Below are 70,601 nucleotides of genomic sequence, written 5' to 3'. Positions count from 1 at the left end.
AGTTGCTCATTCCCCTGCTCCTTTCCCGTCTGTGTAGATCTACTTCAATGTCTCTGACAGTACCCTGGTGAAGAACTGACGTTCGAAGCGTTGACTCTCCTGCTTCTCTGATGCTGCCTGATCAGCTCTGCTTTTCCAGAGCTGTACTTTTTGACTCTGATCTCCAGCATCTGCAGCCCTCACTTTCTCCAAGTACCCAATCTCCAACTCCTTAAGAGAAAAAGCGTGGGAAGCACAATGGACTGAGGTGAACGCCAATGTAATCCCATCCCTCGAACTTTACTAAGGTTGAGGATTCCTACGTTGGAATTGGCAAACTGATCTCTCTCCAAAAGGGCACATAATCGCGTTCTGTCACCATGTTGTCTGGGGATTTGGCTTCTGGTCTCTCTATTTCAATGTTGTGGCCATTTCAGAGAGACTGATAGAGCAGGGTCAGGAATGGAAGTTGCAGGTCCCAGGGTTTAGATCTTTCATTAAGATCAAGGAAGATGGTAAAAGAGGGGGAGGTGTGGCCTTGTTAGTCAAGGACTGTATAATGGTGGCTGAAAGAACTTTTGACAAGGACTCATCTACTGAGGTGGAGTATGGGCTGAGGTTAGAAACAGGAAATGAGAGGTCAAACTGCTGGGAGTTTTTTATAGGCCTCTGCAAAGTTCCAGGGATGTGGAAAAGAGGATTGGCAAGACAATTCTGGGTAGGAGTGAAAAGAACAGGGTGGTCATTGTGGGGGACTTTAACTTCCCCAACATTGACTGGAAATGCTATAACTCTAGTACGTCAGATGGATCACTTTTTGTCCATTATGTACAGGAGGGTTTCCGGATACACTGTCAAAAGGCTGATAAGAGGGGAGGCCACACTGGATCTGGTGCTTGGTAATGAACCAGGCCAGGTGTTTGATTTAGTGGTAGGTGAGCACTTTGGAGAGAGTGACTATAATTCAGTTACATTTAGCAATGAAAGGGATAGGTACATGCCACAGGGTAAGAGTTATAGTTGGGGGAAGGGCAATTATAATGCGATTAGGCAAGACTTAGGAGGCATAGAATGGAGTAGCAAAATGCAGGGGATGGGGACAATCGAAATGTGGAGCTGGTTTAAGGAACAGATACCGTGTGTCCTTGATAGATATGTCCCTGTCAGGCAGGGAGGAAGTGATAAGGTAAGGGAACCGTGGTTTACTAAAGAAATTGTATCTCTTGTTAAGCATAAGAGGGAGACTTACGTGCCTTTGAGACAAGGTGGTTCAGATGAGATGATGGAGAGTTACAGATTAGCTAGGAAGGATGGAAAGAGAGAGTTAAGAACAGCAAGGAGGGAACATAGAAAAGTACAGCACTGAACAGGCCCTTTGGCCTACGATGTTGTGCCAAGGATTATTCCTAATCTAAAATACAATAACCTAACCTACGCACCCCTCTATTCACTGCTGTCCTTGTGCATGTTCAGCAGTTGCTTAAATGTCCCGAATGACTCTGCTTCCACCACCACCGCTGGCAACGCATTCCATGCGTTCACAACTCTCTGCATAAAGAACCTACCTCTGACGTCTCCTTCCAACTAATATCTTAAAACAATGACCCCTTGTGCCTGGCTATTGACTCCATCTAAGCCTCTCATTACTTTGTATACCTCAATCAGGTCTCCTCTCTTCCTCCTTCTCTCCAGAGAGAAAAGTCCGAGCTTATTCAACCCTTCTTCAAAAGGCAAGCCCTCCAGTCCAGGCAGCATCCTGGTAAACCTTCTTTGCACCCTCTCCAAACCTCCATATCTTTCCTATAATTGGGCGACCAGAACTGGACACAATATTCCAAGTGTGGTCTCACCAGGGACTTGTAGAGCTGCAGCAAAACCTCACGGCTCTTAAACTCGATCCCCTTGTTAATGAAAACCAAAACACCATATGCTTTCTTAACAACCCTAGCCACTTGGGTGGCAACTTTGAGGGATCTATGCACTTGAACACCAAGATCCCTCTGTTCCTCCACACTGCCAAGAAACCTGTCTTTAATCCTATATTCAGCATTCAAGTTCGCCCTTCCAAATTGCATCACTTCACATTTATCCAGGTTGAACTCCATCTGCCATTTCTCAGCCCAGCTCTACATCCTGTCTATGTCGCGCTGCAGCCTGCAATAGTCCTCGATACGATCAACGGCACCTCCAACCTTTGTGTCATCGACAAATTTACTAACCCACCCCTCCACCTCCTCATCCAAGTCATTTATAAAAACTACAAAGAGCAGAGGCCCAAGAGCGGAGCCATTTGTGACACCACTCAGCACTGACCTCCAGGCAAATTACTTTCCATCTACAACCACTCTCTGCCTTCTGTCAGCCAGCCAATTCTGAATCCAGATAGCCAAATCTCCCTGTATCCTATACTTTCTGACCTTATGAATGAGCCTATCATGGGGAACCTTATCAAATGCCTTGCTGACGTCCATATACACCACATCCACTGTTCGACCTTCATCGACCTGTCTCATCACCTCCTCAAAGAATTCAATAAGCCCCTCACAAAGCCATGTTGACTGCCTCCAATTACTCTATGCTTTTCCAAATAGTCATAAATCCTATCCCTCAGAATTCTTTCCGAAACTTTGCTGACCACAGATGTAAGACTGACTGCTCTGTAATTGCCAGGGATTTTCCTATTCCCCTTCTTGAAAAGAGGAACAACATTCGTCTCCCTCCTATCCTCCGGTACGACTCCCGTAGAGAGTGAGGAAGCAAAGATCTTCGCTAGCGGCTTAGCAACCTTCTTTATCGCTTCCCAGAGCAACCTAGAATAATTCTGGTCTGGCCCAGGGGACTTATCAATCTTAATATTTCCCAAAATTTCCAGCACATCAACTTTATCAATCTTGATCTGGTCAAGACCGTATCCCAGCTCCTCAAAGTTCTCATTCACAACCACATCTCTTTCCTGAGTGAAAACTGAAGCAAAAAACTCATTTAGGCCTTCCCCTGTCTGCTCAGACTCCACGCACAAGTTCCCTCCGCTATCCCTGATCGGCCCTACCTTCTCCCTGATCATTCTCTTATTCCTCACGTAGGAGTAAAATGCCTTTGGGTTCTCCCTAATCCTTCTTGCCAAGCCTTTTTCGTGCCTCTTCCTGGCTCTCCTCAGTCCATTTTCCGAGTTCTTTTCTGTAATCCTCTCAAACTGTGCCAGATCCTTGCTTCCTCCACCTTACGTAAGCTGCCTTCTTCCTTTTGACGAGAAGCTCCTCTGTTCTCGTCATCCAAGGTCCCTTAACCTTACCCCTTCTTACCTGTCTTAGAGGAACAAATTTGTGCATCACTCGCAACAACTGCTCCTTAAATAGTCTCCACATGTCTGCTGTGCCCTTTCTGTGGAACAATTTCTCCCAGTCTGTACTTCTCAACTCCTGTCCGATAATGTCATAATTTCCTTTTCCCAAATTAAATATCTTCCCTTGGTAACTGTTCCTTTTCCTCTCCAAGGCTGTGGTAAATGTGAGGCAGTTGTGGTCACTCACCAAAATGTTTTCCTACTGTGAGATCTAACACCTGTCCTGGCTCATTGCCGAGCACCAAATCCAAAATGGCCTCTTCCCTTGTCAGCCTGTCTACATACTAAGTAAGGAAACCCTCCTGAACACACCTGACAAACCATCTGCACTTGGGAGGTTCCAGTCAATATTGGGAATGTTGAAGTCACCCATAACAACAACCCTGCTACACCTGCATTTTCCCAAAATCTGCTGGCCTATGAGTTCTTCAATCTCCCTGCTGCTTTTAGGGGTCTGTAGAAAACCCCCAACGCGGTGTCTGTTCCCTTGGCTGTTCCTAACTTCCACCCATACTGACTCAGTAGACAAACCTTCCTCAACAACCTTTGTTTCTGTAGCTGTGATGCACTCTCTGATTAGCGATGCTGCACCCCCTCCTCTTTTTCCACCCACTCTCATCTAGCAACCATTCCTGCCCCTGTGAAACCCACGTCTCCGTTATGGCCACAACATCGTAGTCCCAAGTACTGATCCCTGCTCTAAGTTCATCACTCTTATTTCTGACGCTCCCTGCATTAAAGCAGACATACTTTAACCGATCCCTTTGTTTCATCACATGAAAAAAATTCTCGATAGATTCACTACATCCTGTCACTGCCCCATCTACAACTATTCTCCTCTCAGATATGTAGCTCTGGTTCCTGTCCGCTTGTCAAACTAATTTAACCCCTCCCGAACCACACTAACAAATCTCCCACCCAGGACATTTGTGCCCCTCCAGTTCAGGTGCAACCTGTCCTTCATGTACAGGTCCCACTTTCCCCAGAAGGCTTCACAATGGTCTAGGTATCTGAAGTCCTCCCTCTTGCAGCCACATGTTAAGCTGCATTCGCTGACTGTTCCTCAATTTACTATCTCATGGCACCAGTAGCAAACCTGAGATAATTACGCTACTCGTTTTGCACTTCAGCTTCCAACCTAACTCTCTGTAGTCACTTTTCAGATCCTCAATCCCTTTCCTGGCTATATCATTGGTGCCAATGTGTACCATGATTTCTGGCTGCTCACCCTTCCCCTTCAGAATCCTGTAAACCGATCAGCAACATCCCAGACCCTGGCACCAGGGACGCAGCATACCTTCCGGGACTCCCGTTCCTGACCACAAAATCTCCTGTCAATCCATCTGACTACCACTAGCGCTTTTCTATTCTCCCCCTTCCCTTCTGAGCCTCCGTGTCAGAGACCTGACAACTAAGGCTTTTCCCGGGTCGGCCATCTCCACCAGCAGTATCCAATACTAATTGCTGAGGGGAACGGCCACAGGGGAGCCCAGCTCTGACTGTCGGTTCCCTTTCCTCCCCCGACAGTAGCCCAGCTGTCCTTCTCCTGTGTCTGAGGAGTGACCACCTCTCTGTACATCCTCACAATTTCTCCCTCAGCCTCCCAGATGATCCACAGCTCATCCAGCTCAGTTTCTTAACTTGGTTTTCGAGGAGCTGGGGTTGGGTGCACTTCCCGCAGATGTGGTCGGCAGAGACATGTGAAGTGTGTCTCTCACCTGCCACATTCTGCAGGAGGAGCTTACAACTGCCCAAACATCCGTATCCCGCTGCTCTGAAAGCCCACACAGGACTAAACAAGGATCTCACCCACTTAAACAAAAAACTACCCGGCAGCCCTCACAATTCTCCGCCCTCTCTCCTCGCCACTTTGTTCAAAATGGAGCAGTCTTTAGCAGGTAGAATAAAAGAGAACACATTAGGGATTCCTATAGGGATGTGAGGAATAAAGGGATGACTAGGGTAGGAATAGGGCCAAAGATAGAAGTTGTGTGTGTGGACCCTATGAAGACCAGAGAGGTGCTAAGGGAATATTTCTCATCTGTTTTCACTTGGGAAAAGGAGAATATTATAGAGGAGAAGCCTGAGATATGTGGTCTTGGACTGGAAAAGATTGAGGTTAGTAAGGAGGAGGTTTTATCAATTCTAGAAGGTGTGAAGTAGATAAGTCCCCAGGGCAGGATGGGATTTATCGGAGGAAGCTGAGGAGGAGATGGCAGAGCCTTTGGCCTTGATCTTTGAGTTGTCATTGTCTACAGGTATGGTACCAGAGGACTAGAGGATTGCAAATGTTGTGCCCTTGTTCAAGAAGGGCAGTAGAGATGACCCAGGTAATTATAGACTAGTGAGCCTTGTGTCTGTTGTAAGAAAAGTTTTGGAAAGGATTGTAAGAGAGAGGATTTATGATCATCTAGCAAGCAACAATTTGATTGAAGATAGTCAACATGGTTTTGTCAAGGGCAAGTCGTGTCTCACAAACCTCACCCACTTAAACAAAAACTACCCGGCAGCCCTCGCAATTCTCTGCCCTCTCACCTTTTTGAGAAGGTGACCAAACGTGGATGAGAGTAGGGCAGTTGTCGTGTATATGGACTTCAGTAAAACCTTTGATAAGGTTCCACATGGTAGCCTTTAGAGAAAATGCAGAGGCATGTGATTGAGGGTGATTTAACAGTTTGGATTAGAAACTGGCTTTCTATAAGAAGGCAGTGAGTGGTGGTTGATGGAAAATATTCAGCCTGGAATCCGGTTACTAGTGATGTGCCACAAGGATCTGTTTTGGGACCACTGCTGTTTGTCATAGCTGGATGGGTCAGTAAGTTTGTAGATGACACAAAAGTCAGTGGACAGTGTGGAAAAATGTTGCAGGTTGCAGGAGGACTTGGATAAACTGCGGAATTGGGCTGAGAGGTGGCAAATGGAGTTCAATGCAGATAAATGTGAGGTGATTCACTTTGGGAAGAATAACAGGAAGGCAGAATACTGGGTCAATGGAAAGATTCTTGGTAGTGTGGATGTGCAGAGGGATCTTGGTGTCCATGTACATAGATCCCTGAAAGTTGCTCCCCCCAGATTGATAATGCTAAGAAGGCAGATGGTGTGTTGATCGAAGGATTGAGTTCTGAAGCGGTGATGTCATGCTGCAACTATACAAAACTCTAGTGTGGCTGCACTTGGAATATTGTGTACAGTTCTGGTCGCCCCATTACAGGAAGGATGTAAAGGTATTAGAAAAGATGCAAGAGGAGGTTTACCAGGATGTTGCCTGATCTGGAGGAAAGGGCTTATGAGGAAAGGCTGAGAGACTTGGGTCTGTTCTCATTGGAGAGAAGAAGGCTAAGAGGGGATTTAATTGAGACATACAAGATGATCAGAGGATTCAATAGGGCAGACAATAAGAGTCTTTTTCCTAGGATGATGACGTCAGCTTGTACGAGGGGACATAGCTACAGATTGAGGGGTGATAGACTTAAGACAGAAGTCAGAGGCAGGTCCATAACTCGGAGGGCGTGAAATGTTAACTCGGCCACATTAGGGAGATTTAAACAGTCCTTGGATAAGCACATGGATGATGAGGGGATAGTGTAGGGGGGTGGGCTTAGATTAGTTCACAGGTCGGCGCAACATCGAGGGCGGAAGGGCCTGTTCTGCACTCTATTATTCTATGTTCTATTTTCTTCTGAAGGTGCTGACTGATGGCTGTTCAGGCAATGACTGTATTTCACCGCTGCAAGCCTGATAAACAGGGATTGGTTTAGAATGGCATCATGGTCAGCACAGACACAGTGGGCCGAAGGGCCTGTTCCTATGCTGTGCTGTACTGTTCTATGTTCGAAGAATATGTTCAAGGTGTGAACACGACCAGTGAGAGGGAAGACCTGCTATTTAACTGACTCGGCTACATCACAGATAAACACAATCCGAACCCCTTCACAGCAGAGTTCACTGGCTGGTGGTTTAAGAGTGGGAGCCCTGGCTGGTTCTTTCTTTCTCCCTACCTAACCCTGCTATTCCAACCAGGTAACTTGAAACAGAATGATAATTATTAAATACTTCTGGCTTACTCTTGGAGCTCAAGAAAAGCCTCTACCTGTTACGAAGCAAACGCTTATCTTTGGCATAATAGGCAAGGCCATTTAAAACTAAAACCACTGGCATTTTTGAAATATAATATCTCTGAAATGAAAAGGCAAGATTATTGTGGCAACATTAGACTTGTCAGTCCTTTGTTAATGTGCAATCGTCCAAGGTCATGCTAACCTTCCTCCTGAGGGAGTGGGAGTAGTTTCCTCTGGGGCTCCGTCTCCAACGGGTTCCTCAGCTCCTCTCCTGTTATTAGTCATTCAGCGTCTAATCGACTCCTACAGGTGGTATCTTTCACTTGGTGTCTGCCCCTGAGAATGGTGATAAGTCTCCTCAGTCCAGCAGCACTTTGGCCCATTTATTTCGGCCTGATGCTGTAGTTGTGATGGGCTTTACGTTACTTCTGTCATACTTTAGGGACAGTTTCTGTGTTGTATAGTGAATACGTGTGTCTGTTCCGTCGCTAGCCTTTCACAGTGAGATTCTGTGCTGGCTCATCTTTGCTCGTTTCATGACGATGTTAATTCTGGTTTTTCATTGAAAGTAGCTGACACCAAGCTGGGAGGGAAGCAGTGCTATGGTGAACTATCACTAGACCAGAGGCCCAAATTCAATCCCTGGAGATACTGCTTGAAATTCCATCATGGTAACTTTGGGAATGTAGACTGGACTCATTCATAACTCTGGGAGTAAAAGCTACCCTGCAGTGATGAGAACCATACGTCTTTGAGCTATTGTTGTAAAAACTCAGCTGGTTCACTAATATCATTTAGGGAAGGAACCTTACCCGGATCTGGCCTGCATGTGACTCCGAATCCACAGCGAATGTGCTTGGCCCTTAACTGCACTCTTGAGATGGCCCAGAACCCATTAAGGATGGGCACTAACTTGTGGCCACGCCATCGATACACACCTCCCATAAAGCAGTGAAAGAACAGTATTCTCCACAGACTGAGAGTGAGACACCTATTGCAGTCACTGCCGGGGCCGTGATTAAAATTGTGAGTTTCCTCAGAGGCCAGATTTCAAGGAGGTAAAAGACTTCACAGAGTTGGAGGGGCTGTTGAAAAGATATGGAACAGTGAGGCCATGGAAGGATTTGAAACCAGCGATGTGGATTTCCCAACCCAGGCATTGCCTGATGGAGCCTGTGAAGGTTAGGCTACGATGAGAAATTCACATGGGCTGAAAGATGAGGAGGATTGGTGGGGGGGGGGTGAGTTAGGAAATAGTCAACTTTCGAGCTGGCAAACTCTCAGATAAGGGTTTCAACAGCAGATGAGCTGAAGCAGAGTTGTACTAGTGGGATTTTATGGAGGTGAAAGTAGACCGTCTGAAAATGGTGTGGATGTGCGTTCATAAACGCCACATGGTTTTAGATTTGGGTGGTGGTGAACAAGGTTACTCGTGGTTTCAGAATGGTTATGACGTCAAGCATTCTTCCACATGAATAGAGATGAAAGTGTAAGATATTCCATGTGATTGAGAGGCCTTCTCTGTATGGGCATCTTGTTTTGTTTTTACAGCAGTTAGCTATCCATTTCCTATCAGGATGTTGGATGTTCCTGCTTTGTCTTTCTGTATGGGGACTGCACCTGAGCTCTTTGGGCTTATGTCCATGACTAGGTGTGGTTTTCTTAGAACCACCAGAGGCTGTCATGACCGTGTTACACATTAGTTTGCGTTAAGTATTAGTGTGTGGAATGAAGGCTATTATTTTGTTTAAATGTACACCGAATCTTTCAAGGTGGCTCCTGAAAGTCACATGACCTGATCCATAATAGCCAATAAAAGCAGACCGATATGTGACCTCAGCATCCATCACAAAGGGAGACATTTTAGAAATTGGTTAACTCTTGGACAACACAATGAGTCTTCCCAAAGGCATAAGAATCAAAAGCTTCTAAAAGAACAGGCGACTGGGAGGAAATCACAGGGAACTCCAGTATAGGTGACTTCTTTCTGGAACAGCCATTTATCAGAGTTAGCATAGACCGAGGTCTCCGGAAAATGGAACAAATAAAAAGGCTTTCAGAACTCAACTACTGCTCTTCTGACAGATTCCAGGAATTTTGCAAATGCCATAACCATACAAGTAGTGAGGAACAAGAAACCATCTCCATCTATTCCAAAGCCTTGTATACCGACTGGACGTGTCTTTGGAACCAACTATTTGACTATGGAAGCCATTACAAGTGCAGAATTCTGACTAAATTTTCAATTCTTTTACTCCTGCAAGAAAAATCTTCAAACAAGTAACATGCCTGATCTTACTTTAAACTTTATCTTTTATCGATACCTATTTCAAATCTTTGTATTTTTAGTTAATAAGCTCACTAATTTTACTTGAATAGCAATAATTTGCGAGTGAATTAGCCGTGACATTGTTTGAGACATTAGCTTTGCTGCTGGTTGTTTTTGAATTGGAACACTGGAGAAATTGCGCATGTTTGTTTGATCTGTGGAATTTGCAATAGGTGGATCATGTGATCCTCCGTCCTGTTGAACACCTATCCAAGGATTTTCAAATTAGTTTATTGTCATGTGCTCACGTGAGAACAACGAAAAGTTTACAGGTCACCCTTTATGGTGTGCCATCCAAGGTACATGTGTGTCTAGGTGCAGATTCTTAAGTAAAAGTTCTTAGAGAAAAATTAGAAAATAAAGAAATAAGAAGTCCAGCGTTACAGACCTTTGCACCATCTTTGGTACAAAAGTGCAAAATCATAGGAATAAATATGAAAACCAAAGAAAGAAGAAGTTCAGAATAACAGTCCTTCCAACCCAATCCACATCAGCACCTAGCATCCCAGCCTCTCCTTCATCTTGAGGCTCTCAAGGCTGGGAGTCTGCTCTGGACTCACCTTGAGTCCACGATGACCTCACTCGAGGCCCTTTCATTGTTCCAAACCTTGCCTTTCTTTGAGACGAGGTTCTATTCCACACAACGTTGCAGGAAGGGCATGTCGGCACGTCTTGAGGTCACATTTAATGGAAGTGTGTATGGATACATCATCCCTGATGTTCAGTGTGCCTTCACCACCCTGTCATGCAGACTGAAGCAATGGCTCAGCTGCTGCCTTCATTCCAGAGTTGAACTGTATATTGATGTGGGTCTGGAACAATGTAAGATTCTTCAAGCTTGATTTGACAGTTATTTGCATCGATGTCAAGTTCAGTGAAGAGTTTAGTTACATTCACTTTTTTTAAGGATGTCATGGATTATGAGAATCCTGTGGCTTGCTCTTTGACTTGATTATGTGACGACAGTATGAACACTGATTCTAACCTGGGTCCTGTTCTTGGCTTTCTTAACAACTTGTAAGTAAGGGTGAGGCCTGTTCCCAACTTTCTGAAGAAAGAGCATCAGAAACAGGAGGGGGAGCAGGTCATCCTCATCATTTAATGAGATTGTCACTGAGCTTCTAATTCAATGCTATTTTCTGCACTATCCCCATATCCTTCACTTTTTTTAACCAAACAGAAAACCAGCCACCTCCTTGGGATTGTCACTCCCTAACGAAAACAATTGCAGATAAGTTGCAAAGTATGTTTGCAGTTAGAGGCTAATCTAACCATCCTCAACTCCACTTTTTTCCCTTTTCCCCAGAATCCTTACTGATTATAAAGATCTATCTCAGCCTTGAATCTGCTTAACGACCCCAGCGTCTGTGGTAAAGAATCCCACAGGTTCACAACCCTCTGACAGAGTACATTTTACCTCACCTCTGTCCTAAATCGGTGACCCCTGTAATCCGAGATGATGCCCTCTGGTCCTAGACTCTCCCACCATGGCCAACAACCTTGTCAAGTCCCCTGGGATGTGTTTCAATACGGTCACCTCAATCTTCTATAGTCTAATGAGTGCAGGCCAAACGTACTTAACCTCTCCTCGTAAGAGAGTCCCTTCATACCTGGGATCAGCCGCATGAACCTTCTCTGGACTGCCCCCAGTGACAGTATATCGTCCCTAAATAAGGGGCCCAAATTATTGACAGTATTCCAGCTGTGGCGCCCTGTACAGTTTCAGCAACACCTCCCTGCTTTTATTTTCCATTCCCTCTGAAATAAAGGCCAGCATTCTATTTGCCTTGGATACTAGCTTTTCGTGGTTTCTTGCCTGGTGACTTGCTAAATCCCGCTATTCTGTAGCTTTCTGCTGTCTTTCTCCATTTAGATAATATTCAGCACTTCTATTTTTGTTGCCTCTCACTTCCCCACATTATATTCCATCTGCCACACTTTTCCCCAGTCAACTAACCTGTCTATTATCTCTGCAGACTCTTTGTATCATTCTCGCCACTTGCTTCCCAACCTGTTTTTGTGACCATCTGCAAACTTGACTATAGTACATTCATTTTCCTCGTCGAAGTCATTTATATTGTAAGTAATTGTGGTCCCAGCTCTGATTTCCTGTGGTGCACTGCTAATTGCATCATCCTCATAATGTCCCTCTTATCCCAACTTCCTGGCTTCTATTAGTTCACAAATCTTGAGGATTTGTGATGTTGATTGATTTATTATTGTCACGTGTATCGCAATTAAGTGAAAAGTGTTGTTTTGTGTGCTGTACAGGCTGATCAGAGTGGCAGAGCAGTGTGCAGAATGAAGTATGTTGGAGATATCAGCTGCAGTCCTCATTATGTTAGAGCTCCACAAAAGCTGCAGAGAGAGAGAGAGAGAGAGAGAGAGAGATCAGAATTAACATTTCAAAGGTCCATTCAGAAGTCAAAAAACAGTGAAGAGGAAGAGAAGGTCCAGAGGAGAAGTGATGGAACTGCTCCAAGTCACAGATATTCTGGACTGAGCACATTGGAGAGTATTGGAAAGGACTTGGGGATCAGAAGGCACCAATTTTGGGTCATTTATGAAAGCTGAAGAAACGATTTCTGCAGCAAGTGCCAACTCCTTTATAATGACCCCTGCTTTCAGCTTGAAGTTGTTGACCTAGAAAGCAGGCAGTGAAAGCTATTCTGTGGGCCAGTGGCTATTGTAATTAATCACTCACTGAGCCCTGTAAGTCGAACAACCTCGCAAGTAGACTAAAGGCCATCTCTTTTGAATCTGAAAAGTGCCTAGTCCACTTTAAATAATCGTGGAAAGGCAAACATTGAACAATGGGTTAAGGCAGCTGTTTCACACTGCAGTGACAATGCAGGTGGGAATTCCCACTAACAAGACTGCTGTCAGCACCATCTACCCCATAACTGAGCAATGTGGTGTTTGGGTTTCAAAGCTGGTGGGATGTAGGCCATCAATCCCAGTGTTGGGTTGATTGATTCGAACAGTATGTTCTTCTGGTTGTCATGGGCAGAATACAAACTGCAGACGAACCAAATCAAAATGCTTCTTGTTAGATTCTTTAACTGGGCAAAACATTTGGGTCTATCTGCTAGCTACACTAACAATCCCCTTCAGATACTCACCCAAACTCAGAATGACACTCATTTACGTTTGCTGGAAGTGACAGAGATCCCCATTGTGTGTGAAAAGAGCATGTCCACAGCTTGCACGGTTTGAAAAAGCGATGTTTGCTGACACCAGTACGTGTGCTTTATTCTACTGCCATTCCCGAATGCAGATTTACAAGACTGTGAAGGGGTGGGGTCCTTCCTCATCCCTTAGCCAGCCCTATCCTCCTCCCCGTCCCACATCCCTCACTCCCCCTCCTCCATTTCCCACGTCCCTCACTCCCCCTCCTCCATTTCCCACGTCCCTCACTCCCCCTCCTCCATTTCCCATGTCCCTCACTCCCCCTCCTTCATTTCCCATGTCCCTCACTCCCTCTCCTCCCCGTAGCATGTCACTCACTTGCCCTCCTCCCCTTCCCTCTCTCCGCACTCCCTCTCCCATGTCCCTCACTTCCCTCTTCCTCTCTCACGTCCCTTACTCCCCCTGCTTCCCGTCCCTCACTGTCCCCTCCTCTCTGTCCCTCATTCCCCCGTCCCTCACTCTCCTCCCTCATTCCCCCGTCCCTCACTCTCCTCCCTCCTCCCCGTCCCTCACTCTCCTCCCTCCTCCCCGTCCCTCACTCTCCTCCCTCCTCCCCGTCCCTCACTCTCCTCCCTCCTCCCCGTCCCTCACTCTTCTCCTTCCTTCCCGTCCTTCACTCCCCTTCCTCCCTGTCCCTCACTTTTCCCTCCTCCCCGTCCCTCACTTTTCCCTCCTCCCCGTCCCTCACTTTCCCTGTCCCTCAATCCCCCTCTTCCCTGTCCCTCACTCTCCCCTCCCCCGCCCTGCATGTCTCGAGTCCCCAGCCCACCATCCCACTCTCTCTGTGTAGTTCCACATTCCAACGTTGAGCTTCTTCCTTGCGCAGACATGGATTGGCCTTTGTCTCTGAAGCCACATGTGGGGCGGTGATGTACTGGCTCTGCAATTCCAGATGAGCTGCAGATCCTGCCTTGGGTCCAGTCGACACTGCCCTTTTCAAACGGCTGGGAAGGACCAGGTGCTTTTGTTTCCCATTGGTTTTCGCACAGCAACACCTCAACCAATCAGAATCAACTTGCCAACCAATCAGCATCCTATTCTCCTGCGGTTGAAATTGTTGTGATGGTTTGGAATTTCTTGCACTTGTCCTGATGAATGTACGCAATGACAGGCTCCAGCAACATATCTCTTTTCTCTGCAAGACTATTGTCTGTCCCCATGAGTGACTGTGTCAAACATTTAATTATGTAGAATCTCTTCAGTAAAGTTCCACATTCAGTTGGATGTCCAGTGATTAGTTCTTGATTTTGTTCGAAATGTTATTTCTTCCCTTAAATCCCGGCATTAACCAACAAGCCATGGAATAAATACAAACTAGAACTAACCAATCTAAATTAATATCAACTGCCTAAAGTTTAAAAGGGACCGAAGGGGTAACTTTGTCGTGAAAAGGGTGGTACGTTTCTGGAATGAGCTGTCAGAGTGGTGGAGACAAAAGAAACTGAAGATGCTGGACTCCAAAATAGCCAGTCCCGAAGAAGGTGCCAAGGTCCGAGATGTCACCGATTGGCGTTACAGGATTCTGAAGGGGGAGGGTGAGCAGCCAGAAATTGTGGTACACATTGGCACCAATGATATAGCCAGGAAAGGGATTGAGGATCTGAAAAGTGACTAAAGAGAGTTAGGTTGGAAGCTGAAGAGTAGAACGAGTAGAGTAGTGTTCTCGGGTTTGCTACCAGTGCCACGAGATTGTGAGATGAGGAACACTCAGCGAATGCAGCTTAACACGTGGCTGCGAGGCTAGTGCAGGAGGGAGGGCTTCAGATACCTAGACCATTGGGAACCTTCTGGGGAAGGTGGGGCCTGTACATGAAGGATGGGTTACACCTGAACTGGAGGGGCACAAATGTCCTGGGTGGGAGTTTTGCTCATGTGATTCGGGAGGGTTTAAACTAGTTTGGCAAGGGGGGGGTGGGAATCAGAGCCACAAGTCTGAGAGGGGGACAGTTGCAGACGGGGCAGTGACAGGATGTAGTGAATCTATCAGGAAGGTTTCCCACGTGATGAAACAAAGGGATTGGTTAAAGTATGCCTGCTTTAATGCAAGGAGTGTCCGAAATAAGAGTGACGAACTTAGAGCAGGGATCAGTACTTGGGGCTACAATGTTGTGGCCACAGTGGAGACATGGGTTTCACGGGGCAGGAATGGTTGATGTTCCAGGGTTTAGAACGTTTAAAAAGAACAAGGTGGGTGGAAAAAGAGGAGGGGGTGGATCATTGCTAATCAGAGAGTACATCACAGCTACAGAAACGAAGGTTGTTGAGGAAGGTTTGTCTACTGAGTCAGTATGGGTGGAAGTTAGGAACAGCAAGGGAACAGACACCGCGTTGGGGGTTTTCTACAGACCCCCTAATAGCAATAGAGAGATTGAAGATCTCATAGGCGGACAGATTCTGGAAAAATGCAGAAGTAGCAGGGTTATTGTTATGGGTGATTTCAACCTTCCTAATATCGACTGGAACCTCCTAAGTGCAGATGGCTTCGATGGAGTGGTTTTTGTCAGGTGCGTTCAGGAGGGGTTCCTTACTCAGTATGTAGACAGACCGATGAGGGGAGAGGCCATTTTGGATTTGGTGCTCTGCAACGAGCCAGGACAGGTGGCAGATCTCACGGTGGGAGAGCACCTTGGTGAAAGTGATCACAACTGCCTCACATTTAGCATAGCCTTGGAGAGTGAAAGGAGCAGTTACTGAGGGAAGATATTTAATTGGGGAAAAGGAAATTATGAAGCTATCAGACAGGAGTTGGGAGGTAAAGACTGGGAGCAATTGTTCCACAGAAAGGGCACAGCAGACACGTGGAGACTATTTAAGGAGCAGTTGTTGCGAGTGATGCACAAACTTATTCCTCTGAGACAGGTAAGAAAGGGGTAAGATTAAAGAGCCTTGGATGACGAGAACAGAGGAACTTCTTGTCAAAAGCAAGATGGCAGCTTACGTAAGGTGGAGGGAGCAAGGATCTAGCACAGCTTTACAGGCTTACAAGCTTGTTAAAAAGGAGCTCAGAAATGGACTGAGGAGAGCCAGGAAGGAGCATCAGAAAGGCTTGGCAAGAAGGATTAGGGAGAACCCAAAGGCATTTTACTCCTACATGAGGAATAAGAGAATGATCAGGGAGAAGGTAGGGCCGATCAGGGATAGCGGAGGGAACTTGTGCGTGGAGTCTGAGCAGATAGGGGAAGGCCTAAATGAGCTTTTTGCTTTGGTTTTCACTCAGGAAAGAGATGTGGTTGTGAATGAGAACTTTGAGGAGCTGGGATACAGTCTTGACCAGATCAAGATTGATAAAGTTGATATGCTGGAAATTTTGGGAAATATTAAGATTGATAAGTCCCCAGGCCCAGACCAGATTTATCCTAGGCTGCTCTAGGAAGCGAGAAAGGAGATTGCTAAGCCGCTGGCGAGGATCTTTGCCTCCGCACTCTCCACGGGAGTCATACCAGAGGATTGGAAGGAGGCGAATGTTGTTCCTCTTTTCAAGAAGGGGAATAGGGAAATCCCTGGCAATTACAGAGCAGTCAGTCTTACATCTGTGGTCAGCAAAGTTTCGGAAAGAATTCTGAGGGATAGGATTTATGACTACTTGGAAAAGCATAGAGTAATTGGAGGCAGTCAACATGGCTTTGTGAGGGGCTTATTGAGTTCTTCGAGGAGGTGATGAGACCGGTCGATGAAGGTCGAGCAGTGGATGTGGTGTATATGGACGTCAGCAAGGCATTTGATAAGGTTCCCCATGATAGGCTCATTCATAAGGTCAGAAAGTATAGGATACAGGGAGATTTGGCTATCTGGATTCAGAATTGGCTGGCTGACAGAAGGCAGACAGTGGTTGTAGATGGAAAGTATTCTGCCTGGAGGTCAGGGTTCAGTGGGGTTCCACAGGGCTCTGCTACTGGGCGTCTGCTTTTTGTAGTTTTTATAAATGACTTGGATGAGGAAGTTGAGGGGTGGGTTAGTAAATTTGCAGATGACACAAAGGTTGGAGGTACCGTCGATAGTATTGAGGGCTACTGCAGGCTGCAGCGTGACATAGACAGGATATAGAGCTGGGCTGAGAAATGGCAAATGGAGTTCAAGCTGGATAAATGTGAAGTGATGCATTTTGGAAGGTCAAACTCGAATGCTGAATATAGGATTAAAGACCGGATTCTTGGCAGTGTGGAGGAACAGAGGGATCTGGGTGTACAAGTGCACATCCCTCAAAGTTGCCACCCAAGTGGCTAGAGCTGTTAAGAAAGCATATGGTGTTTTGGTTTTCATCAACAGGGGGATCGAGTTTAAGAGCCGCGAGGTTTTGCTGCAGCTCTACAAGTCCCTGGTGAGACCACACTTGGAATATTGTGTCCAGTTCTGGTTGCCCAATTATAGGAAAGATAGAGGCTTTGGAGAGGGTGCAAAGAAGGTTTACCAGGATGCTGCCTGGACTGGAGGGCTTGCCTTATGAAGAAAGGTTGAATAAGCTCAGACTTTTCTGTCTGGAGAGAAGGAGGAAGAGAGGAGACCTGATCGAGGTGTACAAAATAATGAGAGAAATCGATAAGAGTCAATAGCCAGAGACCTTTCCCCAGGGCAGGATTGACTGGTACGAGGGGTCATAGTTTGAAGATATTAGGAGGAAGGAATAAAGGAGACGTCAGAGGTCGGTTCTTTATGCAGAGAGTTGTGAATGCATGGAATGTGTTACCAGCAGTGGTGATGGAAGCAGAGTCATTGGGGACATTAAAGTGACTGCTGGACATGAACATGGATAGCAGTGAGTTGAGGGGTGCATAGGTAAAGTTACTATATTTTACATTAGGATTAACCTTGGCACAGCATGGTGAGCCAAAGGGCCTGTTCTGTGCTGTACTTTGCTATGTTCTATGTTCTCAGGGTTGCACCCAAAGCATCGACTTCTCCACCTCCTGATGCTGCCTGGCCTGCTGTGTTCTCCCAGCCTCCTGCCCGTCGACAGAGGAAGTGCTGGAGGCTAATAAAATTACAGCATTGAAAAGGCATCTGGATGGGTATATGAATAGGAAGGGTTTGGAGGGATATGGGCTGGGTGCTGGCAGGTGGGACTAGATTGGGTTGGGATATCTGGTCGGCATGGACAGGTTGGACCGAAGGGTCTGTTTCCATGCTGTATATCTGTATGACCCTAAAGTGCAAAAAGGGACAATCAAAAGGCACAAGGGTGACAGGAGGTGACAAACAGACCAAATAATTGCACAAACATTTGACTAAAACTTTGGCCTAAACAGATTTGGCAAAACTGCAGTGTAAAACCATTGATTTCCTGCCCATTCCTGGTGGTAAGAGGCAGCTGAGCTGCAGGAAGGTCATGTTGGCACAAGTATATGCTAGGAGAGGGTGCGGGGTGTCAGGTGTGAGTGCTGGGATGTTCCTTATCCATTTGGAGCCCTCGACCTGGGCCCTGCAGTGAAAAGAAAGCTGATTTGTTCATGTCTTTTTGGATCCCGATCTTCTGCAGTGTCGTCCGTGCTCAGGGTTAAGTTAAAAATGCAGATTTATGTGGTTTAGCTGCTCCATCAACAGCCCAGTTTGAAGCCCTCGGGCCTCTTGTGGTGTAATGGTAATATCCCTACCTCTGTGTTCAAGTCCTACCTTCTTTGGAGGTGTGACAAGTTTGTTAAAAATATCTTCAGAGAAACCCTTGCGAAATGAATCCAAGGGATTATATGATGGGGGGACAGAGGAGATGAAAGCTTGTCAAGGATAATTTTAATTCTCCAGCCCTCAGGATTCCATCAGCTGAGTAAAATTCACATGTTTGATAAATGTCTCGATGTTACAATATTGTTCCCAGAAGGTGGCAGCATAGTCAGTGTTACAGTTCCTGCACCAGAGGGTAACAACTATAGCAACAAAACATTGTGACATGTTCTAGACACACTTATTGAAAAGTGAAATTGATTAATCTAATATAAACTTCAAATGTTTCCAGAAAAATAGATGAAAACGATCTATCACCCTTTCTCAAACAGCACGTGACTATTTTTGTGAAATAATTTCTGCACTTTTTCAGTTGTTTACATGTGATGTAACAATCATCAAAATGGCACATGAAGTTTTTAACATTTCCCCACGCAACAAAAAAAGGTCCATTTCACAGCCCCTTCAACTGATCCTTTTATTCCCTTTTAAAACCATTGTTTTCAGCAGCTTGTCACTTTGATGATCTCTGGGCAGAGTTCATAGCGGAAAAATAAATGGCTTTCTGGTATCTTAATATTTTGTTTGAAATATTGTGAGCTGACTTGCTCATTTAAACACCGAAAAGTGTCATATAGATAAGTAGAGAAATCTGTAAAATGCAGACAAATCCAAAATCCTTCAAATCTCTGAAACAACTTTACACAAAATTTTAAACTTTTATTAATTTCAATATTATTTTAGGATTCCAGCACATTCCATTTAATTTAGTTACATTATACAATTGTATGTTATGAAATTTTATTCAAAATGAAAACAAATGATCTTTCATTTGAGATTAATTTCACTGCTGTGTTAGATTAGAGCAGGATGTCAGTTATGTTAAGAGGTCTATATGCCTGGTGTCACGTTTTAAATGTACCTGGCATCTGGGAAATGCAGGTCTCACTTGTGCCTTACTGGGGTGGAAGAGGTTTCAAATATAAAATGGGATTTCATTTTGATTGTGTCAAATCTCCAAGGAGTCTGTCCTGTTCATATTCTTCCTCAAAAAGGTAAGATCCAAGTCAGGTCTTTATCCTCGGACCGACATCAATGAGTAATCCCAACAGAAGAACAAATCCTTAAATAACCAACTGGTTAACAGAGAAACATAACTATAGCAGCAGGAGGAGGCCATCAGCCTACTAAGCTGATCATTCAACTCAGTCCTCTGTTCCCACTTTTACTCCATAACACTTTGATCCCTTTAGCCCGATATCCGAATCCTTCTTGAAAACAGTCAATGTTTAGGCAGAGAATTCCACAGGTTCCCCACTCTCTGGGTGAAGACATTCCTCTTCATCTCAATCTGAAATGGCCAGCCCTGTATCCTTAGTCTGTGACCTGGGAATTTTGGGAAATTTGACTATGATGCATGGATTGATGGGTAATGGTTTGGGAATGGTATTTGACATGTTTGGCGTTTGGCTAGAAATCTGTAGGTGGGAAGGGATATCAAGGATAGCTGCCGGGTATTGTACATTTGGTTGGGAGCACTCTGACCTGGATCAGGTGTTAAAAACAGATTGGATGGCTGCTCGTGTGTAATGGAGTGGTCAGTTCATTGGTTTTGAGGGGGCTTTCTCCTTTTCTTTATGCATTTAATGGGCATTGTAGGGGCAAAGCCAGCAGAGGGCAGCTAAGAGTCAACTCTGAGTCACTCAAAGACCAGGGCGAGTCAGGAAGGCAGGCTATGAAGAGAGACTGGATTGACTAGGACTATATTCACTGGGCTTTATAGAAAAACGAGAGAGGATTCAGCAGAAACCTATATATAATTCTAACAGGGCTAGATAGAAAATTCCTGATCAATGAGGAGTCTAAATCCCAGCAGGTCAGAGTCTAAGGATGCAAGTTGTGCTATCAGGACTGAGATCAGGATAAATGTTTTCACTCAGAGTGTGGGGAGCCTGTGGAATTCTCTGCCTGAAGAAAACATTTGAGGCCAACAAATTTGAATATTTTCAAGAAAATGTTCTTCGGGCTAAAGGGATCAAAAGGCATGGGGAGGCAGGGAGGAATCAGGGACTGATTTATGGGGGAGGAAATGTCCCTCGTGGTATTAGCACTAGACTGCTAGGCCAGAGATCCATGTGACGTTCCGGGGACTTGGATTCGAAACCCAGCACAGCAGATTGAACACAGCAGATTGGTGTAGTTTGAATTCAATCGAAAATCTGGAGTTAAGCATCTGCTGCTGATCATGAATTGATTGTTTGGGGGTGAAAAACCCCACTAATGCTGTTTCGGGAAGGAAACCGCCATCTCTGGCCTGTCTGGCCTATACGTGACTCCAGACCCACAGCAATGTGGTTGACGCTTAACTGCCCTCTGGGCAATTAGGGATGGGCAATAAAGGCTGGCCTAGATAGAGACACCCTCATCCTGTGAATAAATAAAAAGTTGGATGAGCAGCCATGATAATCTTGAGTAAGGGAGCAGTCTCAAAGTACCTGCCCCGATGCTCAGCTAAAGGATGTCCCAGAACTGGAAGATTATTATGTAGGGTGGCATGATGGCTCAGTGGTTAGCACTGTTGCCTCACAGTGCCATGGCCCCAGGTTCGATTCCAGCCTCTGGCGACTGTCTGTGTGAAGTTTGCACGTTCTCCCCATGTCTGCATAGGTTTCTCCTGGTGCTCTGGTTTCCTCCCAGGTTAGGTGAATTGGCCATGCTAAATTACCCATAGCGTTAGGGATGTGTAGCTTAGGCGCAATAGTTAGGGGTAAATGTAGAGTAATAGGGTAGGGGAATGGGTCTAGGTAGGGTACTCTTCATGGGTTGGTGTGGATTTGTTGGGCCGAAGGGACTGTTTCCACACTGTAGGGATTCTATGTTTCTTAAAAACACAAACTTTGCTGCAGTCTCTGACACAAATTGAATTGAGATGGGACATCTCCCAGTGTCCTGTTGATTGTGAGATTTGTAAAGTACTGTGTGAGGGAGAGGGACAGGAGGCTGTGTGTGTGTGTGAGGGAGAAGGACAGAGGGCTGTGTGTATATGTGAGAGAGGGAGAGGGACGGGGCTGTGTGTATGTCTGAGGGAGAGGGACAGAGGGCTGTGTGTGTGTGTGTGTATGTGTGAGAGAGGGAGAGGGACGGGGCTATGTTTGTGTGTGAGGGAGAGGGACAGGGGGCTGTGTGTGTGTGAGGGAGAGGGACAGGGGGCTGTGTGTGTGTGTGAGGGAGAGGGAGAGGGACAGGAGGCTGTATGTGTGTGTGAGAGAGGGAGAGGGAGCTGTGTGTTTGTGAGGAAGAGGGACAGGGGGCTGTGTGTGTGTGAGATAGGGAGAGGGACAGGGGGCTGTGTGTGTGTGTGAGGGAGAGGGACAGGGGGCTGTGTGTGTGTGTGAGGGAGAGGGACAGGGGGCTGTGTGTGTGTGAGGGAGAGGGACAGGGGGCTGTGTGTGTGTGTGAGGGAGAGGGACAGGGGGCTGTGTGTGTGTGTGAGGGAGAGGGACAGGGGGCTGTGTGTGTGTGTGAGGGAGAGGGACAGGAGGCTGTATGTGTGTGTGTGAGAGGGAGAGGGAGCTGTGTGTTTGTGAGGAAGAGGGACAGGGGGCTGTGTGTGTCTGAGGAAGAGGGACAGGGGGCTCTGCTTGTAATTTGGCGACTCTCTCCAGAGTTGCCTGTTCCCTGCCTCCTCATTGGGAGAGCAGTGAAAGGTGAGACGTGGAAACGGGCGCCCAATCAGCTGCTCGGGATCTGTTTAAAGGAGACCAAGTCGCTGAGAGGGGGTGGGGTGGCTGAGGGGGGGTGTGGGGGGAGTTGGCAATGAAGGCATCAGTCGCGCCTAGCCCAGCCTAGTGTGCACACACCGGGTTAGATGTGAAGCCAGCGCTGAGGAGTCGCACGCATTGCCAGTGTGTTGTTGCTGGAGGCCGGTTCGATTCCAGTTTCCCCCACCCCCAGGGCTACAGGAGTGTGTCTGGAAACGCAATAAAACGGAGCTTTGTCTTTCAGTGGGGTGGGGGGGAGAGTTACTTTATTCTCCAGGATTTCCTCAGAGTGTCAGGTGAGAGAGCAGTCTGAAGCGCAACAGGTTCCAGAGAGAAACTGCAGGGGGAAAGATCAGTAATGCTGCAGCGATTAGAGAGAGTTATTCGGAATATTGGGAGAGGTCATGAATGAGGATGTCAAAGGCAGTGCAAGGTTAATGATTTTCATTTAATTCCCCCCTTTCTTCTCACGCTGCTTTTTTTTTGGGGGGGGGGTGGTCAGGTTCAGTCTATTTGCAACCGGGAGGAAGCGACTTGTTGCCTGGATCCCTCTCATTGCAAAGTTGAGCAGCTCCTGTTTTTTTTAAAAAAGGAAAAGAAAGCAGCTCTTATTTGGTGGGGAGAAAAAACGCGGCGTTTTTGCATTCAGCGTGTTTGTAATTCTGCATTTCTCTTTTTGTTTTCCTACACCCACCCCCCCCATCCACAGTCTCGCCAAGAAACTTTCAATTCAGCGGCTGCAAGTTGGGGGCGAGGGGTTTTTCTTGTGGGGGGGTGGGGTGGGGGAAGAGTTGGTGTTTCGGAGGCTTGACCAAGAGAGGATGCCTGTTCTGACCTCCCCAGAAATCGCCACCAAGTTCAAGGAGAACTGGATGATGCTGCACCCGGAGGATCAGGACAATGTGAGCGGTGCAGTGAACCTGGATGACAGCCTGACCAGCCTGCAGTGGCTGCAGGATTTCTCCATCCTCAGTGCCAACCTGGAGAAACCTCCTGGGGGTGCCCAGCATCACTGCAGGCAGCAGCACCACGCGCCCAGCTCGGACTCCCCGGCCTCACCTCCGGCTGGTGACACCGCGTCCAGCGGCATGCCCACTGGGCTGGGGAAGCCCACCTCGGCGGTGGCTGGCACCAAGACCTTGATCCAGGCTCAGCCTCCTTCCCAGAGCCCGGCGGAGGATGTGGACTACAAGACGAACCCGCACGTCAAGCCGCCGTACTCCTACGCCACGCTCATCTGCATGGCCATGCAGGCTAGCAACAAGAGTAAGATCACCCTGTCTGCCATTTACAACTGGATCACCGACAACTTCTGCTACTATAAGCACGCTGACCCCAGCTGGCAGGTGGGTGACCAAAGCTAAGAGACGTTTGCACCTCCAGTGTCGGATCCCTGTTTCGATTAGATTAGCACACTGACCCTCTGAAGAGTAACCCACCCACACCCATTCCCCTCCCCTAGATTACTATGGGCAATTTAACTCTCATTGAATTGTGCTTAGAGTCATAGCGAACAGACCCTTGTCCATTCTGACTGGGTTTTCCAACTAAACTTGGCCAAAACCCCTCCAAAACTTTCCTATCTGGGCACCTGTCCAGATGCCTTTTAAATGTTCTAATTGTACTGGCCTCCTCCGGCAGCTTGTTCCATACACACACCACCCTCTGTGCAAGAAAGTTGTCCCTCAGGTCCCTGTTATATCAGTCCCCTCTCATCTTAAACCTGTGCCCTCTAGTTTGGGACTCCCCTACCATGGGGAAAAGACCTTAGCTACTCACAATATCCACACCCCTCATGACTTATAAACCTCTATAAGGTCAGCCCTCAGCCTCCAATGCTCCAGGGGAAAAAATCCCAGCCTCTCCTTATAGCTGAAACCCTCCAATCCTGGCAGATCTCTTCCGCACCCCACATAGTTTGACCAGTAATTGGCATGACATTATTATCTTCTTTGTATCTTTTTTAACCTGCAATTCCAGTGGGGTGGGGGTCACAGCAGCAGCAGGTGGAATCAGTAGGAAGTGAAGTCTAAAGTTTCTGCCTCTCTTCAAGGTTAACTGAGGTTCTCCCAAAGCCAGGAGAGAGCCAGACTGTGCGTGTGCACCCCCCCCCCCCCCTCCTGATGCTGCTGCTGCTGCTGTCTCCCCACCACACTAGAACCAGCTTGGCTGGGAATACTGCTGTGGGAGCCAGTCTGCCAGATTATGGAGTTAGAATGCTTCTTAGCTCCCTAGCCCAGTATGCTTTAGCTTGTTCAGTACAGTCATTGGGATCCAGTGAAAGACCGAAGCCCATTGCTTCACACAGCAAAGAAATCGAAGGCAAGATATTTGCTTTTTTGCAGGCAAGCCACCTCATTTGACACATTGATGTGTGGGTGGGTGTCTGTGTGGAGTGTGGGTGTGTCTGTGTGTGTGGTTTGTGTGTAGAGTGTGTGTGTGTCTGTGTAAAGTATGTCTGTGCATATGTCTGTGTTTGTGTCTGTGTGTGTGTATGTCTGTGTGTGTCTCTGTTGGTTTTGGAATCGTTTTGTACTTATTTTGATTATTGATGGAATGTGGAAGAATAGGATACATGGCACCCTTTCTTCAAGAAAAGGCAGTGGGTGGGGAGGGGGTTGTGGGGGTAGGATTCCAGCCTGGCATCATTATACTTGTCAAGTGCTGATTTAACTGGTCAGCCAGTGGGGACCGTATCCCCTTCACTCCCTCGTTGGTGATGGGAATGTGAAAAAAAAGATTTATCCTTCAGAATCTGACCAGTCCTAGTGAAGGCACAGTTGACTTCCTTCAGGAATACTGATTGGGGCACCAGTTCTCCAGAGTAGTGTAAAATCCTGTCTCCTCAGAGTGATAGAGTATCTTAGGCAGTCAGCAACAAACTCAATGAAAAATTCAAGAGAAAGCTCTTTATCCTGATGCTGGTTGGGATGTGAAAGTTACACAGTGAAGAATGGTTGAAGAAAGGAGCATGGATGCATTCTGACAGAAACCAAGCTAAGTGCACAAAGACAATGAAATAGCAGTACAGATGGAGGCCATTCAGCCCAGCAGTGCTGTGCCACCCCCCGTGACATCCATCCAGTTAGACCAGATTTCTGACCCTTTCCATCGTTGTTATACAATCTTTCCCTCTTCCAGCCTTAATCCAGTTCCTTCTCAGAGGTAATCTCACTGCTGTCAGGCTTTCAGGCAATGCGTGTCAGATCAGGACTCCTTCTGTTTTTCTTCCCCTTGTTAGAGCAGCACGGTGGCTTGGTGGGTGGTTAGCACTGCTGCATCACAGCACCAGGGACCCGGGTTCAATTCCTGCCTCGGGCAACTGACTGTGTGGAGTTTGCACGTTCTCCTTGTGTCTGCGTGGGTTTCCTCCGGGTGCTCTGGTTTCCTCTCTCAGTCCAAATATGTGCAGGTTAGGTGAATTGGCCATGCCCATTTGTCTATAGTGTCAGATGCATTAGTCAGGGTGAGTTGCTCTTCGGAGGGTCAGTGTGGACTGGTTGGGCCGAAGGGCCTGTTGCCACACTGCAGGGAATCTAATCTAATCTGTTACTCTTTCTCCTATCCAGTTTAGTGTCCTCTGGTTCCTGATTCTAATTCAACAGGGAAATAATTGCCCCACATTCACTCCGTCAGGACCCTCTGTGATTTTGAACTCCTCGATTCCATCTCCTCAGCTCTGAGGAGAACAATTGCTCATGTCTTTTAGCTCCTTTGTGACTGAGTCATAGAGTCAGTATAGCAGAGGGTCCCTCAAAGTCTGTGTCAGCTCTGTGCCAAGTGACCATAAGCCTCAAGTTGCTTTCCCATAAGTGCCCATTCAATCGCCCATTGAAACGGTTCATCGTCTCTGCTCCCACTCCCCTGACCAGCAGGAGGCTCCAGGCCATGTCCAATCATGGTGGTTAAAGGAAAAGTTATTTCTCACAACCCCCAGTGTCTTTTACCCAAAAATGTTAATCTTGTGACCCCCCCCCAAGCTTGGTACCAATAGAAAGCTGAAGTCCTACGTTCCTGGTGCCATTCTCAAAAATAACTCTTTCCAAGACTTTGGCTTCCCAGAACAGTGCCCCTAGTGAAGCTGAACCAGTGTTTTCTGAAGATTTAGTGGAACCTTCTCCATCGTATCTGGTGTGTGTTTTTAACAGCATTTCAACATGTCCTGCTATCTCCAAATATTTACCAAGACTCTCTACTCTTGCATTTCCTTTCAAATTGTGACCTTTGCTCCTTGGGGGCAACACGGTAGCTCAGTGGTTAGCACTGCTGCCTCACAGTGCTAGGGACCCAGGTTCGATTCCAGCCTCGGGTGACTGTTTGCACATTCTCCCTGTGTCTGTGTGGGTTTCCTCTGGATTCCTCCCACAATCCAAAGATGTGAAGGTTATATGAATTGGCCACATTAAATTGCCCGTAGTGTTCAGGGATGTGTAGGTTAGATTCATTAGTCAGGGGGAATGTAGAATAATACGGTACGGGAATGGGGCTGGGTAGATTACTCTTCGGAGGGTCAGTGTGGATTTGATGGGCCGTAGGGCCTGTTTCCACACTGTAGGGATTCTATGATATCATTTAGTTTCCATTGATTCTCCTGAATATTCCAGAAAATGCATCCCCTCACACTTTATACCGCTGAGTTTTACCTGCCACCCCTCTGCTCATTTTGCCAGGGTCTGATGCTGCAAATGTGTTACTGGAAAAGCGCAGCAGGTCAGGCAGCATCCAAGGAACAGGAGAATCGACGTTTCGGGCATCAGCCCTTCTTCAGGATTCCTGAAGAAGGGCTTATGCCCGAAACGTCGATTCTCCTGCTCCTTGGATGCTGCCTGACCTTCTGCGCTTTTCCAGCACCACACTTTTCAACTTTCCGTTTGAATGTCTGCAAACCCAACATCTACTGCTTTGTCCTCATCAACCAATTCTCTCATCAAAGAATTCCATTAGAGAGTGGAGGGTTGTGATGATAGGGTTAAGGGAAGGGAGGTGGAGGAGGCTTGGATTCAATATCAACACTGGCATAGAGCATCCTGACGGAATGTGTTATGCATTCTGAGTGATTCTGTAGAATTCCTGATTCTCCTTTTCGTGTGGTTTTTAACCTTTTTCTCTTGGCTTAGTATAAAAATTGCAGTAACAGTTTATACATAGGGTGGCACAGTGGCTCAGTGGTTAGCACTGCTGCTTCACAGTGCCAGGGACCTAGGTTTGATTCCACCCTTGGGTAACTTCTACTTCGAGTTTGCGCACTGTCCCCGTGTCTGCCTGAGTTTCCTCCCACAGTCCAAAGATGTGCAGGTTGGGTGAATCGGCCATACTAAATTGCCCATCGCTTCCAGAGATGCGTAGGCTGCTTGGGCTACTCTTTCTCCTATCCAGTTAGTGTCCTCTCATTCCTGATCCTAATACAATAGGGAAATAATTGCCCCACATTCACTCCGTCAGGACTTTCTGTGATTTTGAACTCCTGGATTAAATCTCCCCTCTACCTCCTCAGCTCTGAGTAAAACAATTGCTAATGTTTTTTAGCTTCAATGTGACTGAGTCATAGAATCAGTATAGCAGAGGGTCCCTCAAGTCTATGTCAGCTCTCTGCCAAGTGATGCAGGTTGGTTCTGAGTGGGATGGTCTTTGGAGGGTCAGTATGGACTCGATGGGCTGAATGGCCTGCTTCCACATTGTAGGGCTTGTATAGTTCACACAAGAAGTGTTAATAATCATTAGCTTTCGCTTTGTACATTTTGATAACAAAAAGTTAAAATGAATTCTCTTCCGTGTTAAATTGCTGATGTTTTTAGTTTGTATGTGCGTTATCAAAGCAAGTTGCAGACAGGATGATAAACGTTGGATATTGACTGCGACATTCTGCACTGTGCACAACATCATAATTTGCGTAGAATAAAAATTGTATATAATAAGATCGATATTATCGAAATTAGTTCAGTTTCTTGCAGCTAACAACAAGTGTCGAAAGCATGAAATGCGTGTACTGCCTCCTTATGATTCATTACTTCTATCCTTGATTATATTGTTTTACACCCTTCCAGTTACACAATTGTAATAGAGCTTGTGGTATGTAAAGTGATATTGAGGAGAGTGCACCGTTCATATTGTGGCAAGCTACTTGGTGCCTGAGTATGGGTGCTTTCTCCTGTAACTGTTTCTCAATCAAAGGCTCGAGGCTTCCAGTTAGCACCGAGAGCCCTTGTTTTCTATTTCCCTGTCCTCCCATGTTGTAACTTCCTTGTTTATCGGGATTGACGTTGACATTTGGATCAAGAGTGTGAAGCACTTTTGCTCTATAATGGACTGCATGGAAAGATGGTATTATATAAAGGGCCACTTGGTTTTCAATGGCTGTCCGAATCAGGAACTCTCAGCAGTACACCTCCTGACAATGAATTGAAAAATGAACATTGCCGTGTCATTTCTCGATCAATTTAATTAAACCTGAGGGAAGTATTCACCTTGATTCTCCCTCAACCAGGGAAAACTTGCAATTGAAGCAATCTGGATTCGATCCAGATTCAATTTTACAGGCGGTAATTGTACCTACACTTGATTGAGAGGCTCTTATTACGAAGGACTAGTTGCTAAGAAATCATGTTTAGAGTTTCTTGTTTGATCTCTTGTGTTTTGACAGAACTTTTATTTTATTGAATTTGATTCACGTTTAGCTGTAGCTCATGCGTCAGTGCTCAAACATCGTGCCTCATTGTCTGCATGAGTAAAGCAGGCATCTGGAAATGTTATAGCATTCAGAAGATAACAGGATTCCATTCTGCTTCCCCCCCAAAATGTTTGTTAAATATTTCTAGAGTAATCTTCCAATAATCTGAAGCTCTGCTTGCTGTTTTATTATTTCTTTGATCGTTTCTATTTGTGTGATGTGAATGAGAAAGCTTGGCAGCTGCCCTGCTGGTGGGCAATTTAACAGCATGGGGTAAGCAGCATTGTCGATGTCGTGCATATGCATCTAGAACTGGACCTACTCCAGTTGTAATTTTTGCATTTTAACTTGCTCTGCTGTAGCCAACCTTGGTGGCTGAGTACTGGGAGTTCTGAACAACACATTAAACAATTCCCCAAGCGGTATACTGTACCTCAAGCATCACTGCATTTGTCTGGCGGCCTTCTCCTTGGTGGGGAGAAGGATGAATCCAGTTATGAGTACGGACCACAGCAGGAGTTGTTACCTTTTTTAAGGAGAAGGTTACTTAAAGACTTGAAACTGTACAATTGACTATAGTTTATGTTAATGATGCACCATCTGCACTGACCATTTAACACTTTTTAGGTTGTTTCGAGTGATTTGCTTAAATTCAATTCATTCTTTTTATTTGTATCTCCCATGAATATACCCCTAGCCCCAACAATGGTCCCTCAGTCTCCGGTTTTGTGGGGTGGCACAGTAGCTGGCACTGCTGCCACACAGCACCAGGTACCTGGGTTCGATTCCAGCCTCGGATGACTTATGTGCGTGGAGTTTGCACATTCTCCCTGTGTCCGTGTGGATTTCCTCTGGGTGCTCCAGTTTCCTCCTACAATCCAATGATGGTGTGGAGGTGCCTATGGTTAATCCACCTAACCTTCACATTCCTGGATTAGGTCAGAAATCCGAAGACACCAGGTCAGGTGATGAAGGGGAAGCCCTCAGAAAGCTTATGATGTCAAATAAACCTGTTGGACGATAAGCTGGTGTCATCTGCGTTCTGACCTAGTCCAGAGACGTGCAGGATCACAGGGATAGGGGCTGGGGTTCAGAGTGGACTCAGTCTGATTCGCTTTCCATAATGTGGTGATTCTGTGGAGGGCTATGGTTCCCTTGAGTTTCATTATCTTGCAACATCGTACGCAAGTGCCCAGTATTTATGTGTAAAATTCAGTGGGCCGCTAGAGTTGTTCAGCCATAATAGTCCAATCCTAACTGTAGATAGGCAGAAATGATTGGGTAGTTGTTAGGAACGCAACTCCTGGCTGATTTTCTTTCTTAACTCCTTCTGACAGGCACTAAGCTCACATTACAATCTCCGTGCAAAGAGCTGGTGGTGTAGTGATAATACAACTGGACTTATAATCCAGAATCGCAGGCTAATTATTTCTGGTGACAGGAGTTCAAATATCACCATGGCCTTTGGTGAACTTTGAAAATGTGGAAAGAAAAGCTAGCTTCATGATGACCACGGCTGTAAAAATCCACCTGGTTTACTCATGTCCTTTAGGGACGGAAATCTGCCATCCTTACCTGCTCTGGTCTACGTGTGGCCCCAGAGCCACAGCAATGAGCTTGACCCTCAACTGCCCTCTGGGCAATTAGGGATGGGTAATAAATGCGACACTCCAATTCTATGAAAGAATTTGGTTGGCATTAACCGACTGAGAGCAGAATAGACTGAGCATTTTGTGAAGGATGAATTCTCCCTTTGATCAGTTCTCCACGAAAATAGCAGAAAACATGCAATATCCTTTTGAACATGTTACTGCACAGTGGGGTTGCTCACTGTTCAAACCTCTCCATGTGCTTAAAGCATGAACAAGCTCACTTCTCTAGCTCCTAATCTAGTGAAATCTACTTCCAGTATTCCAGGATCTTTTTCCTCAATGCCCTCGATGGTACCCAGCATGATTCAGTTTAAGCTGAGTGCATTAACTGAAAAGGAAAGGTATGGGTCAGATGGGGAGGGCTTAGAAGGAGATGGGAAGACGTGGGAGGGGAGGGATAGGAGTGGAGGCTTGGGGCAGTCTTATGGGCTGGTGTAACCTTGGAGGAATGGGCTGCAGAGGGGGAAAGGGTTTGTGAAACGTTGCTTGTTTTAAGGTTATCAGATCGAGTTGGTGAGTGGGGCAGTTATTTGATGGTTGGGTTTGGGTGGATGGGGTGGGGCTTGGATGGATGCATGGGTGGTGGGGAGAGACCGGTGAGGTTCAGCAGTTGAAGTAAGGGGCAGAGGAGTAGAGGAAGTGGGCGGAAGTGATGGCACTGATTCAAAGTTTGGGGCTCATTGCCGAAGGTGTTGTGGATTGTCTGGAACGTCCATGAGTTTGGATTTTCTTATATCTGTATATATCTTTATATATGTCTTTATATGTCTTTTCTTTTTACTTATTTGCTGCTTTGTCCCATTAGAATTTCCAGGACATTACAGTTTTGAAATGTTTTTTCTACATATTATTGACTCACTGATGGTCAAATCCTATATCACAGCAACACGATCTATCAATATGACTAACTCCAAAGCTATGAAAGTAATTGGGAACATATGTTTAAACGTCATGATACTCCTGGTATATGTCTAGGTAGCGATGGAAGATCTCCAATGTGGTTGGTATACAATCTATTTTTGACCCTGGGTTGTTTTTGAGTCATTTGTGACAGTGAAGGAAGCCATTTGGCCCATCTGAATGTGTACGCTGGTCAATCTCATTTTCCTCACTCAAATCCCTGGAGCCCTGCATTTCTCCTTCTGGCAAGTGCCCAGTCAATTTCTTTTTGAAATAATTTGGTTGTTTCCATTTTGAGCACTTTCATGGGAAGTGAGTTGCAAATTCCACTTACTGAGGGGGGAAAAATGTTCTTTTTCATATTTGTCCCGTTCTCCAGCCCAAAATCTACGTCACCCCCACTCCATGCAACTTTGCTCATAGTTTGCCCGTGTCTACTTTATCTAAGTTCATTGTAATCTCGTTCATAATGAAAACCCGAAAGAGCTGCAGATGCTGTAAATTGGAAACAGGAATTGCTGGAAAAGCTCAGCAGGTCAGGCAGCATCTGTGACTTTACTCCAAGGAGATCAACTGCTGCTGTGCTCTTCCAGCGCCACTAATCCAGAATTTGGTTTTCAGCATCTGCAGTCATTGTTTTTACCTTGCTGTCTTTTCCAGTTTACCTAGTATCTAAAATCGCCTGGGCTCGCTCTGCTAAAATCCCCTCTGCACCCTCTCATCTTTCTCCAAGTGTACAAACCAAAACTGGATGCAGTACTGGGTCCTACCCAAAGCTTTGCAGTGATTCAACACACCTCCCCTGCTTTTGCACTTAATGCATCTCGAAATATGAAGCTCAAGATTCCACGTGCTTCACTAACCACTCTCAATAAGTCCTTCATAGACCTTACCAGGACACTCTTTTGCTGCATACCTTTTAGAAGTTAGTCTCCATTGTCCCTCCTTATCCCTCTGTCACTATCTCATCTGTCAATTCTTGGCAATATCTTCATTTCATGTTCAGTGCAGTCACATTTTGCTGTCGATGCAATATCCAGAATTATTTGCAATCCTCCAGCTACGGCCTAACTTCTACTTTGTACAGTTCCAGCATAACCTGCCTGCTGTCATCCTCTGGAAGGAAGTGAGTGCTGCAGATGCTGGAGATCAGAGTCGAGAGAGTGTGCTGCTGGAAAAGCGCAGCAGGTCAGGCAGCATCCGAGGAGCAGGAAAAATCAACGTTTCAGGCAAAAGCCCTTCATCAGGAATCAGAAAATTTCCTGATGAAGGGCTTTTGTCCAAAACGTGGATTTTCCTGCTCCTCGGATGCTGCCTGATCTGCCATGCTTTTCCAGCACCACACTCTCTCGACTCTGATCTCATACTCTGTTACTCAGTGAATAAAGGAAAGCATCTCCCATACCTTCTTGATCACCTGTCTCCTACCTTTAGGGATCTGTGGATTAAACTTCATGTTGTCTCTATGCCTGTGCACATCTCAGAATCCTCCCATTTATTGTGTGTTATTCCCCTGCCATTTTTTTAATCCTCTCCAAATGCATGGCCTCGCATGTCTCTGGATTGAATGTGTCCCGTTACTGGTCAGCTGACCAGTCCATACCTTCCTGCAGTCTGCACCTTGCGTCACTCACATGGGACAGTTTGTGCAAATAGGGCTGTGTATTGGGGCTCTCCACGCTGCTGACAATTGCACTTTCACTGAACAGCAAACGGCCCCCCCCCCCCCCCCCCGAGTCCAGTGCAAGTTATCACCTTCCTGACCAGCCTGCCATATTCACAGCCATGCTGGAGACCTGGTAGATTATCTCAAATGTACCTCCACTGATCATCTTAATATTCTTTTGTTTTTAAAGAAATTCAATAACTTTAGTCAGACACAGCCTTCCCTTAACAAATCCATGCCAATGGTCATTGATTAAAAATTAATGATTCATTAAATAAATGCTTTACTAAACCATTGTCACCCCTTCGAATGTTTTCTGCTGAGGGCAGGCTGGCCTGTAATTGCTTGATCAATTTTACAATGTTCACCAGGCCTCTGCCACCAGGCCTCCAGACAGAAAGAGCTGCAAAGATACAATCAAAGTCTGTGCTATTCCCTCCCTCCCTTCTCCTAACAACCTGGGGCGCGTTTTTCAGGGACTTGGACAATCATCCACTTTTGAAGACATAGCCCCTTTAACATCCTTTCTCACTCTGTCAATATTTTCTCCTTAATTGCAATGTTTACATCATGACCCCCCTCTGCTTTGAGAGCACAGCAGGTCAGGCAGCATCCAAGGAGCAGGAGAATCGACGTTTCGGGCATGAGCCCTTCTTCTGAAGAAGGGCTCATGCCCGTAACGTCGATTCTCCTGCTCCTTGGATGCTGCCTGACCTGCTGCGCTTTTCCAGCAACACATTTTCAACTCTGATCTCCAGCATCTGCAGTCCTCACTTTCTCCCACTCTGCTTTGCAAAGGAAGATGCAAACCATACCTACTGTCCTCTGCCTTCCTGCATGAGTTACTTTTTTGGTCTCTAACTATTATCCTCTGTTAAAAATCACACAACGCCAGGTTATAGTGCAACAAGTTTATTTGGATGTACTAGCTTTTGGAGCATTGTTCCTTCATCAGGTGGTTGTGGAATATTATCCTCTGGTTCTTCATGCATTTATCAAACATCTCTCAAATTCCACTCTCCACAACCTGGGACATTAATATACTGATTGCTACTTTGATGCAAGTGCCAGTATTTCTAAATCAAGTGTTTTGGGGGGAATTGACGCAACACTTATTGTGCAAGTAGCACATTGGGTGAGTCATTAAACATAGCCCTCTAGCAAATAGTAGAGACCATGGGAGTATACACTTTGTCCCTATGCCAGAACCATTCTGGTGCAGTGAGAATGGATTGGCAGCTTACTGTTTAGTTGGGTCTATTGTTGGATATGGTTTCATTAGTAATTCTGCTTGTGTTCTGCATTATTTGTTGTAGTTTCGACAGTTTAATTATTCTTTGAGTAACTAAAAATTGATATCAGGTAGTAGGAACTTGGGCCAAGGGTCTTTTTATAAGACAGCTGACAATTAACCAATTGTATTCGGAGGGATTATATCGAGCTGTGTAACAGGATACAGTAACCTGACATGTGGTTTGGTAATGGATCTTACTAATAACAGAGGACAAGGATTCCACTACCGGGGTCATTGTTTTCAATTATTGTGACCTAATTCCAGCTGTCCTTTACAGTAATGATGACTGGAACAATAAAACAAATGGCTGATGATCTGCATAAAACATGTGCTGGATTCCTGTAGCAGGCTCAAACTACCCATTCGAAACAACTTCGACCATTATTGCATGGGGCAGCAGATTGGCTTAGTGGTTAGGACTGCTGCCTCACAGCACCAGTGACCCTGGTTCGATTCTACCCTCTGGCGACTGTCCGTGTGGAGTTTGCATGTTGTCCCTGCATCTGTATGGGTTCCCTCCAGCTGTTCTGGTTTTCTCCCACAATCCAAAGATGTGCAGGTCAGGTGGATTGGCTAGGCTCAATTTTACATTGGGGTGGGCAGGCTAGATGGATTAGCCAGAGTGAATGCGGGGTTAGGATAGGGGGCTGGATTTGGGTGGATAGTCAGTGGAGACTAAGTGAACTGAATGGTCTCTATCTGCGCTGTACGAACTAATATGACACAGCATTCCAAGTGCTTGCCTCCCATTTAATATTCTCCCTGTTGTGTTCTTTATGATCTTAGAGTTTAATGTGATGAAACTGATCCATACTTGGTATAGTGCTCCTTCAGAGTGTAGAACCAAAGCACTTCCAATGATACATAACTTTCGGCAGGTGTAGAGGTCCAGTTCTACATAGTTATGTGTTCATGCATTAATACAACAGAACGTGGGTGTACCTGGGTCAAACCAAGGACCAACTGAAAGACCGAGTACTTCTGTTTTAATGTCAAATCTTAACCCTCCTCCTTATCCCCAATTAGTAAAATGCTACACAAGCATCTCAGACGTCAATTCCTTTTTAAAATTAGTCTTTTATTGTTCTTTGGCAGACAGTTATATGATGCAGGTGCTTTTAGTTTGAAATCATTTGGAAATTTTGATCTTTTGAAAAAAAATTGCTTATACTGCTTTTACATTTGTGTTCATATATATATTATAAATGTGTAACATATTTGTTCATTATAGATTTTGTTGCTGCCTATACATATTAAATAGTATGTGATCCATAGAGTTACCCTCTGACTGTGTTGCACTTTCTGCACACACACCTGTCATTTTACCTCCCTCATCTTCTCATTAACCATCTGTTATTCGGTTGTGGTCTATTTGTATAAATATCAAATCACATCGTTACTTCTGTGATTAATCTATTCATTCAGTGACAATTGTTAGAAGGCTAATTTAAAGTTGAAGTGCTTGAGTCTACTTGAAATAACGTTCCAGTGGGAATGAAACGTGAGGAAAACGCTACATTAAACTGACCGAGTGTTTTGTTTACAAAGCTGAGGTAAAATTATGCACATATAGGATTCTAGGCACTGACTGGTCTAACACGATACAATTGTTAGGATCAGGTTGTCTGAATAGGTCATACTTGAATATCATTACCATAGAACATCTCCCTATGCACATAGATTAGAAATGTTCATCATCTCAGTGTATTCAAAGGTTGATCTTTTTCTGCTCACACGACCAATCCTGAGTGTAATGTTTTATTGTGTTGGAGGTAATTTCCGAGAATTGGGAGGTCATTTCTGCTCTCGACACCAGTAGGGTCAACACCACCAGCACCTGCCGCAGCATTAATGCCAGCACCAGCAGGATCAACACCAGCAGTACCAGCAGGGTCAAAACCAACAGCACCAGCTGCAGCATTAATGCCAGCATCAGCAGGATCAACACCAACAGCATCAACGCCAGCACCAGCAGGATCAACACCAGCAGGGTCAACACCAACACCAGCAGCAGCATCTTCTCTTCAACCTCCTGGTGCTTCAGGGGATGGGCACAGAGCTTTTGCCACAGGCAGAGGTATCCCCAATGGCAGGTTTATGCTGGAGGGTTTGTTGTCTGGAGCTGACCAAGCACCTATTCCCAGAGGCTCCTGTCTGCTGTTTACTGACATATACAGCCACCAGGAAGGAGACCTCCTTCCAGTGGGCCAAGTGAGTATGCATTGCCAGCGCTGGTCAAAGGAGACAGTGAGGACTGCAGATGCTGGAGAGTCAGAGTCAGAGTGGATAAAGAGTGTAGCTGGAAAAAGCACAGCAGGACAAGCAGCCTCCGAGGAGAAGGGAGAAATGTGAGACCGTCCACTTTGGTTGGATGAATAGAGGCATGGACTGTTTTTCTAAATGGGGAGAAAATTCCGAAATCTGAAGTGCAAAGGGACTTGGGAGCCCTAGTCCAGGTTTCTCTTAAGGTAAACGTGCTGGTTGAGTTGGTGGTTTGGAAGGCAAATATAACATTGTCATTCATCTCACAAGGACTAGAATGTAAAAGCAGGGATGTACTTCTGAGGCTGTATAAAGCTCTGGTCAGACCACATTGAGAAGATTGTGAGAAATGTTGGGCCCCATACCTCAGGGAGGATGTACTGGCCCTGGAATGGGAGAAAGCGGGTGAATGGGGTTGAGAAACCTATCAGCCATGATTGAATGATGGAGCAGACTCGATGGGCTGAATGGCTTAATTTCTGCTCCTATGAGTTATGATCATTTCGACCCGATTTTTAACTGTGCATTGTCAAATGCAGACAATGCTCTCCAGCAATGTCAGTAGCACTGTATGCAAAGGAACAACAGGCCCAGAATAGGATTGGAAAGAAAAGAGAAGTTACAATTGAATTAATTTGAACCCCCCCACCCCCCCACTCTGTGGTCCAAGAGACTGGCTTTCAGTCTCGAAAGGAAACCTGGATCTTTGAACGAACCGCACTACGTTGTGATATTGGGAGCCTCCCAGATCTGTGTGATTGTTGGGAGTCACTCTGGTGGGTCATTGGCTTTGACCTCCTGGGGCTGAACTGCTTTGGGTGAGGCCAAGAAGTTTGAAAGTCTCCAGTCAGTAATGTCCCCCCGCCCCCCCACTGCCCCGCCTCACCTTGTCTGAGTTAGAATCAGACTACAGTGTACCACTGACACTCTGTGTGCTGAAGGTAGCACACTCAGTACACCCGTTCATGTAGCTTTGTTCTGTCCTTGCATCAGTGCTTTGCTGCAATTATTGTTCATTGCATTAATCCCTAGCCACACGCGACTAATTGGGAATGCAAACGTGACTAATGGTGTGAAACGTGAGCTGTAACCATTGTCAGGTATGTGATCCCAACGCACGGATTTTTTTTTTGCATGGCTTATGCACGTGTACTTTGATGCATCATTGGCAAAATGGTGAATGCAGGTCCTTAATTCCTAACTGACGGTAGATACTTGTTGAGTGAAGATGCATATCAAGTATAGGGGGTCAGCAGTTCATTTGGCTGGTTTGCAATGCAGTGTGATGCCAACTGTACCAGTTCAGTTCTCTCTCTGTATCACGGGCCAGCAGCCCTCTGGGGTAATGGCAGCTTCACATCAAAAGACCCTAAGACGTAGAAGTAGAAATTAAGCCATTCGGCTCATCTAGTCTGCTCCATCATTCAATTGTGACTGATAAGTTTCTCAATCCCACTCTTCCGCTTTCTCCCCGTATCCTTTGATTCCCTTGACACTCAAGAACCTATCTATCTCCATCTTAAATATACCCAATGACCTGGCCTCCACAGTCTTCTGTGAAACTTGAAGTCCACTTGCCTGTTTTGTTTGGTTCAACGTGTAGTGTCCTACACTGAAGTTACTGCATATGACAAAACCATGTTGCCTGTTTATGTGCAAACTACAGACCAGTCATTTTGAAAGGAGGAGGATGCAATTGAACTTCTTTGTGTTTTTGTCAGATTTCCAGAGAAGAATCTTCCTGATCTCCCATCATGACTCAGTCAAAGATCTATTGATCTGGAGAAACAGAACAATTTACTCACTTCTCCTGGCTATCCATTAGAGAATCTATTGATGCTCCCAAATTCAATCTTCTTAAATATAACCTGAGCTAATTGGTGCATAGCTGAGAAAATCTGGTTAACATGAAGAGAAATATTGGTAGGATATTAAGGTAAAGCAGCTGGACAGATAGTTCTGGTGTGGACTCAGCACCATTATAGATGTTTTCTAATCACCCAGCTCAGAAATATTGTTACACACCTCTGGAACAGATGGGGCTTGAGCTGGGCCTCCTGCCTCAGTGGTAGGGAGACTACCACTCCCATTATAGTCATATGGGTTAAGTTTGTCTGAAGACTTCATTTTGTCACTTTCTGATAGTAAAACAATTAGAAGGAAACTGCAGTCAAGGCAAAGGTTTGGACATATGAGGAAGGTTTGAGGGCTCTAGGACTATACTCGGTGGAATTTGGAAGGATGGGGGGGGGGTGCTCTGATTGAAACCTTCAGTATACTGTATGGTCTGGACAGAAGAGATGTTGGGAAGATGTTTCCATTGGTAGGAGAGACGAGGACACAAGGGCACAGCCTTAGAGTAAAGGGTGTTTTTTAGAACAGAGATAAGGAGAATTCACTGCCCCACGAGGCTGTGGAGGCCGGATCATTGAGTATATTTAAGACTAAGGCAGGTTCTTGAGTGTCAAGGGTATCAAGGCTTACTGGGAAAAAGCGGGAGAATGGTGTTGAGAAGCTTACCAGCCATGATTGAATGGCAGAGCAGACTCAACGGGCTGAATGGCCTAATTTCTTATGTCTTATGGACTTATAGTTGGTAGTTGTGGATTCATATTCTGACATCAGTAATATCACTTTGATTGGAACAATGCCTTGTCCTCACCAGTTTTTCCGACATGTTCCCAAATGCAGCCCATGTTGCCTCTCCAGATTCCTACTTGGGAGTTTTGGGTTGATTTGAAAGACCAATGTCTTCTGTACCATGCCTTTGTTGCGATCGCATCGGGAGTAGTGTGTGCACTTTGGCCTTCAGGTTTAACAAAGGATCTCCTTACCTTTTGGAGGCAATTGATCTCTGGAATGGGAGGGTTGTCCAGTGAGAGCCAGAGTAAATTGGATTGATACTGGGGACTGGAACCAAAGAAGATGGGCTTTAAATCAGAGATATTATTTCGATTGCCTTGCTGTTTAACTTTGCTAAACCTACTGTCTTATTTTAAAAAATGTGATTTTTTTTTAAGCTATAAACTTTATATCTGGTATCAGTTATTTAAAAAGTTGGGTTAGGAACCATGGGGCTCAATTTTGAGGGTCATTGAATGCTTTAACTTTACTGTGTTGTGAATGTAGGAGTGGGGAGGTTGATTTGATTTGGCTGTTTCTCTCTGATTCTGATTGTTTGGCTGTTTCTGATTGGGCGGCACGGTGGCTCACTGCTGCCGCACTGCTGCCTCACAGCACCAGGGACCCGGGTTCGATTCCAGCCTGGGGCAGATGGTCAGCGGGAGTTTGCATATTCTTCCCGTGTCCGTGTGGGTTTCCTCCCACAATCCAAAGGTGTGCAGTTTAGGTGGATTGGCCATGTAAATTTCCCGTAGTGTTAGATGCATTAGTCAGGGGAAATGTAGAGAAATCAGGGAATGGATCCTGGGTGGGTTACTCTTCGGAGGGCCGGTTTTGGTTTGTTGGGCCGAAGGGCCTGTTTCCACACTGTCGGGATTCTTAAAAAAAAGTTCTTTCCATGTCGTAACATGCATGGGAGATGTCACAGCAAGGAGTTGATGAAATTGGTTCTCAGGATAGAAGCAGTTGTGCTCGGATTAGAAACTGCGTAAATTGGATCCTCTGGAGTTTAGATAAATGAGAGATGATTTCACGGAAGATTCTTGGCAGGGAGATTGTTTCCACAGATCAGGGAATCTCGATTAATCCTAGGATAAGGGTTCGATCATTTGGGACTGCAATAAGGAACCATCACTCAAATGGTTGTGAACCCACGAGACCCTCCATCTCAGTGGTTGTAAATACTTCATCATTGAATATATTTCAGACTTCGATGGGCAGACTGTCAAGAGCTTTCAGGGATTGGAGGGATATGAGGCGTTGACAGGGGGTTGGAATTGAAGCTTCAGTTCAGCCATGATCATATTAAAGGGAAGGGCAAACTTGAATGCCCATATTGGTTACTCCTGTTTATTTTGTGTTTTTGTGAAGGTTTGTAGTTCAGGTTGAGGTTTAGGGTGTAGGTTTTCTCGCTGAGCTGTAGGTTTTGATATCCAGACGTTTCATTACCTGGCTAGGTAACATCATCAGTGGTGACCTCCAAGTGAAGCAAAGCTGTTGTTTCCTGCTTTCTATTTATATCTTTCTCCTGGATGGGGTTCCTGGGGTTTGTGGTGATGTCATTTCCTGTTGGTTTTCTGAGGGGTTGATAGATGGTATCTAGATCTGTGTGTTTATTTATGGCGTTGTGGTTGGAGTGCCAGGCCTCTAGGAATTCTCTGGCATGTCTTTGCTTAGCCTGTCCCAGGATAGATGTGTTGTCCCAGTTGAAATATTTTGTGTTTTTATGACATCAGCAATAATTCTCAGTCTTTGTATAATAGCAAGCTTCATTCAGATCTGGATTGATCAGTCACAATTGGGAGTATTTGGTTTGGAAATCTCCTCTCCTCCTAAAGGTCTCTGCTTGCCCCTCTCTCCCCGAGTTTGAGGCCTGCTGATCAATTTGTGTGCTCTATGGTTTGAGCTAGAGGGAGAAGCTGAATAGGCTGGGGCTGTTTTCCCTGGAGCATCAGAGGCTTATAGAGGTTTATAAAATCAGAGGTCTTGGATAGGGTGAAAAGATAAGGTCGTTATCCCAGGGTAGGAGAGTCCAACGCTAGAGGGCATAGGTTTAAGGTGAGAGGGGAAAGGTTTAAAAGGGAACTAAGGGGTAACGTTTTCACACCGAGGATGGGGGCGTGTATGGAATGAGCTGACTGAGGCCCGTACAAATGCAATATTTAAAAGGTATCTGGATGGGCCTATGAATATGAAGGGTTTGGAGGGATATGGGCTAAATGCTGGCAGGTGGGACTAGATTAGTTTCAGATATTTGGTCAGCATGCACGTGTTGGACCACAGGGTCAGTTTCCGCGCTGTACATCTCTATGACTCAAAGTGGACAAATAAAGACATTTCTGTTGTACTGTGGAGTGAGTACAGACATTTGACTTTACTCCATAATACTTCCATGTATTTCTAAAGTGCTTTAAATGAGCCTTCCTGGCTGAGTTAGGATTTCAATTGTGAATTTTGATGAGCAAAAAATGGAGATGATATTTTTGCAACTAAGTTTCTTCTCATTCTGATTCGAAGTCGGGTTAATTTTTGTGTTTTATCATAATGTGATAATAGCTGATATCTGGTTTGAAGACAAAGGTTAAACTCAATATAATGATTTAACGCATTTTCGACATTGCAGTGACACACGATCTGTAGTTTGACATTTATGTGAGAAGGTGATCTCAGTCTGGTTTCATTTACAAGAAACGATAGTGAACGATCTTGAGGAATTGGTCTCAAAATAGTTCAGAATTTAGAACTGCAAAGCCAAGTTCCAAAACAATAAATTTTGAAAATGTTGAGCCACTTTTTATTTTGACATGAATACAGCTTTCAGAATCAGGATCTGTATTAGCAGGATGACTGAGGACAGAGTGTGACTGAATCTGCAGTCTACCTGAATCCTTTCAACTCATATTGTCTCTTTTTACACAGGCAACAGAGACCAGAATTCCAGAGTCATCAGTTCTGAGGAATAGCCATTGGACCCAAAGTGATAACCCTGATTTCTCTCCACAGATGCTGCCAGACCTCCTGAGCCCTTCCAGAATTTTTTTTTTTTGTTTCTGATTTCCAGCATCTACAATTCTTTCGGATTTTTATTAGAGACCAGAAATACCTGCAACAGGACAGCCATCTGATAGAAGATGGCAAGGGAAATTGTGGTTCCAGTCAATAATCACTTTGACACACGCGTTTTCTTATTCCGATTTCTATTTAGGTGTTAGTCCATTCCATTTAAAATTTCTGAGGACTCTTAGCATTAATTCTATTTCTCTCTCCACAGATGCTGCGAGAGTTTCTCTAGCATTATCTGTTTTAGTTTGTATCATCAAAATTTCATTTTGTTAAGATGAACGATACCTCGAAGTTGATATTCATCACATGTTGCACAAAGTTTAACTTGTTCTGGTCACTGACCTACATTGACACCGGGGTCTGGTTGTATTCTGATTTTAAAGTGTTCATCTCTGTTTCCAACTCCCTCTATGTCTGGAACCATATTGTTAGGGGCTGCCAAAGACTGAGCAGCACAAAATGGCTGATGACGGCCCTAACACCCACCACATTCTGAAACTTCCTCGGACCTGAGAATCCCCCCTCAACACCAAATCCCGAAGTCTTTGTATTCACATCGACAGAAAACTGGCATGTTTGAAAAGCACATTTTCTTTCTGTTGCTACTGAAATGCTAGCCTGAAATTTAGTCCGAGTGTGAGGCTTGTCATCACCATCTTCCAACTCCGTGATCTTCAGCTGAGCGTGGGGTGCTGTGCTGTCACTGTTACTGGGTACGTTCTGGAAGCAGTGAATACAGGCACCACATGTGGTTTCAGTTTGGGTATAGAGCTATAGTCAGAACAGATTAACATTGAATTTCATTTGCTGAACTAAATACAGATTGTGTTATTCAGAAAGCTTTTATTGGTGATGGGAGTACTTAAAACGTTGCAGTTAGACCATTGCTAAACTATAGATGTATGAAAGATTTAACATTGGACGTAAGGATACGGCAACATAGATTTGAAGGGGAGAGGCTGCTGGAGGTGTGGGGAGAGGGTGTGTTTTTCTTTTCTGTTCCCTGATGCTTTAAACCAAGTCTTAAGGATACCTTATTACTCATCAAGAAAGAGAGGAGACTTAACCCTTTTATCACTGACATGTATGGTGTAAAGCTTGTGCTTTCAGATAAACCTGTTGGACTGTAACCAGGTGGTGTATGACCTCTGAACTTGTCCACCCCAGTCCAACTCTGGCAGCACTTCCATATCGTGATAGTAATGTCACTGGGACTAACTATCCTGAGACTCAGGCTAACTCTATATAGGTCCTGGGTTCAAACCCCACCAGGGAGGAAGCAGGAAGCAATTTCCCACTAGCAGGTGCCTTTGTGGATTCTACAGTGTGGAAACAGGTCTGTCCACTCTGACCCTCCAAAGAGTAACCCACCCAGACCCATTCCTCTACCCTATATTTACCCCTGACTAATGCACCTAACCTACACATCCCTGCACACTCTGGGGCAACTCAGCATGGCCAATTCACTCATCCTGCACATCTTTGGATTGTGGGAGGAAAACGGAGCACCTGGAGAAAACCCACACAGACACGGGGAGAATGTGCAAACTCCACACAGACAGTAACTCAAGGCTGGAATCGAACCCGAGTCCCTGGCGCTGTGAGGCAGCAGTGCTAACCACTGAGCCCCTTTTCTCATCTGCCCTGCAAAGCTCTGTCCCAAAACTCTCTCCTGCTCTCACTTGGTCCAAAGTTTCCCAACCCAATATTCCTGACATATCTCAGTCCAGGTTCCCTGAGGCTTGACCGCAGTACTGACCGTGCCCACTAGTTTGCTCCCGAGTGGTATCAGTGCTTCTGGAGCTGAAAATCCCCAGAAGTCTCAGGACCTGTGCCATGAAAATCTCGTTTGCTGTTGTAAAAGCCTACCTGGCCATGCCTACACGTGACTCCTGACCATAGTCGTGTTGTTGACCCTTAAAAGTACCCACTGAAACGGGTGAGTAAGCTACCCCAATCATTAGGGATGGGCTACAAATGGTGGTCTAAACCAGCAATGCTCACATTCCGTGAAAGAATGAAGGCAAAGGGGGAGAAATTACCAGGAAAAGGAGGGCACAGTTTTAAAATAGGGCCTTGGAGGTGTTTCTGTGATAGTCCTGTCTCTCACCATCTCTGCTCCCAGCTGGTGGGCTTAAGGTGAATACTTAAAGGCCACTCAGTCTCAATGATTGCATAATCTCCAAGAACTGTAAGGTGGTATAAAGTGTAGACAGTGATATAATCTGCCATATGTGTGCATTAGTGCATATGAGAGCAGTCTCTGTGTGGGCGCTGTGCCTTACCAGATCTGCAGTTTTTCTGGAGATGTCACATGTCACAGGTAACAATGGCTGACCTTCGCCCCTAACTACTCTCTGAAATGGCCGAACAAGATGGCCTTGAACTGCTGCTTTTACCGATGCACCACAGCTCATCACCACCTCCTCGAGGGCAATTAGGGATTGGGAACAAATTGCAAGCACTGATCACATCTCGTAAGACATTTTTAAGAATTTGAGACGTATTGTGGAATATGCTTTGGCAAGCCACCCAAGCCAATTGCGTTATTTTATTACCTGCAATGCAGAATAATGGCCTTATAGTGAAGGTTAATGATGCTGTTCCAACCTTGCTGCAGCTATCGTAATTATAAATTGTCACCATTCGATTTTGAAGCCTAAAACGAGGAATTTCACATTTTTTATATCTTGGGATTAGTTGCCATTAATGACTAAGAAGGAAGAGATCGGTCAATTAGAGCAAACAGTTGGAAGCCACAATCCAGAGCAGAACAATCGAGCATTTCAAATTGAATAGGTAATTAATGACACTTAAAACAGAGGCATGTCTGTAATCTGTATGAAGTTATAGAACGCAGTTGGTAAGAAACATCTAGGAATGGATTTCTTCTTAAAATTCAGGATTTTAAAGAAGAGGGAATATTGCAACAAGGGTAAAAAGCTACTTAATAGATAAGAAACTGAATGTTTGTTCAAACGAATGCAAATCAGGCAAGATTTGGAAAAGGTGTACCCCAGGCTCTAGGATACAAAACTGTATGAACAGAGCACAACGATGGAATTAGTTCTGGATTGTTCTCACTCAGGGAAAGTGAGTTGAGACTTTAAACTTCTGTGGTTAGCCCAAATCCAACTAATTTTCAATGTTGAGTAGTCCTAAAAATGTATTATTGTAGATAAATGATTTGCAGTTTTTATGCACATGGATGTGTTTTTGGCTCCACTTTTCGAGGCCTAGCTAAGTAACAATAGTTGCTGTCATAGTTTAATTCTGGAAGATTTTCTCGTATTAATTCTTCTTGTTTTCCATCCAATTTGCAGAATTCTATTCGTCACAACCTTTCTTTAAATAAATGCTTCATGAAAGTGCCAAGACAGAAAGATGAACCTGGTAAAGGGGGTTTCTGGCAGATTGATCCACAATATGCCGACATGTTTGTCAACGGTGTATTCAAAAGGAGACGGATGCCAGCGACACACTTTAGCGCCCTCAAACAAAACAAACTCCCATCTGTAACTACATCTGAAGTCTCGATAAATCCATCAACTCAACCTTTCCTGTCTTACCCTGGGCCTGGACATACATCTGTGCGGTACATGGAGAATTCTCACAATAATCCACTCTTCAACTCTTCAGACAACCAACGAACTGCAAGCAAACGCAAGCAAGCCTTGCCAAAGCGAACAATGAAGACGTCCAGAACTACCAAGTCTCCACTGCTGGGTCACGACGATCGCGAATCTGAATCGCTCAAGGGCGACTTTGACTGGGCCTCAGTCTTTGATGATGTGTTCAATGCAAATGGGAGCAATTTTGAGGACTTAGACATCAATGCAGCATTGAACTCCCTGGGTACAGAGCTGGATCTTACTGTCCAAGGAAGGCATATTAGCCCACAGTCTAAATGGTGCTCCATTGGGATGGACCAGGTTCTTGCGGAAACCACCAGCCAGGCTTCCCAGTTTGAAGATTTTACATTTTTCTCTGATGCTCAAAGGCATCCATGGGAGGAGATGAAGGAAGAATTCCAAATTACCCCTTTGGATATAGATCAAGGCTTCAACTTCTATGAAGGATTCTTCAATGAACTGCATCAATGGGAAAGAGGAGACAACTTTCTGTGACAAGACTATGTTCCCCTAATGATCAATCTTGAACCATTTGCTACATTAGCATTAATGCTCTTGATTATTGGAAATGTACAGCTTACATGAAGTTCCTTTATGCTGTTGAAAAATGACCCGTTTGTTATTTTTTATTGTTTATAATTTTTACACTGGAATACCATTTTAAGAGATTTCCGTCATAGTTGAAAGAAATCAGTCTGAAATTCTTAATAGTTTAAGATCATACCATCTGATTACATACCAGATTGTACCACCAGAGGTGCACAATGCTGCAATGTTTCAAAGGGATGTGTTCTCAAAGCTATTTGCCATTTCAGATTCTTTCTTTGTTCAAAGCCGAAAATTGCTCACAACTGCACTTGACACTTTGGAAGACAATGTTGCTGAAGTGAAAATATGAAGCCAATAGTCAAGTCAAGCAAGCGTACGATGAATGGAACTGTGATGGCACTATTTACATACAGTCAATTAGGAGCTAGCTAATTCTTAACTGAGATGGATGATAACAGCCTATTCTTGCTAGTTGATCCAAAAATTGTCCATTGAAGTATATTGCACTTACTCCTAAAAACGACTAACCCTAACTTGTGTTAAAGTCACCTTCTATTACCTTGCAGTTGCAGTGTTTTGCCATATGAACTCGAATTAGAAATACAGGGCTAAACTAGAAGTCATTTCAAGTTAAATTTCTACTGGCTTTTTCTTGACTTGGCTATTGAGTGAGTGTTGAGCTTTGGTTCAATGGCTTCACAGAATCAACACACTTACAGGATGTAAGGCACAGTTTTGACCATATATTTTTCCATAAAAGACTTATTTTGCTCAGAGGTACTAGTGTTAAAAGGTGTAGTTTTTTTCTTTTTGGAATTTGATTTGGTGACTAACCTGAGTGAAATTCTCAAAACCAGAAGGGACGTGGGGAGGACTTGGTTCAATTATTGTTTGGAACTGCCCTTAATCATGACAAACGCAAGGCCTAAATGATTGAACACTAGAAAGGGCAAATGTACTTTCTACATATCCTACAGTGAAGCAAGCGTCTTGGCCTGTCCACATTAGCATGGATCTCTTTTTTTTTTAAAACAAAAGGTGTAATCAAGTCATCGTTTTTCTATGCAGAATTCCTTTTCTTATTGTGTTGGAACTGCTGCCTTAACAATGAAGTTATGGAGGGTTTCCATCCCGTGACTTTTGTAAAGAGCTGCTATGTAATTCTGAAGATGAAATGAACAACGTCCACTGAACTGTGTAACTATGCCAATCTGTTTAATTCATGAAATGCAGACCTAGAGATAAACTCACCATTCTTTGAGCTGACTGATAAGTAGTCACTGTTTAGATGCTTGGTTTGTAACAGGGAAGTCAATGTGTTTGCTTGGGTCACTCTGTCAACTGACCAGTGGAGCAAATCCCCCATATGTGTGCAATCTCCCATTTTCTATTCTGGTTAATTGCTATTTGCCTCACCGCAATAAAAATTGTGGGGTTTACAGCACATTCTTCTAGAGTTTTATTTGAATAAACAATAATTACCCATAATTTCTTTCCGATTCGAAACATATGCTGCTTCGTAATTCAGCATCGTGAAGAATATGAACTAATTTGGGTAAGGTGGATCAAACCTTCATACACACAATAACAGTAGATATGAATATGGTATGAACTATTAGAGATGGGATAGAAATTTTGAATCTGTTTGAAATGCATTACCAATCTGGACCCAGTTTAGTTCTAGAATTGCTCACTAAATTAAGGCTTCCAGTGAGCGGGCGGCTAAATAGAGCTGGGTGCATGAAAAGATCAACTCTGATCTTACTCAATGGCAGAGAGGGTTCGAGGCCTACTCCTGCTCCTCGTTCTTACAATCTTATGAAATGCTCATAGAAATATCTAATAATAAGGTTATTCACAGTTGGAGTTTTTCATCCATCACCCGATTGCCTTTCAGATTGTGGTAACGGGAAGCCACCTTGATCACTGCAGTCCATATGCTGTAGATACACCTATGACACTGTTAGGGAGGGAGTTCAAGGATTTTGCCTCATCACTGCTCCTTCAGTGTTGCTATGTTAGAGTTTGAATATGTTTTTGTGCAGTGGGTTTGTCTACCATCTTGTGTGAATGATGCCAGTTCAGAAAGGATGATTTGGAATCCTGATTTGTGGGCTGGTGTTTAACCGTAAATCATCAAAATGGATGTGAGCAATTGCATTTCGACTAAAATAGTCAATTGTCTCCTTTTAAACGGGGTCAGTTGTCTCTAAAGTGGGTGCCAATAGTGGCTCAGTGGTTAGCACTACTATCCTCACAGTGTAACAGACCCACATTCAATTCCCACCTCAGGTGACTGCCTGTGTGGAATTAGCACATTCTCCCTGTGTCTATGTGGGTTTGCTCCGGTTTCCTCCCACAGTCCAAAGATGTGCAGGTCAGGGTAGATTGGCCAGGCCCATAGTGTCCAGGGATGTGCAGGCTAGGTGGGTTAGCCGTCGGAAATACAGGGGTGGGGTCGCTCAGGGTGGGATGCTCTTTGGAGGGTTGGTGCAGACTCGATGGGCCGAATGGTCTGCTTCCACACTGTAGGCATTCTGTATATGATCCTGATTGAAAGTTTATTTTGGATTGCACCATTGGTGTCCAATTCTCAATAGGCAGCATTTGCAGTTTTTGAACAGGTGGCGATTTGTGGAAACCTTTAGCAGATCCAATGCATCCTTATATCTGGCCAACTGCAAAAAGAGTATGAGGAATCTTACTTGCTTTGTTGGCCCAATTGCATATCACCAGCAATGGTGTGTGGACATAACCGGACATTGAAAACAATCAGGAGCTCTTTGGAAACTAAACATAGAATGCAGTGGTGTGAATAATGTTAAGGTGGAGGTGGACAGTGGACAGCAATAAAGAATGCAACAGCTGTACAGTCTTGTTGACTGTGAACATTGCACTGTATTTCAGTTGCCCCTTGGAAATTGAGCCTCCGAATAAAAGAACTGACTTTGAGTGTTTAAATCCAGACTTTGATCTGTTAAATATTTGAAGTATCAGAAGGAGAACGCAGGAGTTGTACAATTTTGGTCTTTCGATAGGGGACATAGAGTGTGTCTGGGCGAGCTGCACTGATAATGAGTTACGTCCCCTGTGAAAGGCAGCCTCAGAGACAACGCATATTTGAGAGCAAGCAGGACACCGTTCTGGTGAAGTCAGCAAACGGTAGAGAGCAGGAAAGCAAAGCAGCCACTTCACGTTTCAGCGGGAATTCACGACCTCAGTGAATTGGAGGTGGCCTCCACGATGCGGCATCATCAGTTGAACCATTTGGGAAGTAAGCCTTGTCATTTCGTTCCCACAATTATGGACATAACTGGAGAGAAGTTCCCAAATTGCTCTGCACTCTCTCCTGTGACTTAAACACATGCACAATTACATTTTTTTAAATATTGGAGAAAATATCATTGTTTGCAACAATAATATCCTGAAGCTTACAACAGTGTAACAACTGAACTCAAAACATTTTCCACGGACACCATACTGTATTCCTTTAGAAAAGCCCGTTTCTAGGTTTATGATAGGTTAATTAGGATCTGTTTTACCAAACAAAGTGGCATGCTTGCGAAATTTGTATGTATCGTGTATTAACTAAATTATCGTGAGCCGTGGTGTTTGGATGCAAATTAGCCTCTAACCTATTGGATGGGAAAGGAGTTGAATAAATTAAAAAAAGGCTGATTCTGTTCTTGATTGTGATTGTTCTTTTGAATATTAAAATATTTCCTTCTCTAATTATTAGATTGAATATAATGAAAGGCAACTCTGCTGAATTGAGTTATGAGGGTTGGAATGAAATGCTAAATAGAAAGTAGGCAGTTAGAAATGTGAAGGCAAAAGTCATTAGAGCAAATCTATCCCATTTAAAGAACAAAAACGATTTTATTAGGCAGCTTCTTAATGTTAGGTCTTGGTGTTTTGTTAATTTGCCGTATTGTTCGGTTAATAATTTAATTAAGCTAAGTATCAGGGAAGAGGAAATTAGTGTGATAGGTTGCAAAAATAGAAATAAAAGGGAAATGAATTTCTCATTTTGATGCGATTCACTCCTGGATAAAATAATTTCAGCTCTCTAAGCCTCAATGGCTTGCTGTTGGATATGTTGAGTTGGCTGTGAGCATTTGATCAGTTGCGACAGCATTGCTTGTATCCAGAGTGGGATAAGACAGACCTTATAACCATCATCGTTACTTGGCACGGGGTGAAATGGGGGCTTCCTGGAGAGAACACTCACTGAACTTCAGTGATCCTTATGGATCCAATCTTCCCTTTGTTTGCTAGAGTTTGGGGAGCACCAAGAAACCTGGCTCATGGCGGTGTATAATAATACATTGGAAACACTCAAACTCCTTTCTTCAGCTGACTTGCTGGGGCTGGATTGGTTGTCTGTCCCTGACCTGCCTTTTTTAAAAGGTGGAAGTGGGTACTGCAGATGCCGGAGATTAGAGTCAAGATCAGAGTGGTGCTGGAAAAGCACAGCAGGTCAGGCAGCATCCAAGGAGCGGGAAGGTCGACGTTTCGGGCAAATCGGGAGGAGGCCCAAGATGGACCATCCACTCGGCATGTCTTGCTGATTGTGGTTGCAAAATGCTTCAATCTTTCGCACTGACATGTTGGGCTCCCCCATCATTGAGGATGGCAATATTTGTGGAACCTCCTCCTCCAATCAGGTGTTTAATTGCCCCCCACCATTCTTGACTAGATGTCACAATACTCCCCTGAGATTTGAAATTGGTGTAGTTCCCTGCACAAGTCCCGTTAAGTGTATTGATCTTTGTTAGATGGAATTAGGCAAAATTAAGGCAGACTTTAGTTGGACAAGGTTTTTGCAAAATGTAGAATTTGTAGGCTAAACTAAACATTCGGGTGACATGGTGGCTCAGTGGTTACTACTGCTGCCCCTCAGCACCAGGGACCCAGCTTCGAATCCAGCCTCGGGCAACTGTCTGTGTGGAGTTTGCACATTCTCCCCATGTCTGTGTGGGTTTCCTCCAGGTGCTCTAGTTTCCTCCCACAGTCCAAAGATATGCAGTTTAGGTGAATTGGCCATTCTAAATTGCCTGCAGTGTTCAGGAATGTGTAGGTTAGGTGGTTTAGTCAGGGGTAAATGTGGAGTGATGGGCTAGGGGAATGGATCTGGGTGGGTTACTCTTCAGAGGGTTGGTGTGGCCTTGTTGGGCTGAAGGGCCTGTTTCCACACTGTAGGGGTTTTATGATTATGCCAAGCTGTTTTGTTTGTTTCTATAATTTTTCCAGAAAGCTAGGATATTTACTGTACAATGCAGTGCTTACTGTTCAATGTCCAGTTGTAAAAATGAATCAACGATATGTTAGGCTAAGACTGGCCTCTCTGCCACCTTTGTTGGAACAGATTGGGCATTTATTTAAAAACAATCCTCTTTTCGGTGTTGCTTTGTCATAGACAACATCGATTGGTCCCTGCCCTCACCCTTTCCAGCAGTTTCCAGTCAGATCTGATAGATATCCTTCAGCTCTCTGGACCACACTGCCAACGTACCCTGCTGAGCAGATGAGAGAAATAGCAGCCCATCTCAAATTGGAACGTTTATGTTTACAGGAAAGATGTTACTCTCCCCCACTGACACGGGGACAATAAGGAGTGAAATGTCGATTAGTTTTGAGTCTGTTAAACAACCCATTCCCAGTCTTTGTCCAAAATGAGCGCTCAAAATGTTCAAATGGCCCTCAATGCTAACCCTTTCCATCGAGGAATGGTTACATTACCACTGGCTGAATGTTTGTAATGTTCCCAATGTGACTGCAAACTGAGCCAGTGGAGTGATTTTCGCACCACAACAGCCCTACGCAGTAGGTCATAATGAGTGTCTTAAGTGTATGGCGACCCCCTGGTGATGCCTGTTTGGGGATATGAGGAGCTGCTGTTCCAGTTCCTGGCAGGCTCCTTGTCAGAATTGGAGTTGTATCCACATATTGGCATTTTTTCACACGATATGCTAGCCAAGAAAAGAACCTCACATTCCAATAACCTTGAACTACCTCACCAAGACTCTTCCAGGGCTAAATGCTCAAGGTCAGAGGGCATTGATGATGAAAGTTATCCAAAAACAGGGTGAAAATTGTGTCAGATCAACGCTCTGATATGTTCCCATTCCCATCGTGTTCTGAAGGAGCAGGAATGATGGTAAGATTTGTTATATCTGCCCCACCATGCAGTAAGACAATTGGGATCTGGATTTTCCAACTGACAATGGTGGCCATTCAATGGGGAAGGAACTATGCTATAAGATAGCCACTGATAGGATTCTTTACCAGTGTGGGTCTTACCTCCCTTCTATCCAAGAGACCATAATTCTTTCAGTCATAGAGTCATAGAGATGTACAGCACGGAAACTGACCCGGCGATCCAACTCGTCCATGCTGAACAGATATCCCAACCTGGCCCATATCCCTCTACATCCTTCCTATTCGTATACCATCCAGACGCCTTTTAAATGCTGTAACTGTACCAGCCTCCACCACTTCCTCTGGCAGCTCATTCCATACACGTACCACCCTCTGTGTGAAAAAGTTGCCCCTTAGGTCTCTTTTATATCTTTCCCCTCTCACCCTATGCCTGCTAGTTCTGGACTCCCCGACCCCAGGGAAAAGACTTTGTCTATTTATACTATCCATGCTTCTCATGATTTTATACACCTCTATAAGGTCAACCCTCAGCCTCCGACACTCCAGGGAAAATAGTCCCAGCCTATTCAACCTTTCCCTATAGTTCAAACCATCTAACCCTGGCGACATCCTTGTAAATCTTTTCTGAACCCTTTCAAGTTTCACAACATCTTTCCGATAGGAAGGAGACCAGAATTGCACGCAATATTCCAACAGTGGCCTAACCAATGTCCTGTACAGCCGCAACATGACCTCCCAACTCCTGTACCCAATACTCTGACCAATAAACATTGCCTCTGTTTGTGGCTGAGGACTGGAAAAGGAGATGCCCCTTTGCCTCCTGTCATACCCCGACCCACCATTGACAGCGAGGCTGCCCATCTTTCAGTCTTGGACCAGCCTCCTGTTGGGCTCCCCAGATTCCCGAGCCCACCCACTACCCTCTGTAACTGGGCAGGGCTCCCAGAGGCACTGCCCGAAAATCTCCCTTGACATCCTGCCAATTGGCATTTGCAGAGTTTCTAACCCCACGTTTCCTAGGGGATGAGGAACAAAATGTCAGCTCCTCTGATGCATGTTTGATTCTGCAAATTACCTTACCCTTTTACATGAGGAAAAGAGGAACTCCTGGCCTAGCCAGTGCCAGCCTTATCTGCACTGTTTCTATTCCTGACTTCTCATTGGTATATCCAGGTCCCATTGTTGTGTGTATCTTTCTGGCAGCAGAGTTACTGCATCAGCCACCATGTAAATTGGACTGTAACTGCAAGTTACAAACTTAATATATCAGCAAGTTGTCAGACATAACTCGCACACTTTCGAGATATTCTCTATGTATAAGTCTCATTAGCTGCATTTGGGATTGGAACTGGACATCATTCTCGTCCAAACCAGTTACCTTGATTAACTATGAAACAGCCTACTGAAAGACAGTATGGAACAGAGCTGCTCTAGAACCTTCTCTTGTATCTGGTCTCAGTCCCATGGGATCCGATATCACCTTGCACATGTGCACAGGAACATACTGTCACCCTCAAAGATGCTCGCACCAGATGTCTACAAAGTGGGCAGAGTACAATGGGAGTCGATCCTGCATGCTCATTGGTTACTCAGTTGGAGGGGAGACCGTTGGCCCTTAACCCTCCCCTCACATCTACAAAAACCCGCAAACCACAGCACCATTTCAAGGTGTTAGAACCCACCATTCAGGTGAGTTTCCAATGATGAGCACCTTGGCTTTGCAGCAGGGAGTGGGTCTTCATTTGACTCATTCACAGGATGTGGGCATCACAGTCTAGTATTTTTTCAACCATCCGTAACTGTCCCAAGGGCAGTCAAAAGTCAACCACATTGCTGGTGGGAAGAGAGTGTTGTAATCACAATTACTTACCAAAGGCAGCTGCCAATTTATAGTAATGTTCCGATAGTTTCTTGAGTTTGAGAAGCAGCAGTTTAGGTATGATTGCATGAGTTAGTTAGATACAGAAAGTACACAGCCGTGACCTTTGGGGATGGTTCATTGACACCAGAGGGGACACAGGCTATTAGGACAGAATGTTAAAGTGGTGAACCTCTCTTGCCAAAGTATTAGCGAACTCTCCCCTTGGTCTTCCTCCCCTCCTTCTGATCCATCTTCCACTTGGAGAAGCAAGCTCCCAGTTGAAGACTGCTACCCACAAAGATTGCTCACTGAGGATTGATGTCTTTCTTTGACCCTTCTTGATATTCTCTATTCCTAACTTATACTGTGTCAATCAATTATTGGCCAATATCCATGCATCTGGAGTCACATGTAGACCAGTCTCCTTCCCTAAGGGGCATTGGTGAACCAAGTGTGTATTTCTCTGACAATGGTAATCATTCGACTATTAGTTCTAGATTTTTATTGAATTCCAACATCTGCCATGGTGGGTACCTGGGACCCCAGAATATTACCCAGTTCTCTGGATTAATAGTGTGATGAAAATGCCACCAGGCCATTACCACTCCCTGGGTTACAGGTACGATTGTGAAAAGTTGCCAAGGGAGTGCCACTGGCCACTTGGAAGACATTTCTGAAAGATCTCTGAGCAAATCACTTGCTTCCATCCACAGGGGTCAGATGTAATGGTTACAGTTCATCTTTGGCCTGAAACAACAGCAGAGATGGGGAGGTGGTGGGGGGGGGGTGGTTTCAATTCTCCAGAGATAGTTTCAACTTGGGTGCTTTGGGGAGAGCTTCCCCTCTCTCAACCAGGAGCTGTGCCTTCAGGGAAGGCAACAACTGACCTTCGAAGCTGACCTGCGACCTCAGAGCACTTTCAGTGGAGCACTCTGCAAGTGGCTCTGGTCCGTATCCTCCCACGAGCTCTTTCTGACTTCACCAGTGCCAATGGAAACAAGACCTTGCTGGAGAGACGTACAGTGGGGCAGAGCCAAGGTGTTGGACTTTCCAGGGCGCCTTGGTCTCTGCATCCTGAGATGGAGACAATCCAGGAGAAGAACAGCCATTACTGGGTTTGAAGGGAACACTTTTGGCTTTCAGGACCAGGAGGGTTGCTGGGAGCACCCCCAGTGCCAATGCCACTGACAGGTGATGAGAGTGTGATCTCAACTTGGTAAACATTCCGGGGGTCTTGCCAGGGTCATGCTGGCTAGCCATGGTTTGCAGAGAGGGGTGACGGTGTGGGAGGCCGCAGTGGTGTTGATCGTCTGTCAAATTCCAGACAATGAGAGAGGGGAATCTGAGAGGGTGTGTGTAATGCTATAGTGTGATCCCTGCAATTGACCAAGGGAGCCTGGTGAGGGAGGGTCCCTGTGCCTGCTACTCTACCACACTAAGCTCTGGGTATGGCCTCTCCTGCTGCTTTAGCTGGTTAAATTTCAGGATGGGGCGCTGAACTGGGCATTGATTGTCCATATAAGCACCATAATTGGTCCACAGATGTTGCCACTTGTAAGCAAGTGGCGAGGGTCAGGGCATGTGGACGGATACTGGATCTGGCCTACCTTCTAAAACATCTAGTTGGGATTGGACAACGCAGTCTAGTACTCCAGGTCACTGACCTTCCCTCGGAAAGCATCAGGGGTTTAAGTGACCAGAGGTTCATGGTGCAAGGCTAAAGAGAGTTGGACGTAGGGCATGTGAATAAATAAAAGGTGGGGATAGAAGAGGTGTGAATGGCAAAATGTTAGGGAAGGCATTGGTCTAGTGGTGTTATCGCTAATCTGGAAACGTACTGGGGACCTGGGTTTGAGTCCCACTACAGGCAACGGTGTAATTTGAATTTAGTAAAATCTGGAAGTAAGGGTATAATGATGACTGTGAATCCATTGTTGATTGCCTGGAAAAGCCCATCTGGTTCACTAATGTCCTTTAGGGAGGGAATCTTCCATCCTTATCTGGTCTGGCCTACATGTGACTCCAGGCCCACAGCAATGGGGTTGACTCTTAATTTCCCTCTGGGCAATAAATGCTGGCCTAGCCAGTGACAAACCCATCCCATGAATAAATAAAGAAAAATGTTGAACTGTTGATCTTAGTGGGAAGAGAGTGTTGTAATCACGATTACTTAATATCGGCAGCCGACAATTTATAGTAATTTTCCGATAGTTTATTGAGTTTGAGAAGCAGCAGTTTAGGTATGATTGCATGAGTTAGTTAGATACAGAAAGTACACAGCCGTGACCTTTGGGGATGGTTCATTGACACCAGAGGGAACACAGGCTATTAGGACAGAATGTTAAAGTGGTGAACCTCTCTTGCCAAAGTATTAGCGAACTCTCCCCTTGGTCTTCCTCCCCTCCTTCTGATCCATCTTCCACTTGGAGAAGCGAGCTCCCAGTTGAAGACTGCTACCCACAAAGATTGCCCACTGAGGATTGCTGTCTTTCTCTGGTCCTTCATGATATTCTCTATTCCTAACTTTTACTGTGTCAATCAATTATTGGCCAATGTCCATGGATAGTTACTCATGGCGCCTGGAGCACTGTTACCCTCTTACCCACTTGCTCATAATAGGGCAGAATGGCATCTGATCAATGTTTGTTGATGCATTTGAAAGACCAGTTACTAATAAGACAAAGTCAAATAAGGTCTTGTGCTCCACAGGGAATATGAAATGTAAAATATCAAAAACAGACAGACCCCAATCTCCAATAGAATCCAAAACAAAAGAATAAAGACGAGAAATATTAGTGTTAAGACAAAATCGGCAAAGAAAGGGAAACACAAAAAGGGGATTAGGGTTATAATCAGAAATTATTAGAAATGCTGTAATATGCATAATAAAATGATGAGGTTTTTCAACCTAAGCTTTCATTGAGTTTGACTGGAACAGTTGATGAAGCTGAGAACAGAGCAGTCAAAGTGAGAGAAGTGTGGAGAATTAAATTGACAAGTGACTGGAAATCCAGTGTTATGGTTGAAGCCTGAGCGTTAGCGTTCCTCAGACACCATGTCATTTTTCCAGTCAGTGTCTTATAACATGGCAGTGAGCGTGTTTCAATGTATCAATGAGGATATTGTAATGTATCAATGAGGGTGTTGGATTGTATCAGTGAGGGTGATGTAATGTATCAGTGAGGGTGTGTAATGTAGCAGTGAGGGCATTGTAATGTATCAGTGACAGTGTTGTAATGTATTAGTGAGGGTGATGTAATGTATCAGTGACAGTGTTGTAATGTATCAGTGAGGGTGTGTAATGTATCAGTGAGGGTGTTGTAATGTATCATTGTGGGTGTTGTAATGTATCAGTGAGGATGTGTAATGCATCAGTGAGGGTGTGTAATGAATCAGTGAAGGTATTGGATATATCATTGAGGGTGTTGTAATGTATCATTGTGGGTGTTGTACTGTAACATTGTGGGTATTGTAATGTATCAGTGATGCTATTGTAATGTATCAGTGAGGGTGTTGGAATGTATCAGTGGGGGTGTTGTAATGTATCATTGAGGGTGTTGTAATGTATTTGTGAGGGCATTGTAATGTATCAGTGAGGGTGTTGTAATGTATCAGTGAGGGTGTTGTAATGTATCAGTGAGGATGTGTAATGTACCAGTGAGTGTGTTGGAATGTATCACAGATGGTGTTGTAATGTGTCAGTGGGGGTGTTGTAATGTATCATTGAGGGTGTTGAAATGCATTAGTGAGAGTGATTCAATGCATCAGTGATGGTGTTGTAATAAATCAGTGATTTTTGTAATGTATCAGTGAGGATGTTGTAATGTATCAATGAGGATGTTGTGATGCATTAGTGAGGGTGTTTCAATGTATCAGTGAGGCTGTTGTAACGTATCAGTGAGGGTGTGTAATATATCAGTGAGGGTGTTGTAAAATATTAGTGAGGGTGTGTAATGTATCAGTGAGGGTGTTGTAATGAATCAGTGAAGTTATTGGATATATCAGTGAAGGTGTTGTAATGTAACATGTGGGTGTTGTAATGTATCAGTGATGCTGTTGTAATGTATCAGTAAGGGTATTGTAATGTATCAGTGGGGGTGTTGTAATGTATCAGTGAGGATGTTGTAATGTATCAGTGAGGGTGTTTCAATGTATCAGTGAAGATGTTGTAATGTACCAGTGAGGTTGTTGTAATGTATCAGTGAGGGTGTGTAATGTATCAGTGAGGGTGTTGTAATGAATCAATGAAGATATTGGACATATCATTGTGGGTGTTGTAATGTATCATTGTGGGTGTTGTAATGTAACATTGTGGGTGTTGTAATGTATCAGTGATGCTGTTGTAATGTATCAGTGAGGATGTTGTGATGCATTAGTGAGGGTGTTTCAATTTATCAGTGAGGATGTTGTAATATATCAATGAGGATGTTGTAATGTATCAGATAGGGTGTTGTAATGTAGCAGTGAGGGCATTGTAATGTATCAGTGAGGATGTTATATCAGTGAGGGTGTTGTAATGAATCAGTGAAGGTGTTGGATGTATCAGTGAAGGTTTTGGAGTGTATCATTGAGGGTGTGGTAATGTATCATTGATGCTGTTGTAATGTATCAGTGAACATGTTGGAATGTATCACTGATGGTGTTGTATTGTATCATTGAGGGTGTTGTAATGTAGAAGCGAGGGCATTGTAATGTATCAGTGACAGTGTTCTAATCTATCAGTGAGGATGTTGTAATGTATCAGTGAGGGTGTTGTAATGCATCAGTGAGGGTGTTGTAATGTATCAGTGAGGGTGTTTAATGTAACAGTGAGAATGTTGCAATGTATCAGTGAGGGTGTTTAATGTAGCAGTGAGGGCATTGTAATGTATCAGTGACAATGTAATGTATCAGTGAGAATGTTGTAATGAATCAGTGAGAATGTTGTAATGAATCAGTGAGAATGTTGTAATGTATCAGTGACAGTGTTGTAATGTATCAGTGAGAATGTTGTAATGAATCAGTGAGAATGTTGTAATGTATCAGTGACAGTGTTGTAATGTATCAGTGAGAATGTTGTAATGTATCTGTGATGCTGTTGTAATGTATCAGTGAGGGTGTTGGAATTTATCAGCGATGGTGTTGTAATGTATCATTGAAGGTGTTGTAATGTAGCAGTGAGGGAATTGAAATGTATCAGTGACAGTGTTGTAATGTACCAGTGAGGATGTTGTAATGTATCAGTGAGGATAGTGTAATGTATCATTGTGGGTGTTGTAATGTATCAGTGATGCTGTTGTAATGTATCAGTGAGCATGTTGTAATGTATCACCGATGATGTTGTAATGTATCATTGAGGATGTTGTAATGTAGCAGCGAGGGCAATGTAATGTATCAGTGACAGTGTTGTAATGCATCAGTGAGGAAGTTGTATTGTATTAGTGAGGGTGTTGGATTGTATCAGTGATGGCATTGTAATGTATCATGGAAGATGTTATAAAGTATCAGTGACAGTGTTGTAATGTATCAGTGAGGGTGTTGTAATGTATCAGTGAGGGTGTGTAATGTAGCAGTGAGGGCATTGTAATGTATCAGTGACAGTGTTGTAATGTATCAGTGACAGTGTTGCAATGTATCAGTGAGGATGTTATATCAGTGAGGATGTTGTAATGAATCAGTGAAGGTGTTGGATGTATCAGTAAGGGTGTTGTAATGTATCATCGAGTGTGTTGTATTGTATCATTGAGGGTGTTGGAGTGTATCATTTTTGGGTGTTGTAATATAGCAGTGAGGGTGTGTAATGTATCAGTGAGGGTGTGAAATGTGTCAGTGAGGGTGTTGTAATTTATCAGTGAGGGTATTATAATGTGTCAGTGATGCTGTTGTAATGTATCAGTGAGTGTATGTAATGTATTAGTGATGGTGTGTAATGTATCAGTGATGGTGTTGTAATATATCAGTGAGGATGTTGTAATGTATCAGTGATGGTGTGTAATGTATCAGTGAAGGTGTGTAATGTATCGGGGCGATGTTGTAATGTATCAGTGAGGGTGTGTAATGTATCAGTGAGAGTGTTGTAATGAATCAGTGAAGGTATTGAATGTGTCATTGTGGATGTTGTAATGTAACATTGTGGGTGTTGTAATGTATCAGTGATGCTGTTGTAATGTATCGGTGAGGGTGTTGGAATGTATCAGTGAAGGTGTTGTAATGTATCATTGAGGGTGTTGTAATGTAGTAGTGAGGGCATTGTAATGTATCAGTGAGGATGTTGTAATGTATCAGTGAGGGTGTTGTAATGTATCATGGATGGTGTTGTAATGTATCAGTGAGGGTGTTGTAATGTATCAGTGAGGGTGTGAAATGTGTCAGTGAGGGTGTTGTAATTTATCAGTGAGGGTGTTGTAATGTATCAGTGAGGGTGTTGTAATGTATCAGTGAGGGTGTGAAATGTGTCAGTGAGGGTGTGTAATGTATCATTGAGGGTGTTGTAATGTAGTAGTGAGGGCATTGTAATGTATCAGTGAGTATGTTGTAATGTATCAGTGAGGGTGTTGTAATGTATCAGTGACAGTGTTGTAATGTATCAGTGAGGGTGTTGTAATGTATCAGTGAGGGTGTGAAATGTGTCAGTGAGGGTGTTGTAATGTATCAGTGAGGGTGTTGTAATGTATCAGTGAGGGTGTGTAATGTATCAGTGAGGGTGTTGTAATGTACCAGTGAGGGTGTGTAATGTATCAGCGAGGGTGTTCAACTGTATCAGTGAGTGTGTGTAATGTTTCAGTGACAGTGTTGTAATGTATCAGTGAGGGTGTGTAATGTATCAGCAAGGGTGTTGTAATGTGGCAGGATGTGTGAGAAGAATTCAGAATGGAAGGAGATTGACCACTCCGATAAGATGAGTAAGCTTTTACAGCCCTGTCTCCTGCTCCTGAGAGTTTGGGATGGGGGCATTGCCTGCCAGAATCCGTGGCCCTCTAAGTGTTTGTCTGGAGTATCCCTGACCCCTGGGGATAAAGAGCCTGCCCTCCTCCTGTCCACAGTGTGAAATGAACATAGCGTCCTGAGAATTATGCCCTCTGGCTGTTGTGCATTTTCTGGTCTTTTCTCAAGTCCCTTCAGGGTCCTCTCCTATAAGTTATGGCCTTTCCTGCTAATGAGATGTCCCCTTTAAGAAGTGCAGTGTGAGGTTTAAGTCGCACATAAGCCCAGACCCCCTGCTATGATCCGAGGAATGCTGCATGCTCGGTAAAGTGCAGACTGCGTGAAGCTTCTGTGCTGCTGCGGATCCAATCAATCCCTGAGTCTGAATTCATGGATTAACCCATTTCCGTGAACTGAGAAAGTGAGAGCTGCAAAGCTGGCCTCGTACCAGAAATCGAAGGGTGTAATCACAGAGTCTGAAGTTTATTTCAACACAGTTCATTACAAATAATTGTGTGCAGATGTAAGTTAAGAATCACACAACACCAGGTTAGAGTCCAACAGGTACAAGCTTTCTGTCACATGGATTATGAAAAATATTGACTGCCTACAGATTGTATGCTTTTTGAACAAAATAGAATGTTATCTGCAAATTCATTTCTGTGACATATTATAAATTCCTACTTTGGAAATAGAACCAGTCTGACTCAAGATTGGAATACATACAAGCTCCAACCTCACACCTTTAATATATTGTCTAAGATGAGATGTCACCTTTTTATCAATAAAACCTGAAGTTAACTCGGGAATGTTGGCTTGAAAGAAGTTCTGGGATTTACATATTAATGAACTGAAACCTGCAACTCATTCTAAAAGATGAAAGACTTAACAACTATCCAGTGTTGTTCAATATATCGCATCAGTGTATGGCACTATGGTCTTTTGCTATAAATTCTGTGTCCTATGATCCTGCCCCACGAGCTACCTGACAAAGGAGCAGCGCTCTGAAAGCTAGTGCGTCCAAATAAACCTGTTGGACTATAACCTGGTGTAGTGTGATTTTTAACTTTGTCAATCCCAGCTCATCCACATCAAGATGTTGTAAGTTATTGATGCTGCATGCTTAGACTGATTCCAAACAACATAGTGTTTTCCCCTTGATGACTTCCTTTATCTAATCTAACTTTGTGTCTACTTATCGTTCAGTACAGTCTCAGCACAGCTCATAGTTTTTGTATTTCAGTTCCTATATGAGAAAATAGTTTCATCAATTTAATTGTAAAAAGGAGTGAAGCATTGGTACATGTGGTTGAAAATATATTTTTGTCAAAGATAACATAAGCAGAACCTCAAAATAAGAACATGTATCAGTCCGTGTTAAATCCACTGCCCATCATCCTAAAACTGTGACCTCTCTACATCTACTTTTTCAATCAGCTTTAGCACCTTGTGTATATCAATTAGATCTTTGTTCATTTTTCTAAAGTCCAAAGTGTAAGAAATTTCAATTGCTTGCTTTCATGTGAAAGATGCATAATTGGAAGTGATCCTGGGACACTTTGTCCTGAAGAAGGCTTACACCCGAAATGTGACTTCTCCACCTCCTGATGCTGCCTGGCTTGGTGTGTTCTTCCAGCCTCCTGCCTGTCTACTTTGGATTCCAGCATCTGCAGTGTCTTGGCTCGATCCACACTTTAGAGTTCAGCACTTGTGATAGAAATTAATTTTGGTTCTCCTGAAAGTTCAAATTATCAAACTCTTGCAATGATTTAGACTTAATGGCAATAGTTTTCATGAGTGTATGGGAACAGAGGGGCTGGGGATATGTGCATATGTGAAGATGGCTTGACATTTTGCCTCTTCCGAATTAAAGGGATAGACCAGATTAAACGGGCTGCATCTAAAGAGTAGTGTAATAATTGCACAAGAATGCTAAAGCGCCTTTTTACTGGGTGATACGGGTTTTGTACATCACTTCCGTAAATGACATCACTCCCAGTCCCTTCACTACCACCATGCCCACTCCAGTGACAGTCTCCTACCCCACCCCCAGCTCCAGCCCTATACCAGGTTCTAGCTCCCAGCCCTGCTGAGTTTTCACCATCCCTCCAGACCCCTCTGTCACTGAGGACAAACGATCAGTCCTCAGCAACGGCCTTACCTTCAACCCCATCCGTTCACGGATCAATAAATTCAACACGCGTTGTGAAGTCGAACACTTCTGCCGCCTCTGAGCTTACCTTTTCCACCAAGACTTCCGCCCTCCTTCCGAAGCCTCTTTCTCCTGCCTCCAACATACCCCAACCACCTGGATACCCCGTGCCAGTCTGTTACCCGCCCTTGACCTCTTTATTTCCAAATGCCGCTGGGATATTGACCACCTCAACATGTCCACCCCTCTCAACCAGACCAATCTCTCACCCTCGGAATGTTCAACCCTCTACTCCCTCTGCTCCAATCCCAACCTCATCATCAAGCCAGCAGATAAAGAGGGTGCAGTGGTAGTCGGGCGCACTGACCTCGACACCGCTGAAGCCAGGCGCCAACTCGAAGACACCTCCTCCTACCGCCCCCTCAACCATGACCCCACCCCCCCCATCACCAAACCATCATCTCCCACAGCACACCAACCTCATCACCTCAGGAGATCTCCCACCCACAGCTTCCAACCTCATAGTCCGGGAACCCCACACTGCTTGATTGTACTTCCTTCCCAAGATCCACAAGCCTGACTACCCTGGCTGACTCATCGTCTCAGCCTGCTCCTGCCCCATCGAACTCATTTCTACCTACCTCAACACTGTCCTATTCCCCCCTAGTCCAGGGACTCCCCACATACATTTGGGACACCAACCATGCCCTCCACCTTCTTCAAGACTTCCATTTCCCCGGGCCCCAATGCCTCATCTTCACCATGGATATCCAGTCCCTCTACACCTCCATCTGCCATGACCAGGGCCTCAAAGCCCTCCATTTCTTCCTCTCCCGACGTCCCCAACGGTACCCTTCCACTGACACTCTCATTCATTTGGCTGAACTGGTCCTCAACCTCAACAATTTCCCCTTTGAATCCTCCCACTTCCTCCAGATGAAAGGGGTAGCCATGGGCACCCGTATGGGCCCCAGCTATGCCTGTCTCTTTGTTGGCTACGTAGAACAGTCCATCTTCTGTAGTTGCACCGGTACCACTCCCCACCTCTTCCTCCGCTACATTGATGACTGCATTGGCGCCACCTCGTGCTCCCGCGAAGAGGTTGAGCAGTTCATCAACTTCACCAACACATTCCACCCTGATCTTAAATTCACCTGGACCAGCTCTGACACCTCCAACCCCTTCCTGGACTTCTCCATCTCCATCCAACAGTGTGTGACTCAACACTGACATCTTCTCCAAACTCACCAACTCCCACAGCTACCTGGATTACACGTCCTCCCACCCTGCCTCCTGCAAATATGCCCTCCCGTATTCCCAACACCTCCGCCTGCGCCGGATCTGCTTCCAGGAGGACCAGTTCCACCACAGAACACATCATATGGCCTCCTTTTTTAAAGACTGCAGTTTCCCCTCCCATGTGGTTGAAGATGCCCTCCAGCACATCTCATCCACTTCCTGCACCTCCGCCCTCAAACCCCTCCATCATGCATTCAATAAATTCAACACGCGTCGTGAAGTCGAACACTTCTTCCGCCGCCTCCGAGCTTACCTTTTCCACCAAGACTTCCGCCCTCCTTCCGAAGCCTCCTTCTCCTGCCTCCAACATACCCCAACCACCTGGATATCCCGTGCCAGTCTTTTACCCGCCCTTGACCTCTTTATTTCCAAATTCCGCTGGGATATTGACCACCTCAACATGTCCACCCCTCTCAACCAGACCAATCTCTCACCCTCGGAATGTACAGCCCTCTACTCCCTCTGTTCCAACTCCAACCTCACCCTCCAACCACAACAAGGGCAGAACCCTCCTGGTCCTCACCTTCCACCCAACCAACCTCCGTATTCATCGCATCATCCTCCCGCCATTTCTGCTACCTACGAACGGACCCCACCACCAGGGACATATTTCCCTCCCCACTCTTATCCATCTTCCGTAAAGACCATTCCCTCCATGACTACCTCATCAGGTCCGTACCCCCCAAAAACCCCCCCTCCCATCCTGGCACCTTCCCCTGCCACCACAGGAATAGCAAAGCCTGCGCCCACACCTCCCCCCTCACCTCCATCCAAGGTCCCAAAGGAGCCTTCCATATCCATCAAAGTTTCACCTGCACTTCCACACATGTCATTTACTGTATCCGTTGCTCCTGATGTGGTGTCCTCTACACTGGGGAGATAGGACGCCTACTCACAGAGCGCTTCAGAGAACATCTTCGGGACACTGCACCAACCAACCCCACTGCCCCTTCGCCTCTTCAACTCCCCCTCCAACTCTGCCGAGGACATGCAGGTCCTGGGCCTCCTCTATCGCCACTGCCTAACTACCTGATACCTTGAGGAAGAATGCCTCATCTTCTGCGTCGGGACCCTCCAATCCCACAGCATCAATGTGGACTTCACCATTTTCCTCATTTCCCCTCCCCCCCACCTTATCCCAGTCACAACTTTCCAGCTCAGCATCGCCCTCATGACCTGTCCCACCTGTCCATCTTCCTTCCCACCTATCCGCTCCACCCTCCTCTCCGACCTATCACCTTTACCCCCAACTCCATCCACCTACTGCACTCTCAGCTACTTTCCCCCATGCCCACCCCCTTCCATTTACTTCTCCACCCCCAAGGCTCCCAGCCTCATTCCAGATGAAGGGCTTTTGCCCAAAATGTTGATTTTCCTGCTCCTTGGATGCTGCCTGACCTCCTGTGCTTTTCCAGCACCACACTCTTGACTCTAATCTCTAGCATCTGCAGTCCTCACTTTCGCCATTTTGAGAGAGTGGTTAGTGACCCATATGGGATCCTTGTTTTGGTCTTGGTTTGTCATTTCAGACAAGCTTAGGGCAGAGCTCTGGGTGTTCCTTCAAACAGTCTTCATTTATGCTAAATACGCGGTGATCTTGTAGTTGACATCTCTGTTCTGAGTTACCATAGGTTCCAAATGTTTGGCAGTGTCTCTTTCAATTAGGCTTGGCCTGCATAAATAATGGAGCAATACCTTTGTTAATTTCTGGTTAAGTCTTTAGCTTTGGTCACCACACTTAAAAAAGGATTTGAGGTCACAGAGATAGAGAGGAAGAGATTTGCCAGAATGGTTCCAGAGAATAGCGAATGGGCAGTATGGAATGTTTGATTTCAGGGTTAGATTGGGGAATACTAAGGTGTCTTCCTTTATCAAAGGTCATCTCAGGGAGATTTGAAAGGTGTAAGCAAGATTCTAACAGGTTTAGGCATAGTAGACAAAGAAATTTAATTTTTTTAAACAAAAATAACAGAGATTGCTGCATTTCCACAATGAAATGACTTGTTTTCCAATCAAGGTTTTAATAATTTACTTTTCCTTTAAGTGTTCTGTTGTTGATAAGAAGAATTATTCCATCCAGACCCACTTTGTGCAGAGGAGAATAACAATCAATGTTAATACTACATCCCTTTAAGAATGAATTTCCTGGCTCTTCTTGCTAAGAGGATTGGTAGTTATAAGCAGGCTTGACCTCTTAAACGTTGCAGTTAAATGATTTACAGAGTCACTGGGTTTTCAAGTCAGTGAGCATGAGATGTTCAAGCATCGAAATCACTCCCTCAGGTTCATAAAATAATTTATCTGAGATTCTATGAATAATTACCACCATTTAATGCGAGATTTATATGACAGCCCTATTTCAAGTGAGAATTGCTCTGTAATTCACCAAAGTCATGTTGAGGAGTCTTCCCTGTCTCCATTAACAAGCAGAACTCACAGTCCCAACTCCACTAAACAACAAGCAACTGTACATGTAGATGCCATATAGATGGAGTCATAATTTATAGCACTAAGCTCAGTGAGTATAAAAATTACTGACAAAGTGATACATTTCAGATTACATTTATACGATATTATACTGAATTGAACAGTGCTCACACCAAATTGCTATGCACAGTTGTAAAATTTGCAGGATGAAGTCAACTTCAAGTACTTTATTAATGTTGGTAGAATGTCTCAATTGGATTTTAGTTTTGAGCAATCATCCACACTTCACGTCTGAATTTTTAAAAAATCAAAACGCTTACTTGATTTCTTAGTCACTGCAATTATCAAACTGACAATGAAACTATCTTCAAATTGGCGGGATCAGATAGGTTCATAAATCAAAACTTTAGTGCTTGTAGATTTTTCTTCGAATATACTGGTTATAATCCCATATTAAAAACAGTAATTTATTGGTGGTATAGTTGACAGTGAAAAGGTTGTCTAAGATTATAAAGGCATCTTGATCAATTGGGCCAGTAGGCTGAGGAGTGGCAGATGGAGTTTAATTTGGATAAATGCAATGGGTTGCATTTTGGTAAAACAACCAAGGGCAGGACTTATACAGTTAATGGTAGGGCCCTGGGTACTGCTGTTGTACAGAAGAAACGGGGGCTTCAGTTACTTCTTTGAAAGTTGCGTCACAGGTAGACAGGGTGCTTAAGAAGGTGTTTAACACACTTGCCTCCATTGCTCAAACCATTGAGTACGGGAGTAGGGGTGCCACGTTGAAGTTGTACAGGACGTTGGTAAGGCCACTTTTGGAGTACTGTATACAATTCTAGTCACCCTGCTATAGGGAGGATATTATTAAATTGGAGAGGGTTCAGAAGAGATTTATCAGGGTATTCCCAGGATTGAGTTATAAGGAGAGGCTGGATAGACTGGTCTTTTTCACTGGAGTGTAGGGGTGGCTGAGGGGTGACCTTATAGAGGTTTATAAAATAATGAAGGGTATTGATAAGGTGAATAGAAAAGGCCTTTACCCATGGGTGGATGAGTTCAAAACTAGAGGGCATATTTTTAAGGTGAGAGGAGAAAGATTTAAAAGGGACCTGAGGGGCAACATTTTTACACAGAGAGTTAGAATTAGGTTTATTGTCACGTGTGCTCAAGTACATGGATATAGGAGTACAGGCAAGAAGTGTACAAAGTTGCCATTATAGCCGCCATCTTGGGTACAAAGATACCTAGGTACAAAATCTTGGGTATAAATCAGAAAAATGAAAAAAAAGTTAAAAGTTCAGCCTTAGAGTCTTTCTAAAGGGAGGGAGTCTCCGCTGGACTTCACCTTGAGAGCTGAAGTCCCTTGAGTCCACGTTGGCTTAACTCTCCATCACCATTACCATCTAAGGAAATGGAGGTAAGAGGAAAAAAGAGAAAAAGAAAGAAAACAAAAACTGAAAATAGGGAAAAGAAGAAAAGAAACAGATGGAGTGGATGAGCTCTGGCTTAGCAGCCTTCTCTGCTGCCATCTTGGATTTGGGTGGTTTGTGGGTGGGACAAACCTCCAGGGGAAATGGTAGATGTGGGTACCATTACAACATCTGGACAGGTACCATGAGTAGGAAAGGTTTGGAGGGAAGTGTGACTAGTTTAGTTTGGGAAACTTAGTCAGCATGGATGGGTCAGACCGTAGGGTTTGTTTTTGTGCTGTATGACTCTATGACTCTGTAATAAACAGCAGCTTCTAAAATGGCTGAACACTTGCATAACTGTACACTACAGTTTTCAAACTGTTAACAATGCAGTCATGTTGTCTAGAAAAACCCATCAGAGTCCAACACTTTAGTGAAACTTAAATATCACCATCTTTTGGCCCATTTTCAAAACATTGAGTTTATTCAGCTGGGTGAGGATTAAATGCAATCACTTTTGACAATGGATCCTGGCTAGGTTGGTCTGCCCATATTTGGGTAACTGGCCAGTTGGTGAGAGGGCTTGTGTGAATAGCCACCTAACTCTCGATATTTGCCACCTGATGAAGAGGCAGCGCCTTGAAAGCTAGTGATTAGATTACTTACAGTGTGGAAACAGGCTCTTCGGCCCAACAAGTCCATACCGACCCGCCGAAGCGCAACCCACCCATACATCTACATCTACCCCTTACCTAACACTACGGGCAATTTAGTATGGCCAATTCACCTGACCTGCACATCTTTGGACTGTGGGAGGAAACCGGAGCACCCAGAGGAAACCCACGTAGACAACGTGCAAACTCCACACAGTCGCCTGAGGTGGGAATTGAACCCAGGTCTCTGGCACTGTGAGGCAGCAGTGCTAACCACTGTGCCACCGTGCCGCCCTAATAAACCTGTTGGTGCCAAATAAACCTGTTGGACTCTAACCTGGTGTTGTCTGACTTTTAACTTTGTCCACCCCCGTTAACACCGGCTCCTCCACATCTTGATCGTGAGATCAGGGTATTAAATACAATGAACACCATTCTCTTATGAAGCAAATCAGTCTGGGATGTGTCACTACAATTAAACAGTAAGACACTCCCTGAATTAACAAGGATGTCCTTACAATAATTAAAAAAACTCTTGTGGTCAGGTGTAATGTGGGAAGAGAGAGGATCAATGGACTATGACTGAAGAAACTCCATCTCCATGTTGATTATTTTCTGTTCTTATCCTGCTGCTGGATTGTGATCTGTTCCCAGAGGTTGGGCAGATCAGCATACGTTTGTGGTACCTTTTACTTTGCTTAAAGTATATATTTCCGAAGGATAATAATGATAATACGAGGAATGGTAAAAGTGAAGACATTGAATTCCTTGGGCCAAAGCAATACCCGGCAGAATTTCATAGAATGGAATCCCTACAGTTTGGAGACAGGCCATTTTGGCCCAACCAGCCCATAGTGACCCTCCAAAGAGTATCCCACCCAGACACTTTCCCCTACCCTCCATTTACCCCTGACTAATGCACCTAACCAACACACCCCCTGAACACTATGGGCAATTCAGCTTGGCCAATTCACCGAACTTGCACATCGTTGGACTGTGGGAGGAAACCGGAGCAAACCCACACAGACACTGAGAGAACGTGCCGACTCCACACAGACAGTTGCCTGAGGCTGGAATTGAACCTGGATCCCTGGCGCTGTGAGGCAGC

General features: G+C 44.8%; 1 protein-coding gene across 2 annotated transcripts; it reads left to right on the top strand.

The window, feature by feature from the left end:
- The first annotated feature begins 22,364 nt into the window (after positions 1-22,364).
- foxj1b (forkhead box J1b) lies at positions 22,365-48,065 on the top strand. 2 transcript variants are annotated; one of them, XM_072559440.1, is made up of 3 exons: positions 22,365-22,610; positions 23,024-23,660; positions 45,764-48,065. In XM_072559440.1, exons 2-3 carry the CDS (start codon positions 23,136-23,138, stop codon positions 46,565-46,567), a joined length of 1,329 nt encoding a protein of 442 aa, XP_072415541.1. In that variant the 5' UTR covers positions 22,365-22,610; positions 23,024-23,135; the 3' UTR covers positions 46,568-48,065. The 2 variants fall into 2 exon arrangements, with proteins under 2 accessions (XP_072415541.1, XP_072415540.1); XM_072559439.1 differs by having other exon boundaries at positions 22,604-22,747.
- Positions 48,066-70,601: the final 22,536 nt, after the last annotated feature.

Source organism: Chiloscyllium punctatum, chromosome 40, assembly GCF_047496795.1.
Source record: "Chiloscyllium punctatum isolate Juve2018m chromosome 40, sChiPun1.3, whole genome shotgun sequence".
In the NCBI taxonomy this organism is placed as follows: domain Eukaryota; kingdom Metazoa; phylum Chordata; class Chondrichthyes; order Orectolobiformes; family Hemiscylliidae; genus Chiloscyllium; species Chiloscyllium punctatum.
Note: the sequence above shows the minus strand (reverse complement) of the source record. Positions and strands in the feature narration are given on the sequence as shown.

Bases quoted from the DNA above. Each gene is read 5' to 3' on its own strand.
- foxj1b (XM_072559439.1), top strand. From the start codon at position 22,719: ATGAATGAGGATGTCAAAGGCAGTGCAAG. The intron at 22,748-23,023 runs GTTAATGATTTT...CCCCATCCACAG, and splicing joins GATGTCAAAGGCAGTGCAAG to TCTCGCCAAGAAACTTTCAA. The intron at 23,661-45,763 runs GTGGGTGACCAA...TCCAATTTGCAG, and splicing joins ACGCTGACCCCAGCTGGCAG to AATTCTATTCGTCACAACCT.